Consider the following 72,089-nt stretch of genomic DNA (forward strand, 5'->3'; position numbering starts at 1 on the left):
GCAAAGAAAGCTAAGGTTTCTGGGGTTGGTTGGTTTCCTTCAGCCATGGAGGCATTTGTGGTCTGCATCAATGGACAAATGAAACCACTTAGGGCCTGGACAGGCACCTTTTTATTTTCTGTTTTTCTTTTTTTCTTTTTTTTTTTTTTTAGGGTGTGTGTGTGTTTGGTTTGGTTTGGTTTGGTTGGTTGGTTGTTGTTGTTTTCCTTTAGCATTAGGGTTTGAACCCAGGACCTGGCACTAAGCTGTACCCCAAACCCATGCCTTTCTCTTAGCTACCATCACACATTATTCACCCTGGCCTCCATGGCCACTTAGCCATCTCCCTGTACTTGTAACATGTTTTTTCCCCTCTGCTTTTGTCTCTCTCCAAGACTCCTCTCTTTCAAAAACACTGATCACATACGGTTAGGGGCCCACCCTAGTCCATCCAATATGATTCCATTTTAACTAATAACATCAGCAACAACCTTGCTGCCCTACCCACCCACACCCTCCATTAAAAGAAAAAAAAAAAAAAAAAAAAGTCATATTCTGAGCAACCAGTGTCAGGAGGCTGCCATGTCCATGTCTGTTTGGGCTGCCATTACATAATGTAAGTTAAGTATTATTATTCACAGTATTTGGGACCAGGCTGGAGAGATGGCTCAGCAGATACAAGCAGCACCCACACTGAGGAAAAATTTGCAAACACTTGTAACTCCAACTCCAAGAAATTCAAAACCCCTTCTAACATCCATAGTCACCTGCGCGCGCGCACACACACACACGCGCACACACACACGCGCACACACACACACACACACACACAGAGACAAACACACAACACACAAATTTCTAAAAATAAATAATCTTTAAAATATTTGGGAGGCTGGAGAGATGGCTCTGTAATTAAGAGCACTGTCTGCTCTTACAGAGGACTCGGGTTCAATTCCAAAGCTACATGGTGGCTCAGAACCATCTTTAACTTTAATACAAGAGGACCCAACACCCTCTTCTGACCTCTGAGGATACTAGGCATGCACCTGGCATGCATACATACATACATACATACATACATACATACATACATACATACATGAAAGCAAAACAATAAAATAAGGTAAAATATTTGGAGTCACAAATTCAAAATTTACATTTTTCTTTTTCTTCTTTTTTTTTAATCTTATCTTTTTGTTTTGTTTTTAGACAAAATCTCACTGTGTGTCTCTGGCTGGCCTAGAACTTGCTATGTAGACCAAGCTAACCTCAAACTCACAGAGATCTGCCTACTTCTACCTCCTAAGTGCCGGGATTAAAGTTATATGTTGCCAAGCATGCCTTGGGATGGATGAATGGATGGATAGATAGATAGATAGATAGATAGATAGATAGATAGATAGATAGATACAGTGAAATATCCTGGAGAGGGGACCCACGCCTAAACATAAAATTCATTCATGTTTAACATACAACTTATAACACAGCTTCAGTTTAATTATGTATATTTATATAACCTAATCTGTGAAACCCAGTGTCACGGTGTAAGATTATCACGCCAGTGTTTTAAAAGTTTCAGATTTTGGATTTTTTTTTTTTAACCAATGGTGCTCAAACTATCAGACTAGGCAACTTATGTTGTAGAAATTAATTTTCTCAGAGTTCTGGAGGCAAGGAACCCAGGACCAAGGTGACAGCAGGTTCTGACCCTAATGGGGGAACTCTTTCTGAACAAAAGGAATCAACCAGCTCACTGTGACCTCATGTATCAGAGACAGGGAGCTGCCTTGCATCTCTTTATTGGGACCAATCCCTTCATGACTTCATCTGAACCCACTTATTCCCCTAGAGGCCCCAGCTCCAAACACCATCACTTTGGGGATATGGTAGTTAGTTTTAAATGTTAATTTAAATGTTAATTTGATACAACCTCAAAGCACCCGAAAAGAAAGTCTCAGTGAGGAACTATCCAGATATAGCTGGTCTATGGACATGTCTACAGAAGCAGGACATCTTGATTGTGTTAATAAATGCAGGCAGCACCATTCCCTGGGGCTGGGTTCTAGAATATATGAGAGGTGTCCTTATTAGGGTTTTTCTTGCCACGATGAGCCACCATGATCAAAAAGCAAGTTGGGGTGGAAAAGGTTTATTTGGCTTAAACTTCCATATCACTTAAGGAAGCCAGAAAAGGAACTTAAACAGGGCAGAAACCTGGAGGCAGGAGCTGATGCAGAGGCCATGGAGGGATGCTGCTTACTGGCTTGCTCCTCGCGGCTTGCTCAGCCTGCTTTCTTACAGAACCCAGGACCCCCAGCCCAGGGGGGTAGAATCACCCACAATGGGCTGGGCCCTCCCCAGCACTCACTAATTTTAAAAAGGCCTTACATCTGGATCTTATAGAGGCATTTTCTCAGTTGAGGTTCCCTCCTTTCAGAGAACTCCAGCTGGTGTCAAGTTGATGGAAAACTAGCCAGGACAAGGGAAGAGAGTGAGCTGAGTGGCAAGGGGGTACAAATGTACCCTGTCTTTGCTCTTGACCATGGATGTGAAGTGGCCAGCGGCTTCAACTACCTGTCACTTTGACTTCCCTGCAGTGACGGACATAACCTGGAATTGAAGCCAATGGAATACTTTCCCTCTCCAAATTGGCTTTTGTGAGGGTGTTTTGTCACAGCAGTAGACAGGAAAGGACCAGGGGTTAGATCTTCAACACAGACTGGGATGTGACATACACATTCACACCAACAGACTTCACACCTGCCCGACTCTCCACCCCCCTGCCCAGGGAACAGGGACAGAGTTGGAGTTCTACACATCACCTCCTCTCAGGTGCAAAGATTCCAGGCCACTGACCAGATCAGTCTAATCACCAACCCTGTGCCGCCAGAATCTGCATGCCACACTCCCCACGCAACCTTGGCACAGGGGAAGGGACAGACCAAGAAGGTCATTTCCCCTCCTCCCTCAGAAAACTGGGCTGGCTAGTCAGCAGAGAGAATTCTCAGGGGAGCACTGCCCAGCTCCAGAAGTGGCCCTGGGAGCTGGCAGGGTCCACTCATTGGAAATACCCCCAAGGGAAGGACAGCCTGGCTGGGACCCAGGCTGACAGATTCCCTCCTGGGCTCGCAGACCGGTTTAACAGGAACTGCCCTTTGCCCTCCTTCCATTGTTCATGTTAGCCCAGCCAGTTGAGGAGACATCTTGTGTTTCACCTTTAATAGCAGCCCTGGTCCTAGGTCTCGGCACCGAAGCTACCCTCCAGGGCTGCAAGCCCCTTCTGCTCTCTAGCCGCCCACTGCCCTTCCTGCCTCTACCCCAGGGGTTTAAGCAGGCACCATCCGTTGTTTGGGAACACTGTGCCCCGTCACTATTAATAATTCATGCAGGGCGCCCATCTCCGAGGAGCTCGGAGTGCTTTCCAGGCATTATCTAATTAGGGCTCACCACATCGCCGTGAGGTTCAACAGATGCCGCGCTCCAGCGAAGCCGCCGGGGAAAAGGGCTCGCTGAAGCAGAGCTGCTAAGGGACACGGGCTTCCTCCAGGCTCTCCGCCAGAGCAGAAGGCGCACAGCCCTGACCCAAGAAGTGGGCGATGCCCACATACATGAAAAGGCAACTGCACCCAGGCCCACCAACAATCCTGACACGGCAAGAGCAGACGATGCCACAGGCTGGCCACAAACACCCGTGCTTTCAAGATCATAGAGTGGGTGGGGGAGGTGTCTCCGACAGACTTCCGCAAGGTCCAGCTCCCAGGCAGGGCAGCACGGGGCCTGGGAGATGGCTCAGCCCTCCGTGCATTTGCTGCCAAGTCAGATAATCTGAGTTCAATCCCCAGGCCTGACGAGTCGGAACTGAGAGACCTGACTTCTGCAAGTCATCCTCTGCCTCCACACACCCGCACGTGCACGCTTGAACACAAACACATACACCTCAACCAATACGTACACAAAGGAAATATAAAAAGAAAAATGTAATAATAAGAGATAAACTAGGCGATTGAACTTTACCGGCTGCATTTCTCTAGGCAAGTATAAATTTATGGTTGTTGGTTTTGTTTTTTCTTTCATTGTTTTTCCCACTGTGCATCATCCCAGACTGACCTCAAACTCACAACCCTGCCTTAGCCTCCAGAGCACTGGGAGGCTTGCAGGTGTGTGAGCTGCTGTTGTAAGTTCTGGGAATCATCTGTGTGTCTCGAGAGACTGATGGGGCTGGAGGTGTGCTCAGTGGTACAGAGCTTGCCTAGATTAGAGCAAGTTCTATCCAGCACTGCAGAGTACTAGTGAATAGTTACAGTGGTAGTCCTGATAGCTGGGCATGGGAGCCCGAGCTGGCAATCAAAGACCAAGAGGCTGGGGGAGGAGAATCCCAGGTGCCAGGCCAGTCAAAAGTAAAAAAAAAAAAAAAAAAAGAATTAGTGGGGCCTGGAGTTATAGCTTGGTGTAACTAAGTGTAGTGTGTGACCTGACTATTTCCCTGTGTTGCAGTACTGGGGGTTCCGTGGTCACCATGTGTGAGCAGCTGGTGTCTTACCAGCAACCTATACCCAGTACCATGAGCTTTCTGAACTAAGCAACCGGACATGGGGACTGTGATGCGGCGAATTCACCTTCCCGGAAGACTGGTGGTCTAGATTCTCTTCAGGGATTTCCGACTGAGGCAGTTCATCCTAAATTTCTATCTGACTGAAGCACAAGATGGCCAGGTTAAACATTATAGCTGGGTGTGTGAGAGAGGGCAGTTCTGGATAAGATTAGCAGTTGAATACATGGGCAGGGGAGGGGGAAGGGGGTGCTGTCCTCTCCAGTGTGGGTGGGCTTCACCCAACCAATGGAGGGCTTGAATGGAGAGCAGAACAAAAGGTAAAACCTGAAGCAATCGCCCTTCTCCCATCTCCTGCTTGAGCTGAGCCGGTTCACCTCAAGTCCTCCGACTGGACTGGGCGTTGTGCCATCACCAGCTCCTCTGGTTCTCAGGCCTTGGGATTCTTGCTGTGTCAGACCTCCTTGCTGCTCGCTAACTCAGCTCCTCTCTCCTTCCAGGCTGCAGGAGTTTGACATTTCCAGCCCCTCAGAGTCTGGCAAGGCCATTTGACTTGCTTTCACCAATGAGCAGTGGGCGGAGTGATGCCTGTCGACGGCAGGTGGACGCTTTTAACAGTTGCTGCAGGCCTCTTCTGCTCTCTTCCCCTCTGTGGTCACGGTGAAAGCACACACTGAGACGGCCTGCATCTGCCAGGCTGCAGGAGTGGACTGCCATGACCTGAACTGCCCTATTGGCCTGTATCAAAAATGTACAGGGCTGAGGTACAGTGGTGGAGAATGTGCTTAGCATCCTGGGGAACCCCGGGTCAGTCCCTGGCACCAAAATAAACAAAAATCAGGAGCAAGAAATACCTTTGTTCCTTTTGCTTTTGTTTTCCTGTTGTTGCTGTTTTGTTTTTAGTTTTTAAAGCTTATGTTTATTTTCTTACTGTGCGTGGGTATGTGTGTACCTTCATGTGAAGGTCAGAGGACAACCTGCAGGAGCCGGTTCTCTCCTTCCACTATGTGGGTTCTGAGGATCAAACTCTGGTCTTCAGTCCTGGTGGCAGGTGCTTTTCCCTGATGGACCATCTCTCTGTCCCCCTCTTTTTATTTTTGAGAAAGCATTTCACCATGTAGCCCAGGCTGACCTTGAAATTGTGTCATTCCTCTCCCCCCCCCCGTGTGTGTGTGTGTGTGTGTGTGTGTGTGTGTGTGTCTGTGTCTGTGTCTGTGTCTGTGTTGGGGCGGGGGGAAGACAGAATCTCCTTATGTAACCCAAGCTGTCCTCAACCCCGTGATTCCCCTTCCTCCACCTTAGAGGTACTGGGATTCCAGGCATATCTGGCTAAAAAGGACTGTCACGGTTTGACTTTGGTTGTTGCCATATCGTAGCCTAATCTGGCCTTTCTGATGCACTGTCCAGAATACCCAGTCAGTATAAAGCATCTGCTCAGGCACAGTGATCAGCTGAAGCAGGACATTAATGCCACTCAAACCAAATGACTTAGTGTCTGCTTCCAGGAGTTCAGGGATGAGCCAATCCTGTGAAAGTGAAGTTGCAACTATTACAGAAAATAAGCAGGAATGAACTGCTGGCACCGAGGGCACCATCTCAGAGAGGAACTTTGCCTGCCATCAAAGGTGAGCCAGAGCAAAAGCAACATCTGCAAATCATAGATGTAAGCAGGCGGCCCTGGGTCTCAGAAATGAGCAAGTAAATGGCCCTAATTTTTTAAGCCAGTCTGACAGTTTTGTTCCTTGTTTATCATCTTGAAGTTTATTTGGGTTGTTGTGGCCCAGGCTAGCAATGCTTCACAGAGGCAGAGCTCTTGAGTTCGATTCCCCAGCATCACACACACATCAGCTGAGAGTTGCACAGATGAAAAGATACAGACCTGCATATATTTCTATAATCAATGCGTCATCTTCCAGGGACACAAAATGCTGACTTCTGTTAGGTTTGCAAATATTTCCAAGAAAGGCAACAGAGTTGAATCTTGGAGACAGAAAGGATTTAAAGAAACAACTGATCTGTCACCTTTGGTAGATGAGGGACCAAGACATAGAAGAGTAACTTTCTTTACATAGGACAGTCCGCATCACCGGTTTCCTCCTGACTTCTGATCTTATCACCATTAGGCTGTACCCTGTCAAGGTCCATTAAAAGGAGATAAGGTCCCTGGAGTTCCTAGCAGCGTGGCTGGCACAGTGTCGATAACCAACAAGGGCTGAGTGCTTTCTACCGGTCACTCATTCTTGTACTAGTAAAGTAGTGGGCAGAGACAATAAATAACTGAGGCTCCCCTTATCAGTGATACTGTGGAAATTCTCCAGAACAGAGAAGGAGCCAGGACCTTGAGTGTGACCCAGTAACAGGCCTCTGTTGTTTGTTGAGGCAGGTTGACTCAGTCTTTGGTGGTAGCTAGGGACACCAAGCCTGTGTTTTCCAAGCATTCTTAGTATCCAATGTGATTCTCACAAGAGACTTGGAATTGCTCTGAAGAGATCAGGAGTATGGTGGAGCATCACTGCAATGCAGCACTTGGGGAAAGGAGAGAGGAAGAACAGGAGTTCAAGGCCAGCCTGAGCTGTATGAGATCCTGTATCCAAACAAATCAAAGGCAGAAAAGGGAGGAGAAGGAGGAGGAAAAGAAGCGGGAGAAAGAGGAGGAGAAGGGGAACAAGGAGGACCAGGTGAAGCTGAGAGAGCTTTTCTACTGAAACTCTAAAAATCACTGCAAGGCTAACTGCCTGGGTTAGACAACCCTGCAACTGGATATAGCATAGAAGAGGCCTCTAACATCATCTCAGATAAGTGAACAGCAGAGAGGACCTGAGACACCTAGTAGCAAGTCCTCAAGGGCCAGAAGTCCTGATGGCCCTGTGAAGAAGCAGTGACTGTCATTGAAACAGCTGCTATGAAAGCGATTCCCTGTCAACCACAGGATCCAGGCAGCCATAGGTGGCAGGCTGTAACTTGCTTACCCCCTTGCTCCAGTCCCAATCAGAAAAACAGAAGCAAGGATAAAGCTTCCTTCTGCTGAGGGAACACTGGGGAGGACAACAATATTGAAGTAAGATCATGGAAGCAAAGCCCGGGCTATCAAAAGCGATGGGGATCAGCTATAGGGTTAAGTATTAAAAGGGAGCCCTGGGCCAGCAAGATGGCTCAGTGGGTAAAGGCACTTGCCACAAGCCTAATGAACTAAGTTCCACACCAAGATACCAGAGTGGGAGGAGAGAACCAATTTTCACTAGTTGTCCTCTGACTGCCACAGTTTCACACCATGTCATGGGTGTTCCCACACACACAAACACATAAAGAGACACACATGTGTATACACACACACACACACACACACAAATAAAATAATTCTTTAAAGGTAGCTCTAAGCTGGCCACAGTGGCACATGCCTGTAATCCCAGTACTCAGGAGGCAGAGGCAGGTGGATCTCTGTGAATTCGAGGCCAGCCTGGTCTACAAAGCAAGTCTAGGACCACCAAGGCTACACAGAGCCTCTGAATAAATGAAAGCTCCTCTAAAGCTCTAAGGCTTGGGAAATGTCTCTGTAGATAAAATGCTTGCCCTGAAAGCATCAGGACGTGAATTCAGATCTCCAGAACCCACACAAATCTAAATACAGCAATCCCAATGATATTATGGTAAGTCCAGGGTGAGGACAGAAGGACCTCAGGAGCCCCCAAGCCAGCTATGTTGACATGCACAGCAGCAAACAAGAGACCTTGTCTCAACAAGGTGGAAGGGGAAGACCAAAGTTGTCTTAAGACCACATGAGCACCAGGATACAACATGCCTTCACACACACACACAATGATAAAACATAAATACATAGCTAATAAAAGGCAACCTTGGAATTGCCACTTGTGATTCATGCCTTCGGTCCCAGCACTCAGAAGACAGAAGCAGGTAAAAAATTTGTGACTTCCAGGCCAGCCTGATCTACATAGAGCACTCCAAGACATCTAAGACAGCCAGAGCTAGAGAAACTCCTCTCTCTCTCTCTCTCTCAGAAATGAGGGTGTGTGTGTCTTGAGACAGAATTTATTATATGGCCATGGCTGGCCTGGAATTCAGTATATAGCACAACCTGGCCTCATGCCCACAGACATTTGCTTGCTGGGTTACAATGTTTACCACTACACCTATTAGCTCCAGTGAGTCCCTTAAGTTGGTCAAAGAAGCTGACAAATTTCCAAATGAATCCCAGGTCTCTTGCATACCCTCAAAGACCAACCTTCCTCTTTCTCTAGAATACACTGTTTGTTTTGGTTTTTTTGTTTTTTTTGTTTTTTTTTTTTTTTTTTTTCAGAGACAAATTTCTGGGATTTATCTGCTCTCCTCTTTGTTCAAGCAAATCATTTTTCCAATCTGTGTTCTGGAGCATCTGCAAAATGACTTACTTTTCCTCACACTTTGCCTTGGCGACAGGAAGAAAATGAGACAAACTGCAAAGGTGCACTCCACATTTCAGCCCACGTTCGAGGAGAAACCACCCTCCTGAACGCAATAATCCTTCCGGGTTTCAAATATCAGCTAGGCCAGGGGATGGGTGGATTGAGGGAAGCTGCAAAGCTAGTGATTGTGGGAGACAGCTCTGGAGTCACCCCACGGCAAGGCAGGGGAAATCCTGCCATTCATGGTCACGGCGGCAATTGTCTAAAGCCGCCCACATCCACTGGGACACTCCGTATCTTTCTTCCTTTTTTTTATTTTTTTTCTAAGCCGTAGGACCGTAACCACAAGGCAGCCCAAAACCCACCAGAGTAACCTTGAACTCACAGGCACTACCCTGTCTCAGTGTCCCAAGGGAATACAGGCCTGTGTCTCATCACGGTTTGTTCAAAGCACTCAACTGCCCCCCTCTAAAGGCGTTGCCATTTTACCTCCCATTCTGTTCAAAGGCTTAAGCACAGACCTCAGGCTCTTCGACAAGCAGAAGCCCTCCAGGTTACAACCTCTGCTGAGTTCTCCCTCTGGTTCCTCATCCTGCTTGAGCAATTCAATGTTGCAATCAGGCTAAATGTGCCAGGAATGTGGCTGTTCATGAACCAGCTGTGTATCTTCACCAGGGGCCTGGTTATCTGAAATCACCCAGGTGAAAAACTACACACAGAGGCACATGCAGGCACGAATAGACACGCAGGCATAAGTGGCGAAGGGTGCATGAGCTTGGGCGGGTCGATGTTTTACTGTTTATTACTGTTCTGGGGCTAGAACCCAGGGCCTTAGGTAAGGTAGGTGAACACAGTTCTTCTGAGCCACATATGCAGTGCCTGATGTCAATTTCACAAGGCTTCACTAATGTTGTTTGGTTTGGCTTGAGTTTTGTTTTGTTTTTTACATGTATTAATTTTGTGTGTCTGTGTGCACACTTGTATAAGTTAGGGTGTACATGTGTGGAAGTCACAAAACAGTTTTCATCTTCCACCATTGGAGATCAAACTAAAGTACTCACACTTGGTAGCAAATGCCTTTATCTGCTAAGCCATCTCACTGGCCATCTATATACATACATATCCATATGTATATATATATATATTTCCCCCCAGACAAGCTCTCACTGTGTGGTAAAGGGGTAAAGGCTAGTCTTGAACTCAAGAGCCTCCTGCTTCAGCCTTCCTAATGCTAGTGTTACAGACACATGCCACCTTGATATTTGGTCCCACTGTGAACCTCAAGATTGTGAATAGTTAAAAACCTGTTTCTAGTTGTGGAGTTCTAGTTTCTGGTTCTAGCACACACCTTTAATCCAAAAACTTTCTGGAAACAGGACTGAATAAAGTTAACCTTAGGTCAAGGCAGAGCAAGTACCCAGCTGACAGGGATTAAACAGAATGTTCTTGGGTTAAAAGTGTGTGTAGGGCTGAGCCACGCCACAACTAGAAACAGGTTTTCACAGTTCATAAGCTCGGGGTTCACAATAGGATCAAATATCCTGCAATATTTCTCAACCTGCTTTTTTTCACCGTATCTCTATCCTTGCCCACAAACCAGGGCGATGCGCATGTTAGGCGAGTACGCCAACACTGAGCTATGCCACCAGACCTCTTTCTACTTCTTATTTTGATACAATCTCCCTAAGATGCCCGGCTTGGCCTTCAACTTCTGCTCCTCCTCCTGATCATCCCATTTGCTTGGATTAGAAGCAAGCACCACCAGGCATGCTTTATTTAATTCTCTATGATATGCTATCTGGGGCCACCCCTCCAGAGTTAGCCAATTCCAAAAAATGGTAAGCAGCTGCCCGTAAGTGTGCCTTGCAAATGTACACCACCAACCCATCCACAGGCCGTACCTGACCGCTTCTATTTTGCTCTGTTTCAGTCTGGTCCCTGGCTACCTGCCACAGTCGCTCCAAAGCCAGTTACCAAGCAGCTAGAAACAGTCCCCACCCTACCCACACCCCCAGCCAGGTGAAAGGATTCAAACCTGCCAATTCCGGGCCGGTGGTGAATTGCTTTTCTCACAAATGTGAGAAAATAGAAAGCAGCTTAAGAGAAGTAGTTATTTTGGCTCATGGTCTGAGGGTACAGGCCTTCAGGCATGGCTACATGATGGTCCTGTCACATTTGAAATCTGAGAAAGATGCATGATGGTTCTCAACTCACTTCTCTTTATTCAGTTTGGGGTTCCAGCACCTGGGATGGTTCCATCCTTATTCAGGGTGGTTCTCCTCTTTGACATGCCCAGAGATGTTTCATTTAGTGATCATAAATCCAGTAATTGACAACAAAGGTTACTCATCATAGCCTGCTTCCCAGGTCTTGGCCATTCTTCCCAAGGAAACCACAATAAAGCCTCTTGTCTCCACTTCCTGATTGACACATATAACCATAATTCCTTTGTGGTCCCTCATAGCATGGCATGGCCTCTCCTCTTGAGAACCAGAAGTAACACACCTCAAAGAGAACAGAAAGGCTCAACATTTCAAATTGAAAATGTAAGTACCACTCACAATAGCCCGAAGGGAGAAGCAACCCAAGAGTCCATCAAGCAAGGTCTAGATGAAATAAAATGTCCTTCCAATGACATATCATTCAGCCTTCAAAAGAAAATCTTGTCACATGCTGTCACATGAACGAGCCTCAAGGACGTTACCATAAATGAAACAGGTCAGACAAAAAGAACAAGTACGCTAAGATTCAGTTGATAAAGAACCTAGAGTCAAAAAAAAAAAAAAGAACCTAGAGTCATCAGACTCATAGAGAAAGGAGGATGGAGGTGGGGGATGGGAATGACAGAGAATGGAGAGATTGTAAACAAACAAACAAACAAAAAAAAAAACAGCATTTTTGTTTTTTGTTTTATCAAGGCAGGGTTTGTCTGTCTTGGCAGTCCTGGAACTTGCTCTGCAGACCAGGCTGACCTTGAACTGAGATCTACCTGTCTCTGCCTGCCACATGCTAAATTAAAGATGTGGGCTGCCACCACCGCCCAGCCACATTTATTTATATTTATTTATTTATCTATTTATTTATTTATTTATTTAGGTGGCTTCTGTGTAGCCTTGGCTGTCCTGGACTCACTTTGTAGACCAGGCTGGCCTCGAACTCACAGAGATCCGCCTGCCTCTGCCTTCCCGAGTGCTAGAATCACAGGTGTGCACCACCACGCATGCCCCCCCCCCTTTTTTATATAATACAAGGTTTCGTTTTATAGCACTGGGTGGCCTGCAACTCTCTGTGTATACCAAGATGGCCTGGAACTCACAGAAATCTGCCTTCCTTTGCCTCCCAAATACGCCTGACTAAGAACAGCATATCTGTTTTACAGGATAAAAAAAAAAAAGTTCTGGAGATGAGTGGTAATGATTGGACAGTCCTGTAAACATGTGTAATGACACTAAATTATATTCTTAGAATGATGACAAGCCAAGCATGCCTGTACCTAGCTCTCAGGGGACCAAAAAGATAGCTAAAAGTTCAAGGCCAACCTGTTCCACAAAGTGAACAAGTCAGGGCTACACAGTCAGATAATCTCAAATGAGTAAAAAAAAATAATCCACTGTCTACCAGCATTTCTTCCAGTCTTTCCATGCAGAACACCGTGCTCCCCTGGGCAGCTTCAGTTAAATCACTCCTTCAGTACCTTCTGCCTTTTGCCGACACACTCAAGGACCGCAGCCAGAATTCAACACATCCCCCCATTCGGCTCCAGTGAGACCTTCACTGTATCTGCTGTCCCTCCCTTCTTTATCCACTGCCCCTGTCTGCAGCTATCTCCAAGGGCACTCCTCATTCTGTTGGACCTCCTAGCCACCTTTGAAAGGCCAGCCAAGCCCTAGCACACACACGGGGCAATGGTCCCTCCACGGCAACAAGTGTCCTCACTCAATGCTCCCCCTCTGCTTCCCTCCGCACCATCTCCTTATTCTTCTGTTACAGCATGTATCTACTTGTGTTAGCGATTAGATTCTGAAGAGCTGAAGCTCTAAGGAATGCTAAGAGATTGTTTGTTTAAATCCCTTAATTTGTAACGAGGAAAGCAGCCCTCAGTGACTACTTGCCCCAGCGGTCAGCCTTCATTAGTGATGGAGGAGAGAATAGAATCCATGCCACGGTTTATATTCCCTCTTCCTTATACAGCAACAAGCTGCCTCTGTTTTACTATTTATTTATGTTTATAACTATTTAACTATTTATGAAAGCTTAGTCGCCAGGGAGTGGCACGATTTGAAGGGATTAAAAGGATTAGGAGGTGTGGCCTTGTTGGAGGAAGCGTGTCACTGAGAGTTGGCTTTGAAGTTTCAAAAGCCAATGCCAAGCCCAGTGCCTTCAGATGCCCCCCACCCCCTGCCTCCGGATTAGAATGTACCTCTCAGCTACTGCTCCAGCACCTGCCTGAATGGCACAATGCTCTCTACCGTGATGATAATGAACTCAATCTCTGAAAGTGTAAGCCAGACTCCAATTGAATACTTTCTTTCATGAGACTTGCCTTGGTCATGTGTCTTTTTACAGCAACAGATCTAAGACACTGGGCTATAGGAGAGAGACTCCATCTAAAAAATGAAAATGATCTAAACATGTTGGCTTTGCTGTCCCCAACGTGAAATAATGTCGGGATAAACAATGACCATGTTTCATGTCATTTGTACCCTCAAAACACCTAAGAACATCTTCACAAGCCCATGCCGAAACCTAATCACGTTTCAGGGTCCACCCTCCTACCTGTGGCCTGTGGTTTCTCTTACTTGTTGTTTTCCTTTTGCTATTATCATTAATTTGTTTTTATTCTGTTTCATTTTTTGTGTCTTTGTTTTGAGGTGGTCTCATTAGATGATTCTATGGCCGGGGCCCAGAACTCATGACAATCTTCCTGCCTCACTCTTTCAATCTGGGTTTATAGACTTCATGTTCTATGGCCAGCTATATATATATGTGTGTGTGTGTGTGTGTGTGTGTGTGTGTGTGTGTGTGTGTGTGTGCACAGGTGCTCTTATTCTTTTTTTATCATTTATTACAATTTATTCAATTTGTATCCCAGCTGTGGCCCCCTCCCTCATCTCCTCTCAATCCCACCTTCCCTCCCTCTCTATATATATTTTTTAAATTATCTATCATCTATCACAGAGGCTCATTAAGTAGGTCAGGGTGGAATTGAACTCATGATCCTTCTGCTTCTGCCTCCCAAATGCTAGAATTGCAAGTGGCTCCACTCTGACATAGTTCCTTATGAGGCAAATGAGACTTGCAATGTAGCTCAGTGATAGTTTTTGCTCAGTCATTAGACATGAGGTCCTGGGTTTGATCCCAGCACTGAAGAAAAATAAAATAAAATGATTTTATCCTCCAGATTCACAGGCTTCCATGTGAGAGTTTATTAGCTGGGCTGGCCATGTAACACCGCCAATAAAGTGCTGGCCTGGATGATATTAAGCCCTGGGTTTATTCCTGAAAGGACCAGGTTAGTGGTATTATGCCAGCCTGAGCTATAGACCCCGTCTCAAAAACCAAGTACATTTGGCAAACCAAAACAAATAGAGATAGATAATATCCCTGAGGGTGGGGGGAAATGCAACCTCAGAAGCACATTCTCCGTTTTTTTCTTAAACCTAACTGTGTGTGTGTATTTTTTTTTTTCAACAGTGACACTTGCTCTAATTTTATCTCAACTTTGCAGGCAGATTGTTCCCAGGGTTGGCTTGGTTCATCTATTTCCTAGTCCATTAATCCATCGCTCTTGCTGCCTCGGCTGTGTGGACATTCTTTCAGATGGAACATACACAAGCTGCTTCCTCCTCCACATCGCTCTTGAGAAAAAAAAAAAAGAAAGAACGCAAACAGCACTTTCCTGCAGAAGCCTCTGCGCTCCTTGTAGGCGCTGGGTCCCTTTGCAAGTCCAGTGGCATCTAGCAGTTATTTGTTAGTGTCCCATTACTTAAGACACAGCACGCTCTCTGCAGACAAGCTCATCTTTCTGGGAGACTATTCCTTTCTTGTCTTAATGGATCCTGTCAGAGGCAGGATGTGGCTTTCGCCATCACAGACCAGAGGGGGCGTGTGGCGGGGAGGGAACATAGGAATAATGGCTACCATAATGGTGGCATTCTGCCAGGCCCATCAGCATTAGGATTTGATGAAGAAGAAGAAGAGCAGAAATATATGGAAAGTTTGAAACACTTAGTAACTTTTGAGAGAAATTGAGATACACTGCAAGAGTTGCTTGAAATTTTTAATTAAAACTTGGGCAGAAATGAACACCCAGAAACAAGTGTCATTCATCAACTTAAACCGCCAACTAAGGTAAACAATGGGGGAGAAAGGCAGGAGAAGGGAAAGAGGAGGGATCGCTCTGGATATCAGGCAAATCAAATTACCCTGAAGGCCCTGCCAGACACCAGCATTAATCACTGGTTATCCCAGCTGCACACCTGTATGGAGGAGGACCTGGCTCCTCAAAAAACACCACAAAAACATACAGCAGGCAGAGTGGACTAACAGGAGGGATGTGGAGGAAGGACGTTTACTCTGAGGCCAACCCGGAAGTGTCTGTGTGACACTCTCGACCCCACCCCCCTCCCAGGCTGATTGGACTCTAGGTAGGGCTGGGCAATCCCCCACTCCTGCAGCCAATTCTTATTCCTTGCTCTTTATTTGTTTCTGTCTGTGTCTCTGTCTCTCTCTCTCTCTCTCCCTCTCTCTCTCTCTGCGTGTAGCCATGTGTGCGAGCACACGTCTTTTTTCCCCTGGAGTCCTGGGAGTGGACAAAACAGCCTGGACACCAACTCCCCAGGAGAAAGGAAGCCCCTGGGTAAACCCAGACACTGTGAGCCAGGTGGGGAGGCAGGTTGAAACTCCACATCCACTGCATGGCTGTTTTTCTCCTGTCCTGTGTTTAGGGAAGAGGGAGCTGGGCTGACATAGGAACAGAAAGCCTCTGATGTTGTTTCTTGTGTGGCCTGGGCTCTGTACACACACCCACAAGCAGTCCCTAGAGCTGGTCACACACGGGCAGCTGGACAGCAGCTTGGCCATCTCAGACTGGGAGCTATTTGCACTTGATGAGCATTTTCAAGTGGGAACCCTCAGAGTGTGTACTGTGTGGATGTGGATGCCAGAGTGCATCTAGAGGGAACAAATGATTTATTATTGGGGCCACCACACACCCTCACTCAAATAGGGAGGGAACCCTTTTCCCCAGCTCTTTACCATTAAAACCTTAAAGCAGTGGCCTCTATTTGGTCTTTTTAGGCCAGACTGGATAGGAGTCACAGCTAAGCAAGCAGCCAGCCCCTCTCCTCCAGCTCAGCTCTGAGGACAACAATATGTAAAAGCTGGCAAAACGGACTCTAGACCGCTTTGATGTTAACGGGGGGGGGGGGGGAGGCATGCTCAAACACTGCAGAAAACTGTGTCTCCTATGTCCTTGCAGAACATATCTGAGGTATACACAGCTGGACCACCCTCCAGGGGATGTTAAATAACTAACAACTCACTTCAGACACTGGGGCCCAAGTACAGCGCTCCCTGCAGAACAGAATGGCTGGTCTCCTCATCTGAATTGTTCACTCTGATTAAGCGAGACCCTGCTAATTTAAAAAGCAAAATTTAAAACCAATAAAAACCACCACTATCTTTTGAGCATTTGCTGGGTGTGGTGCTCTGAGAAGAGCCCTTAAGGTTGGAGAGATGGCTTTGAAACAAGTGTTTAAGAGCACTTGTTGATCTTGCAGAGGGCTAGGGTTCAGTTTCCAGCATCCACATGATGGTTGGCTCACAACCATTCCTAACTCCAGTTCCAGAGGACCCCATGCCTTCTGATTTCCAAGACATGTGCATGGTGCAGATCCGTACACACAGGCAAAACATACACAAAATGAACTTGTTTTTTGTTAAACTCTGCACTCACTAGCTCACTTGCTCCCTGCAACCACAAGGTGAGATCCACGTTATAATCTTACCTTGAATATGGAGGAATAGATGCTAAGGGACAGGGCTAAAACATCCTGGATTGCTCTGTTCCACACTTGGGTCTCCGTGATCCCAGATCTCTCTGTGGGATACAAAGTTTCTGTTGCTTCCATTTTCATGAACAAGGGTGGCAAAACTTCCTTCCCTTGGGAATATAATGTTCTATGTAAGTAAACACTCCAGACACTGGAAACTAATTCTTTGAAATGTTTTTTTAAACTTTTAGTTCACTGGAAATGGAACTTTTCTGGTGTACATTCTATGGTTCCGTGGCCTACACAAGAGACAAAGCTAAGGAACTGTCCAGAGGAACAGCAGGTAGGGACTGCCTTCTTTAGTCCTCTGAGGAGCTAAGGGAAGAAGAGTCTGCCAAGACTGTAGGAATGGGATCAAGGTCCAGGAGAATGGCAGAGAGGGGATCCAAAGAGGTGGAGGGTTAGTAACTGAATGAAACCCACCCAAGATTTTAAGGACTGTGGCAATTGCCAAGCTCCAGGAAATAACCCCTGTAAGCTGGAGCTGTAGCCTGAGACTATCTTCAGATAAAGCCACCAAGGAGTTTAACAATGTCCATTGTGTGACCGATTAAATACATGTTCTTACGATTATCACATGCCTTATCTAATTCAATTATTCAAACAACCTTCTAAAGGTAACACTGCCTCCATAGTACAGAAAGGTTCAGCACCGGCCTAGCCAGATAGCTCAGTTGGTAAAAGTGCTTGCTACAAAAGCCCTATAACCCCAGTTCAATCCCGTGAACCCACATAAAAGCAGAAAGAGAACCAATTCCTCAAAGCTGTGCCCCACATGTGCACCGGGACACGTATGCCCGTGCAGACATCCCATACATACACACAGACACAATCATCGTATGGCTCTGTCATTGTTTTGTTTTTTAATTTTTAAGAAGAAGCATTCAGCAGCCTCCGTGCTCCATGGTTACAGCATCCAGAGTTTACATAAGCAGGCTTTAGGCCAGGCCTCGCTGACGCCAAAGCTCCATTGGTATATTCTATTTCATGTTGTTACTTGCTTTCGTGACCGATTCCCATACAGCAGTTGTGAGCCACCTGACAGTGTGGGTGCTGGGATCTCAGTGCCAGTCCGCATGAGGGAGCATCAGGTGCTCTGAACCACTTGGCTAGCTCTCTAACCCCAGCTACAGCAGCTGAAGAATAGCACCCAGGAGCTGGAGAAATGGCTCAGCCATTAAAGGCTAGGCTCATGATCAGACAAGAACAGCACTCAGGACATTATTTAAACTGGACAATTCCAAGGAAGTTTTTCAACGGTTTACGATCTGTGGATGAGCAATTATGAATATTACTGGTAAAAAGCAATTCCTGTCTCCATCTGTCTTCCTCTTTCTATTTCTGTCTCTGTTTCCTTCTCCCCTCCCCACCCTCCATAGCACTCCTATAGATCCAGAAATGAGATTGGAAATCCAAGTTATCAATTCAAAACTTTTCTTCCTATTTAATGTACCAAGTAGAGAGAGGGAAAGAGAAAAGAGAAAAATGAGTATCTTTTATCCCCAAGAGTTTACCCTTTGGGGCCAGGCATGGTGAGTGCACCCATAAACCCAGCAGGAGGTAAAGGCAGGAGGCTTGAGAGTTTAAGGCCCAGCTCAATTACATAGCAACTTTGAGGCCAATTTGGGCCACATAAGATACAGTCTCAGCACTGGGGGAGGCAGAGACAGGTGGATCTCTGTGAGTTGGAGGCCAGCCTGGTCTACACAGTGAGCCCAGGACAGCCAAAGCTATACAGAGAAATGCTGTCTTGAAAAACCACCACCCCTCAAAAAAAAAAAAAAAAAAAAAAAAAAAAGCAGGGTTAAAAAGAAGAATATAAACTTTGGCTTTGAGGCAAAAACATTTGCCGATCATGAAATTAAGTGTTTCATGTTTCTGCTCGTGCTTTGGGTAGAATTGCCAAACTGGTGTGCTGAGAACATGGTTACAGAAAAGATACTGATCCCGCCGCAAGCCTCAGAACAGCCTGAGTTAGGGAGGCAGTGATCCCAGCTCTGTTGCCATCAGTCATCACAGAAAAAGATAGGAGGTTGTTCTTGTCACAAATAGAGAAACAGGGGTGGAGAGATGGCTCAGTGATGAAAAGCACCCACTGGCTGCCCTACCAGAGGACCCAAGTTCAATACCCAGTATTCCAATGGCAGCTCGAAACTGTCTGCAGTTCCAGTGACCAGGGATCCAATATCTTCTCCTGAGGGCATGAGACATACAAGTAACGCACGGGCATACATACAGGCAAAACACCCAGACGTGAAATTTAAAACTTTTAAAAATTCAAACAGAATGAGCCATGGTGGTGCATGCCTGTCATCCCAGCACTCTTGGAGACAGAGGCAGGTGGATCGCTGTGAGTTCAAGACCAGCCTGGTCTACAAAACGAATCCAGAGCAGCCTAAACCCTGTTTCCACAAAAAACCAAGGAAAAAAAAAATGAGGATAGGAACAATTTAACAAAAGTTCCATTTGAAACATTCCCAGAAGAAGCAAGGTGTGCAGACACTCATTCCGCTAGGAAAGATGTTAGCACAAATCTAGACTTGGGAACTATCACTGGCCTCCCTGAATGTCCCTTTCATCTTGGAGTATGGCATGACATTCTGAAGTTCCCTCTGTTCTGACATCCTGCCTAGAAGCAACAGTTCCATTGTGAAGGGGCAAAGGGGCAACTCCACAAAAGAAATATGGCAATCTTCTCCACGTAAGAGCCCAAAGCCTGGTGTCATATACCATTAGGCCCAGTGCTCAAGAGACAGTGACAGAGACAGGAGGATTGCTATGGGTTAGAGGCCTACATGCTCTACACAACAGGTTCCGGGCCAAATAAGGACTGAGCCAATTCACCAGCCCCACCCCACCCCCCTTTTCCCCCATTTTACAGTGATTTCATTCCGTGAGCATCTAGCTGTCTTAGCACAACTTCAGTTTGGTCAAAGCCTGAAGTAAAGACTGCCGAAGTTCCGGTGGATGGTGCCTGATTCCCAGATGACACCCCACCCACCATCCATCCTGTTAGGAACACAATGGTGTTCTTCTGCTAACTCGGGTTACCTCAGCCCATTCCTGGAAACTATGGTGTCCTTATTTCTTTAACACCAAGCCTGAGGCTTTTACACAGATGACTCAGCCCAAACTCTGATGTGCCGTTTTATCTTCCGGTGTTGGCATCTGTTATTTCAACAACCATTTCTCCAATAGGCAGGTCTCTTGACTCTCTGTGCCGCAGTCTCGATGCCAACACTGAGAGACAGCTAGAAAAATTAAAGCCAAAACTTCTACAAAATGTTTGTACAGCACACTAGTCAAGCAGTGCCTTCCTTTCCTGTCTAGTTCTGCCTATCCCCTGCTGAATAGATGGTATTGAGCGAGAAGGCCATATATTGCTGATAAGCCAAAGAATCCTTGAGCAGAAAGGACTAGGTTCAAAGTCACAAGCTTTTCTTGGAATGAGAAGTAACATTTCAATACAGGAAATGCTGAGCTAAGCTCTAAACTACCAAACCTGTAGCTCTTAGGCAAGGAGAAACTAATGAATGTAAACCCAGGCCTTCTTTGTTCATTCTTCCTTCCTTCCTTTCCATTCTTTCTTTTTCTTCCTCCCTTCCTTTCTTTTTAGTAGGGTCCCATATATTTCATCCTAGTCCCCTAAACTATGTAGCAGAGGATGAGCTTGAACTTCTGACCCTCCTGCCTCCGGAATACTGTGATCACAGGCATGTGTTTCCATACTTGGTTTACGATGTGCTGCAGATCTCATTTAGGGTTTCCTGAGTGTGAGTTAAAAGCTCAGGCCAGCGAGCTACATCTTTAATCCCAAATACAGCAATTTTATCATATCTACATCTCTTTTTCTTAGCTGAGGATTGAATGTGCAGGGCATTACTCTCCCACTGAACTATATCTCTAGTCCCTGCTCTCATTTGCTTTGATATTGTTGTTTTATTTTATGAGACAGAATCTTACTATGGATCTCTGGGTAGCTGATCTTGAATTCACTAGGTAGCAGGTTCACTTTGTTTATAATCCTCCTGCCTCAGCACGCAGAGGCTCCTGGAATACAGACATATACCACCATTCTAAGCTTTACTTTTTTTTTTAAATTCTACACATTAAAATTAAACTGACACCATTTGTGAGAGCATTTGAATGATCTGCACACATGCCAATGAAGAATTTGCTTCATTATGAATATGGCTCCGTAAAAGACAACTGCTAAATAAACTCACACACATCCATAGTGTTGGGCTAGGAGCCTAACTGGGCCCCAGTACACCAAGCTAAGAATTAAAATGGAGTCACACAAAAGTTCTCTATCACCAGGCTGTAAAAAGAAAGTGAAAGGGCAGTGGGAGACAGGTGGAAACCAGGCTCCCACATCGGCTCACACCATTGGCAGGATGCTGACGCTCCTCTGTCTTAATCCTTCACACAGACACAAAAAGTGTTAAGCTGAAGTATCCTGAATGTTCGTATTTATTTAAAAATGATGCCACACACACAACAGCTATTACATGAAAGAGATTTAGTGGATGGTGGTGAAGAGATAGAGAGGAAAAGGAAAGAGAGAGACATGGGGGTGAGGTGGGGGGTCCAGGAAAGAAAGCAAGGCAGATAGAGCAAGAGAGGAGAGTATTAGAGAGGCAAAGTGGCAGGTTGGTCCTTTTATAGCTTGTGCATGCCCAGCTGACATGGGAGATGTATGATGATGTCATAGGTTACTAGGCAACTCAGAAGCAGGCTGCCTATAGGCTAACACTGAGGTTCAGGTTTTTTTGGTTTTTTTGTTGTTGTTGTTTGGTTGGTTTTGGTTGGTCTCCCTAGCCTACAAGAAATATGACTTTGAAAGGACCAATCTTTCTGGGGTTTGTTTTTTACTCTCCAGCCCTTTTCTGACTATCCACCAAGCCACTCAGGAAATGAAGGCTTGCCCAATACTAGGATAGAAAGCAAAGCTAATCAAGCTCTTTAAACTAAATTGTTGTCATTTTGTCCTCTGTAACAGCATAACAAAGTAGAAACCCAGAAAAGAATGCAGTGACTCGCTCACGGGGATACATAGCCATGAAATCGGGCAGCTTGGGTGGAGCTCTGTGACTCACACCTGTAAATCTAGCACTCAGGAGGATGGGACGTGAGCACTGACAGACTTTGAGATCACCTTGGGGGGGTGAAAGAGCGAGACCCCAACTCAAAAGTAAAACAAACGAAACGAAACGTGGCACCAAGCCTGACAGTTTGCATGGATACCCGAGACACACATGATGGAAGGAGAGAGCCAACCTCTGTAAGCTGTCCTCTGACCTCCACACATCACTGTGGCACGCATACACACTCGCACACACACACACGTACACACTCACATGCATACACACACACACACACACACACACATAAAAATAACAGTAACTTTTAAAAATGTTAAAGTAGAGAGAATGAGTCTAAATGACCCAAATTAACAAGCGCTTATCACATTCTCTTTCTCTACCGCGTCTCCATTCTCTTCCATCAAGATCGTCTTCATCAAACCGGATACGGTGGCTGTGATGGTTTCAATGAGAACAGCCCCCATAGGCTTACATATTTGAACTGTTTGGGAAAGGCTTAAGAGGTGTGGCCTTGCTGGAGGAGGTGTGTAACTGAGAATGTGTTATGAGGTTTCAAAAGCCTATGCCAGGCCCAGTCTCAATCTCTCTGACTCCAACCTGCCAATATGGAGTAAGCTTTCAACTTCTGCTCCAACACCATACCTGCCTGCTTGTTGCCATGCTCCCTGCTCTGATGGCCATGGACTCACACTACACAAGTATAAGCAGGCCCCCAGTTAAATGCTTTCTTACTGTATAAGTTGTCTTGACCATGTTGTCTCTTCCCACAAAATAACAGTAACGAAGAATGTGGCCATCATCTGTAATCCCAGTACTTGGGAGGTAGAGTAGAAAGAAGGATTAGGAATTCAAGATCATCCTAAGGTAAAGATCATCCTAAGGTAAGATAGTGTGATGCCTCACACTGTCTCAAGAAAGGGAGGAGGGAAGGAAGGAAGGAAGGAAGGAAGGAAGGAAGGAAGGAAGGAAGGAAGGAAAGAAAGAGGGAAAGAAGGAAGGAAGGGAGGGAGGGAAGGAAGGGAGGGAGGGAGGGAAGAAGGAAGAGAAGGAAGGAAGGAAGGAAGGAAGGAAGGAAGGAAGGAAGGAGGGAGGGAAGAAGGAAGAGAGGAAGGAAGGAAGAGAGGAAGGAAGGAAGAGAGGAAGGAAGGAAGGAAGGAAGGAAGGAAGGAAGGAAGGAAGGAAGGAAGGAAGGAGGGAGGGAGGGAACCAGCTCATCTTTCAAGGCTAAATTTAAACTCTACATCTTCCTTGTCCTAATCTTTTCCACCCCTATTACCATAACATTTTTTTTCTCTCTCTCACCACAGTTTATTTTCAGGATTTGTGATTTTGGATTTCATCTCCCCGATCACATAAGAACTATTTAAAGATCAGGGTCAGCACTGCTGCATTGCCACAGTGTCTGAGGCTCAGCAAAGCACACATTCATTCAGCCTTACCAAGCATTTGTTGAACTTCTTCATGCATCCAGTCTAGAGAATTGTAGGTTCACAGTGCATGTCAGAGAACGGGTTTCTGCCTTTGTGAAACCTGTTTGTTTGTGGGTACATATGCAAGAAGGTGGCCAATAACAGTATGGGGTTACAGAAAAAGGATAAATAATGCAAGAGTGTGCAGAGTAAATATGTGGGATGTGAGTGATGACTAGCCGGTGAAGAAAACTTCACAGGTTTGTACTAAATACAATCGATTTAAATACAAATCACTAAATATACACACAATGAGGACTGTAGTCCAAGGAGCAAGGAAAAAGAAATTGAAAGTTTCTCTTGCCTATTTTTGGCTTGGGATTTCAGTTTTTATTTGGTTTTTGTTGTTGTTGAAAGGGGGTCTGTGTAACCTAGTCTGGCCTCAACCTTTTATGTAAGTCTGTAAACGACCTTGAATTTCTAATCCTCTTGGATGTCTCACAAGTGCTAGGATGTCAGAACTGTATTGTCATGTCCAGTTTATGTGAAACTGAGAATGGAACCCAGGACTTCAAACATGCTACAAACTGAGCTACATCCTCTGCCTTTGTTTTGTTTTTTAAGACAGTGTCTCATGTAGCCCACACTTGTCCTAGGTAAGTTAAGTAGCCAAAGCTGATCTTGAACTCTTAATCTTCCTCCTGACTCTGCCTCCATTTGGCTTCTGTCTGTCTGCTTTTTTTTTTTTTTTTTTTTTGAGTAGGTAGTTTTTGGTTTTTTGAGACACGGTTTCTCTGTGTAGCCTTGGCTGTCCTGTACTCATTTTGTACACCAGGCTGGCCTCCAACTCACAGCAATCTGCCTGCCTCTGCCTCCCAAAATGCTGAGATTATAGGCATGTGCCAGATCTCCTGTCTGCTTCTTAAAATTAATATCTTTTTTAAATTAATTTAATTTTATGTACACTAGTGTGAAGGTATCAGATCCCTTACATACAGTTGTGAGCTGCTGTGGGTGCTGGGAATTGAACCTGAGTCCTTTGGAAGAGCAGGCAGTGTTCTTAACCACTGAATCATCTCTTCAGCCCAAAATTAATATCTTTATCATGATGGAGTTTATCTGTTAACCCAGCACTCTGAAGCCTAAAACAGGAGGATTATGAAGTTGAAGGCCAGCATAGAAAAAAACAGCAAGACCCTGTACCAAAACCAAAAAATATATAAGTTGAATGTGATGGTATATGCCTGTCACTTCAATACTTGGAAGATGGCTGCAATAGAGTCAGGTGTTCAAGATTATCCCTCTGCCTGTCAAGTTTGAAGGCTCCTGGAGCTATATGAGACCCTGTCTCAAATAAATAAACTAACTTAATTTATTCTTTTTTTAACTGAGGAGGGGCATGTGTGTATGTGCGTGTGTGTGTGTGTGTGTGTGTGTGTGTGTGTGTGTGTGTGTGTCTGTCGTGGTAAGCATGTAAGGGTCAGAGATCAACTTACAAGAAAATTAGTTCTTTCTTTCTAACATGTGGATCTTAGACATCAAACCCAGGTTGTCAGGCTTGATGTCAAGTGCCTTTACCAGCCCAGATTTAATGGATTCTTGGCACGCAAGAGTTGCGCATTTTTATGGGGTACACTGTGACATATCAGGCCACAGATACAATGTGAGACGAACAGATCAGGGTCCACATTGCAGGCAGATACATAATGGGGTTTCTGGTTTGTCTTCAACAGGACTGCAAGCTCCCAGGAATGATAATTTTAAAGGAAGATGCAGATGTTTAGGAAGGTTGGGGACAAGGGTCCCCAACAGGGGCAAGCACTTGTGCATCAGCGTTGGGCTGGAAGCTGTCCAGATGTGGAAGCATGAGCGTTTTGCTGGTGTGCAGAGCATAGTGACTAGAGAGGAGGGGGAATGGGAGGGAAAGAGTTGAAAAGAGGTTACAAATTGTGTAGAGAAGTAACAGCATTTGTTACCAAATGATGACTCTTTATCTTCCCACCCCAGGCCTGTTTGTTGACAAGCCATTGTGTCAAAATGTGTTGGTCAAGGAAGAGAGGGGCCTCACTTTCCTGCTGTGTGTTAGGCCTTGATCTTGTCTCGGCTGGAAGTCGAGAGCCTCCCCTATAAGCAATCAGCCTCCTAATGGGTGAGAGGCATTTGGGAATGAGACTTTGACAAGGCTTGTCAGAACTGTCAGGCGGTAGCAGTCTTTTTCATTCCCCTCTTCCTACTACAGGAGGGGAACAACTCCGCCAGCTATGCCAGGTCTTTGAGGACAAGTGCTAAAACCACCAGAAATGCTGCTCAGACATGAACAGGGCACACACAGAAATCTGTTCTTCTTACATATGGTTTCTTTTGCTGTGAAGAAACACCATGGCCACAGCAGTTCTTATAAAGAAAAATATTTAACTGGGGCTGACCTACAGTTTCAGAGGTTTATTCCATTATTGTCATGGCAGGAAACATGGCAGCATGCAGGCAAACATGGTACTGGAGAAGGAGCTGGAAGTACATCCAGCGGTTCTACATCCAGACTGGCAGGCAGCAGGAAATGAACTGACTTGTGTTCCTGAGGCCTCAAAGCCCACCCCCTAGTGACACAACAAGGCCTTATCTGCTCCAAAAACACCATACCTCCTAATAGTGCCACTCCCTATGGGCCAAATACTCAAATATATGAGTCTTCGGGAGTTGTTCCTATTCAAACTACCATATCTACCTGTCTCAAAAATAAAGGAGAGAGAAGGAAGGAAGGAAAGGGGGGCCAAAAGCCTAGCATGGGAACTGTAGAGATGGCTCAGTGGGTTAGAGTACTTGCTGCTTTTGCAGAGGCCCAGTTTTGTTCTCAGCACCCACACTGGGCAGTTTACAAGCACCAATCTGCAGTTCCAGCTCCAGGAGAGCCACTGATTTCTTCTGGCCTCTGAAGTACTCACACATACAGAGAAGCAATAAACTAGAAGCACTAAAGTAAGGCAGCTAAGCTCACGGGGGAGGCATAGGCAAAAGGATTAGGAGTTCAACGTTGTCCTCTGAAATGCGGTGAATTTGAGACCATCCTAAGATCTGCGAGATCCTGGAAAGAAGACACAGGATGGAGGCAGAGAAGAGAATGGCCAGACCTGGGGCACACACTATAACCTCAGAACTCGGGGGATGAAACTGGAGGATTGCCAGGAGTTCAGCACCAGTCTGGACTGCATACTGAATAGTAGAGCCTGTCTCAAAAAAAAAAAATAAAATAAAATAAAAATAAAAATTAAAAAAAGAAGAGAAAAGGTGCCACCCCTTCCTGCACATGTTTTGGAGAGTTTTACAAAGAGAGGGGATTTAGCAAGCAGTGTGAGGCTCTCTAGGTGTATGGGGGAAGGAGGGACCAGCTGCTTCACACAGCAGACACCCTCACTGCATGCTCACAAGCATGCAGCCGGCCCCAGAAACAGCACCACAGGACACAGCTGCATTCGGGCTTCTAATTACCTCACTGTCTAATTCATGCTAACACAGCAATTAGTGATGAAGCTCAAAACACTCGTACACATTAGCCTGACGACATTTAATTATGACATTAGATGCACTGCACTTTGTTACGTAGGTAGCCTAGCAAGTGGTGAGAAATCTACATGGCCAGCTCCTCCAACTGACCATGTAACACACAGGGGAAGCTGTGGTGAGAAATCTACTTGGCCAGCTCCTCCAACTGACCATGTAACACACAGGGGAAGCTGTGGTGAGAAATCTACTTGGCCAGCTCCTCCAACTGACCATGTAACACACAGGGGAAGCTGTGGTAAGAAATCTACTTGGCCAGCTCCTCCAACTGACCACGTAAGAAACTCAAGGGAAGCTAGGAACACGTCAGCTTGTCATCAAACAAAGGCGTGTGTTTTCGTGTGAGCTTCACCATTTCTACACAATGATGAAAACAGCAGTGTTCCCTGGTCGGAAAATATGACTAGATCTTGATCTAAAGAAGAAGAAGAAAAAAAAAAAAGAGTAAAAGAAGAAGCTGATCTTGGTGGTCTACACCTTATGATGACCATGAGTAACGGGAAGAAGATAGTGAGTTCAAAGCCAGCCTGAGCTACATAGTATGACTGTAAAAGGAAGGAAGCAGAGAGAGAAAGGAAGGAAGAAAGAAGGGAAAAAAGAAGGAAGGGAAACAAAGCCAGAGAGAAAGGGAGACAGTGAGGAAAAGAGAGCAAGAAGAAGGGAAGAAAAGAGGGAGGGAGGGAGAAAGAGAAAGGGAGAGCTGGAGGGAAGATTGACTCTTGGTTATCACTTAAGGCCTTTCTGTATCCAATCTCATTTTCAAGTGTCTTCGATGTTAGCAGGAAACACAGAGGAAATTCGATATATTTTGCCAGAATGGTCCATGGGATGTGCCATTCGACGCTGGTTTACACGGAGCCCATTCATGAGACATGATTAATAGTTTAGCAGCACTGCCAAAAAGCACATAAATCTGGCCATCCACACTGTAATTGACACGATGCTTGTCTCGCAGATACGGATGGCACTTGCTTATCGCAGTCCAATCCCCAAGTGGGCATTCGAAGCACCTGATTATGCAATACACAGTTGCTGACACTACAGGTTTGGGGTCTGTTCCTTATAGCACCCAATTAGCTGCCACATAAAGCCCGACTCGCCTTGATCGGCCTCACCCAGATGTGAAGTACCAGCAGGAGGAATGCAGGTGACCACTCAGACCGAGACAGATCACCCGGGACTGAAAAGAGGGAGCTTGGGGCAACGCCATCATTCACATTCTGCCTCAAGTCCCCCTGGCTTCTCATGTCCAGAGGGGAGCATCTGCACCCAGCCCTGTAGGACGTCCTTCATGAGCACCAGCTGATTTCCCACTACCTTACCTCCTTCTCCGTTTATTCAACAGCTTTACTTTTTTTTTTTTTTTTTTTTTAATAATCAGGTTTTCTCTATGGAGCTTTGGCTGCCCTAGACTCCCTTTGTAGACCAGGCTGTCCTTGAACTCACAGAGATCTGCCTGCCTCTGCCTCCATGAGTGCAGGGGTTACAGGCGTGCATCACTACAAGCGGCTGACAGCGTTCCTTTTCTTTTTTCTTTCTTTCTTTCTTTTTTTAATTTCTTGTGCATTTGGTATTTTGCCTTTTGTCTGTATGAGGGTGTGGGATCCTCTGGGACTGAAGCCACAGGCGGTTGTAAGCTGCCATGTGAGTGCTGAGAATTGAACCAGGATCGCTCTGGAAGGGCAGCCAGTGCTCTTAACCGCTGGGCCATCTCTCCAGCCCTGACAGCTTTTCTTTTTCAAACTCCAGTCTAAACTCTTGACATGTTGACTTGCTATGTGAATTTAAGAACCTCACTTCCCTCCTCTTGGGTCTTTAGACTTCTCTGCTGCATACATGAAGCCCTGGCTTCAGACCTCACTTTCTCAAAAACCAGATCTGGTGTTGCATGCCTTTAAACCCAGCTCTTAGGAGGTAGAGGAAGAAGAATCAAGAATTCAACGTCATCCTTGGCTATATGAGGTGCAGGAAGCCAGCCTGAGCTACAAGAGACTACATAAAAGAAAAATTAAAATTAAAAAAAGAAAAAAAAATTAAACAAAAACAAGGAGACAATACTGACTTAGCAGGGCAGCCACCATGGAGATTAAAGATTACATAACGAACAAGTTGTAAAACCCCTTGAAAGCATAAAATGCCTACGAGTAATTATTACCATTGTTATTAATCACCTCGGTTCATCACATATAGTAAACACGAGACAATAAAGAGGGGACTCTTAAATGCAGTATCAGCAGCCAGAGCCATTTATTACAATGCTATTTGCTCCGACTCCATTACCGTTATAAAATTTTATGCTCATCTAGCACTTTCCATCTGAGAATGTCAGAGTGCTGTGGCAGCACGGGCTCTAATTGCACTAAGCCTTGGACCGCGAGGGAAGCAGCCTGCAAAGACCGCTTCCATCGCCGTGACTCACCACCCAAGAGGCAAGTCCAGATTCGGGGAGACCTCCTGCTGAGGGCTGTGTCTCAAAACTTCTAGAGTCTGCAGAAGGTCCTAGGTAAGCACCCTCTCTCTCCCTGTCCCTCTCCCTTGCTCTAAAACTTAGTGTCCCGCATAAGCTACGTGCTCACTGTATAATCCACCTATATGCCAAGCCCTCATATCATTTTCTTTCTTTTCCTTTTTCCTTTCTGTCCTGGATTCTGGGAATTAAACCTGGGAACACAGACACATGCACTTTTTTTTTTAATGTGTGTGTGCCATATAGCTGTCTATCGGTGGGGTATGTATGTACTGCCCACTGATTTTTAAGCCAGCGAGGCCCCAGATATTACAAACGCAGATGCACAGGAATCTCGCTGAGATTGAAGAGCCCTTGTGGGGGGGGGTTGGGGTTAGGAGTGTAACCTCGATCTAGTGGCTGCTGGAGGTCTTTTGAAATGCAAGAGCTACTCTGCAGGAGAAAAAAAAGAGCTGCTGAGATGGCTCCTAAGATAAAGGCACCTGCCACCAAGACTGACCACCTGAGTTTCATCCCCAGAACCCGCTTGGTGGATGGAGAAAACTGACTCCTGCAGGTCTCCACACGTACACTAACTAGATGTAAACCACGAAACAAAACAAACACACAAAAACTGGGCTGACTGTAGCAGTGTTTACCTGTAATCACAGCCTTTGGAATGCAGAGGCAGGAGGATCAGGAGCTCACAGCCTTTATATTCAACTAGAGAGTTTGAGGCCAACAAAAGCTACAGGAGACTGTCTCAAAACAGCAATAAAACATAAAGTAGATATATGGGCACTGAAATCCATCACCTGACTGAAAAACAACAACAACAACAACAACAAACTGTAATGGATGCAACTTGACCCAGGGAGTAATTGTGCAGCATTTCTTCCCATCTTCCTCCTTGCTGTACACTGAGCCACCTAAGTCAGAGAAAACACGAAGTTGCCTCTGTCACAACTGTCCCCTAAGACTCCTGTGAATGTGCTTATTCCAGGACACATTGACTCTTTGGCCAAAGAACTTAAGACTCCAGGTTTCCATGTGCTGGATGACAGAAAGCAGAGCAGACAGAGTGAACCAACAGCACAGAAGTAAACAGCTTCGTTTGTCCCTCCAACAGAGAGAAAACAGCCAGGCTGGAGTAGGCCGTCCACTGAGAGACAGTACAGTAACAACAAAAGTCCTGCCTGAGAAATTACTGTTTTTATTACACAAAGCAGATCAGTTTGGTAGACAGTTTCCACAACATCCAACAAGCCACAGACATGTTCTCCAGTCTTACCCCATTAGATCCAAGTGTAGCCTCAGGGCACACGATCCTTCTCCAGGCCGCTGTGGCCTTACACAAACATCACGATTAGTACCAAGCTTGTTCCTATTAGCATCTAGCATCGGCAAAGGAGAGTGACAGTGGCAGGGGAAAACCCACAGAGTCACAGGCAGAGAAGTTGGAGTCCATATGTTTTTTTTAATTGATAGATAATTGTTTATCTTTGTGGGGTACATATGCTAGCAAGTACTATACATTGGATAATGGTTAACTTAAGATATTAATCATCTCAAACATTTATCATTGAGTTGGTTTTTTGGGTTTTTTGTTTGTTTGTTGGCTATTTGAAACAGTTCAGGCTAACCTCCAGGTCACTATATAGCCAAAGGTGATGCTGAATTCCTGATCCTCTTGCTTTTATCTATCTCCCAAGTATTGAGATTACAGCAACATCAAATACTCATTATTTGTTTGCTCACTTATTTTGGGTTTGTTGTTGTTTCTGTTTTGCTTTTTCACTTTTATTTATGACAAATATGCTTGATCTCTTCTGGTCACTTGTTCTTCAAGACAATTCCATATGCCTTAATCAACCAGAGTAGAGAATCATCTGATCCATCCTGCAAATTCTCCCAGAGACAGCATAGGCTTTAAACTGGCCATTAAACTGGCCTGTGACCTTGCCAACCTCAGTCACATTCATCTGGACGGGCAGGTGGCCCTTGGCACCAATAATCCAGTTGCTCCTGGAGCATTTCCACAGCACTTACAGGTCCATGAACTGACAATCGTGGTTCTGCAGATGGAGGACATGCCTGGTCACTCCAGGTCAAGGGGGATCGCAGAAAGTATGCTTGCTTGCTTGTTTTAAACTTAGGGTTTTGCTCTGTTTTGTTTTGACACGGCATCTCACTGCATTACCTGGGCTGACTTTAAACTAAAAACCTTCTGCCTTCAGGCCCCATCCCCACCCAGTACTGAGTATACTCATTTTTACTATAGGAGTAATAACATAATTATGGAAATTTAGAAAACACGAGTAAGGAGAAAAGGTAATATGTTACCAGGCAAGTCTAGAAACTCATTTCTATCTCTACATATTTCAGAGTTGACAAGATACAATTCCCAATCATGACCTCCAAGTTCACAAATGCAAAGGAGAATAAATGAAGCAGGAAAAGTATGTCAGCGTGAGCCTACTTACTGAGGGCAACTGAATCTGGAAGAACAGGCCCCACTCAAGTTTCACAAAAGAATTCTATAGAGCTGTAAAGGAGAATGAAATGCATAGGTGAATGGATGGAACTGGTGTTATACTGAATGAGATAACCCGGACCCAGAAAGATAAATGCCATTATCTTCTTTCTTATGTGTGGCCCCTAAATCCAAAGCTTTGGATTTGAGTGTACAACCTGAAATAACCTTAGAAGCTAATGTAGAAAAGGGTCCGGGCTAGGAGAGCTCTAGAGCAGGGATATGGCAGGACACGGATGTTAGGAAGAGGGAAAAGGGAAAATGGGAGAAAGTCTTAACTGGGTGGCTAATAGAGAGGAGAGGAGAAGGGAGGAAATGACAAGAAGGGTGTTTTGAAAATCCATAGGGAAATGATATTATTTTATAACACTAACATACATATATAAGATAGTCAGGAAAATAGACAGACAGTAGATAAGTAGATAGATAGATAGATAGATAGATAGATAGATAGATAGATAGATAGATAGTAGGCGGGCTGGGGTTTTTTTGTTTCTTGAGACAGGGTTTCTCTGTGTAGCCCTGGCTGTCCTGGAACTCGCTCTGTAGACCAAGATAGCCTCGAACTCACAGAGCTCCATCTGTGCTGGGATTAAAGGCATGTGCCACCACAGCCTGGCTGAAAGATAGAGTTTTAATGCAGGTACCCAATTCAACAGGATAATGATCCCTTACCCCTCTCCCCAGGCACAGACTATCAAAAACCCCAGGGTATGGCTGGTGATGTCTCCCTTCAAAAAAAATAGGCCTTTTTTTGCAGCAGACAGACGACACTAAAGAGATCCACAACCTGTCAAAATGCAGAGAATAAGTAACTATGGGGTGTCTGGCCCCAAATGGAGCATTTCTACCACAAGCCCCACACCTAAGGCTCAGGGAACATCAAGGAAGAGGAGGCTGAAGAGCTGATAAGAACCAGGGAGCCTCTGCTCTATGACTGTATGAGGGTGTCTTCTGGACCAGAGAGCCATGCTTCGCCCATAACCTCTCAACAACATGGCCGCCTATACAAGACCTGAAAAGACTACACCAACATGGATGGAGGAAAATTTCACCAGCCCCCATCCCTACATAACAGTCAAGGCTTCTGAGAGAGGAAACTAGTTTGTGTTGGTTTTTTTTCCCCTTTTCCGCCTACTTAGAAGCACACACACACACACACAGACACACACACACACACACACACACACACACACACACGACTCCTGGTCCTAAGAAGTCAGCCACAAACACATGCAAATAAGGGCAACATTAACTGAATTCAGTGGAGGGGGGTATGTCAAAAATAAATATAGAAGAAGAGATCGTGAATTTGAGAGGTGGGGGGCACAGAGGAGTTACAGTGGGAGGGGGCTTAAAAATGAAAATATAATGCATTTCTGTATGAAATCCTCAAATTAAAGAAAAACTAGGTTCCTTTCTCCTCTCCAGTGACTTCTATCCTGTGACATGGGTTCCTGCAGAGTAATCACAAGTACATTCCAAATCCATACTCATGCCAAGTAGCTGCCAGTGATGAGATAATTAAAAGTATAATGACCATCACATAAGGCTCATTAAGTTCTTTGGTATTAACAAGGGGCCCTCACCCTCGTAAAGAATGAGGGCCACGACTCTAGTCTGTGTTGGATGCCTAAGACTTTACTACACTTCATTTATTTATTTGTGTGTGTGTGTGTGTGTGTGTGTGTGTGTGTGTGTGTGTGTGTGTCTGGGTGTGCCCCGCTGTGGATATGGGAATTGAACATCATCAGTTTTGGAAGCAGGTTTTGCATCCTGACTCCTGAGATTTTAGTGTTTAAGTTATCTCTTATCTTGTCCTATCCCCATTCAGAAGATGTAGCCCCAAGTTTTCACTGTCAGGATGGCTTTGAGCACCTCATGTTTCATTTCTTTTTACATTTTTTTTTTCTTTTTTCAAGACAGAGTTCTGTGTAGCCTTGGCTGTCCTGGAACTCACTCTGTAGACCAGGCCAGCCAAGAACTCACAAAGATCCGCCTGCCTCTGCCTCCCAGCTGCTGGGATTAAGGGTTTACACCATCACTGACCTGTTCTCACTTTTCATATAAAAGCCATATTTGCAGTAGTAGGTTTTGTGTGAATGGGCTACTTCACTGGATACGCTACGTCTCTACTCATCTGCAATAGCTGTTTTTTTCTTTTTCTTTCTTTCTTTCTTTCTTTCTTTCTTTCTTTCTTTCTTTCTTTCCAAACAGGGTTTCTCTGTGTAGCTTTGGCTGTCCTGAACTCACTTTGTAGACCTGGCTGGCCTTGAACTCACAGAGGTCCACCTGCCTCTGCCTCCCGAGTGCTGGGATCACAGCTCACAGGCATGTGCCACGGAGCCTGGCCACAATATCTTTCATTCAAGGGAAACTTCTCAAGTACAGCATGGCAGAACACACCTGTAATGCCAACTGTTAGGAGACTGAGACAAGGGGAATGCCACAAGTTTGAAGATATCCTGGGTTACTGATAAATGCCAAGTCTAGCCTTGGCTACCTAGCAAGACCCTAGCTCATAAAAGAAAAGAGCAGAGGGCTGTCAAGATGGTTCAGTGGGTAAAAGCACTTACTGCCAAAACCGATCACTTGAGTTCAATCCTTTGGACCCACTTGGTGGAAAGAGAAAACCAACTTCCATAAGTTGTCCTTTGATGGCCACACTCTAGCCAGCCATGGTATGTGCGCGTGCGCACACACACACACACACACAAATACATATTAAATAAGTAAGTGTCACTCAAGAAGCAGAGGCAGGTGGTTTTCTGTGCATTCAAGGCCAGCCTGGTCTACAAAGCAAGTCTGGACGGCCAAGGCTACACAAAGAAACAAAATCTCAAAAAAAAATTTTTTTAATGATAAATAAATAGGTATAATTTTCTATTTCAAAAAATTCCCTTTAAAAACATTTTTAATGGAGTATTAACTTCTTTTGAGTTTTATTTACTCCATGTGTATGGCTGTTTTGTCTACGTGTGTGTGTGCATCATTTGTGTGCCTAGTGCCCACATAGGTCAAAAAGGCACTAGGTCCTCTGGATACAGAGTTATGGAGCCAGAGTGTGGGTGCTGGAAACCAAACCCAGATCCTCTGAAAGAGCAACAAGTGCTCTTAGCCAAGGACTTTTAATTTTTTTTTTAAGTGGAAATCAGAAAAAGGATATTTACTCAATGTGGCCTCATTAGGAAGAGGGACAAAGAGATCCAGCAAACCCTTCAAATCCAGCTTTGGGGTGCTTAAGTGGGAGTATAAATAAAGGACCCAAAGATATACACAGCTGGCCTTCAAGGTCAAAGTGTCCTCACAACCGTCTTTGTCTACGCCTCTTGGGTCTCAAATGCAAACTGAAGGGTGATCTGGAAGTTGTTAGAACTGTATGGAATTTCTTTCTGGGAGACAGGTTCCTCCATGAGGGACAATCCCCCAGGGGAGAGGGGGTGTCCCACTGTCTCAGTGGTCTGATAGTCAGACTGAGAGACACAAATGTCTCTTTATAATATTTACCTTTCTCCTTTAACAAAATTTATAAAATACTTCAAAAAGAAACTTCTCACTGAATGCTTCTCCGTGCAACTCTTCTACTTGTTTTGTTTTTGCTCTTTGGGTAGCCCTGGCTGGCCTGAAACTCAGAAAGCTATCCACCTGCCTCTGCCTCCCGAGTGCTGGGATTAAAGGCTTGTGCCACCATTCCAAGCATATGAAGCTCTTTTTTGTTTTATTTTTTTTTATTACATTTACTTGTGTGTGCGTTCGTGTGTTCAAAGGTCTAGTACGAGGACAGACATTCAATCACCAGACCCCGTTAAAGGCCTAAGAACTGACTCCTCAAAGTTGTCCTCTGACATCCACACACCCAGTGGCATAATCTTGCTCAACATGCCATTCAGACACAAAATAAATAAATACAAGTCTTGTAAAATGTGCATCCCAGCTGGGCAGTGGTGATCACGTCTTTAGGAGAAGCTCTTGGGACAGAGAGGCAGGCAGATCTCAGTGAGTTCAAGGCCAGCCTGGTCTACAGAGCAAGTTCCAGAGTGAGTTTCTTTCTCAAAACAAATGCACATCCTGTTTCCTTCTGATTTTATTCACAGGCCATAGACAGACCCAGCCAAGCTTGCATTTTGATACCTGCTCTTTATGTGAACCTGTTTCCTGGTCTCTAAAATTTCCCATACATAAACTACTCCACAAGGCTGGGCAAGGGCTAGACCAGTGGTGGCTGGAGTTTCTTCTTATCTATCTTCTTCTGTCATCACTCCTATTATTAAAGGCCACTGAAGAATTCCACCAGAGTGGAGCACTGAAGGGAAATGATTAAGGGTACTTCTTGTAGAAACACTAAGTCAGGTCGGGTTTGGAAATTCTTTTTTGGTGGGGGGTGGGGGGAGGTGTTTCATGACAGGATCTTTCTGTGTAGCCTTGGCTGTCCTGGACTCACTTTGAAGACCAGGCTGGCCTGGAACTCACAGAGATCCGCCTGCCTCTGCCTCCCAGAATGCTGGGATCACAGGCGTTCACAACTGTGATAGGCAAGGTTTGGACTTCTTATCTAAGCCAATTAAAGTAATCAGGACAGGTCTATGGTTAGTATTGTGGTCTGTGAGAAGGAAGTTATATTTTGGCCAGGTTGGTTAGGTTCAAAACAAAAATTTTAGAGGACATTTTTTTCTTAAAGAGCAATAGAAACCCAGATCATCTTAATACAGCCTCTTTCTCTTACACACACACACACACACACACACACACACACACACACACACACGGCTTTCAAGCATCCTTGAAGTCAATAAAATTGTGACCCCGATACATTAAGAAAAATGCCCTAGAGCAGCCAAGAGTGAAAATAAACATGACTAAGCAATAAATTAGGCTCTCCTTCCCTCTCCTTCTACCTCCCACGAGCTTGGGTTTTGCAAAGGGATAAAAATGCAGTCCATCTGGATGCTGTGGCACAATCAGGGCCTGCTCTTCAGCATCAGCACACCTCCCCCAGGTGACTCTGGGCCCTTGCATCAGGGGGCACTGGATAAACATGAGCTTAGACAGATGGAATGAGCAGATGTCTGCAGCCCCGCGCCTGGCCTGCAAGGGACAGACAGTGAGTGAGTAGGAGGCCCAGAGAGGAACAGACAATCCTTTTTTCTACCCACTCCCCTCATCCCGTGAGTGGTGATGGCGAAGGTGGGGAAAGTGTTCATTCCTGTCTTTGGTGACACTCTCCTCCCAGTTTTGATGGCATTCTCCTCTGCACAAACCTTTCCTTGGATGGTGCTTTGTCCCCCGCCAGCCCTCAAGTTCAATCCTCCCTCTGATGGTTCTTTTTGGAAAGGTAGTGAGAACCTGAGGAGGTCAGACTTAAGTGAAGGGAAAGATCTCTGGGATCAGACGTTTGTACGTTAGCCCTGGTCCTCGGTCTTTCCTTGCCCTTTGTTTCTGGTCTACCAGGAGGTTAAAAACCTTCCCACCCCACACTCTCACCATGATCATGCTCCCCAAGCACCTGTAACCAAGCAACCATGGGCCGAACCCCCAGACACACAGCACCTTCGACTGTTTTCTGGTCACAGCATTGCAAAGTAGTTAGCATAGAGACCTTCAAATCTAGACAAAATATTAGAGCCAGATGAAATACAGAGCAGGCTGAAGTTGACATGTGACAGATGAAGAAACTGAAAAGCCTTTCTTTTTAAAAAACAGAAACAAAATTTTCTATATCTATGTCTATGTGCCATCCTAGCAGCTCTAACCCTCTCTCCCTCCACCATTCTCACTCTTTCTCTCTGCCTCTATCTCTCTTTCTCTATCTCTCTATCATCTATCTCTCTATCTATCTATCATCTATCTCTATGTATCTATCATCTCTCTATCATCTATCTATCTATCATCTATCTCTACGTATCTATCATCTATCTATCTATCTATCTATCTATCTATCTACCTATCTACCTATCTACCTATCTACCTATCTACCTATCATCTATCTCATTTGTACTAGAAATTGAACCTAGGATCAGAAAAGTTCAGAAAGTGTTTCATCCCCTCTCCCAACTACATCCTTGGCCATAAATATATATAAATCTTTTAATTTTCAACCGGATTCTCAATAAGTTTCTAAGCAGATCTTAACCTTGTGGCCTCCTGCTTCAGCCTCTTATGTAGCTGCTATCACAGGCCTGTGCCACCAGGCCCAGCAGAAACAGAGCTTTTAAGTGACTCAACCAGTTTCAACTACTAGTTCACTGAAGAATCGAAACCAAATTCCAGGTCTCCCTCTTCCTAGACCTGTCTTCCTTTGTTATAATCTATCCTTCTCATAACGTGGCCAAAGACCTTTGGTCCAACTTCACCCTACATAGCACGTGCCAGGATTGGGGTGGGCATCTGAAACTGAAATTCTTCTAGAGTAGCAATAAAATAGCTCTTTGAACTTGGGGCCTGTCAGTTTCAAACATCAGCACTTACGCTGTGTCAAGTTACGTACGATGCCAGAAAAGGAAGAAATGAATGAGGCACCTCTTGGAGGTGTTCCTTAATTAAACTATTCCATCAAAATGGATAAACAGAGAGGAGACTCAGACCATAAACGAACATGGAATAAACACAGATAACGAGGAGACAAGATGAAATACTTAGATTATATATTGTTCAGAGGTTAAGTGGATCGGTGCAGTGATGAGTTGGGCAGAGCTGTGGGATTTCCATGTTTAGACAGAGAGGATTAGGTTGTCCAACGTATGAAATGGCCACGTCAAAACTGCCGTCCTCAGCACTGACACCCTGCATTGGTCTTTAGCAGTGCCTTTCTGTCAAGGGGCGGAAAGAACAGGACTTCGGTGTCTCGCTCATCTTTATGACATCCTGGTGAGTCAGATAGCCAGCCCTGTAATTCTCAGACTTCTGATGAGGAAACAGATGCAGGGCAGGGAGGGGAAGGTCAAGAGCCACTAAAATCCAGCCCTGGCTCCTCTTCCACTCCAGTCAAAACGACTCCCCGGAGCACTTGGGCAATCCCAACAGGCGCCAACAGGGTGATCCATTGAACCACAACCCTTTGATCTCCTCTCAAAGGCAGAGAAATTATGAGTGGCCTTGTCATTATTCCCCTCAAGTGCACATCTCAGATTCTCTGTAGAGCAGAAGTTTCCTAAGGGCAGGGACCAGCTTCATGCCCCCTCTGAGCACCCTAGCCAGAAGCTCTGAAGATATACACATGTTCCCTCCTCGGGGGTAGAGAAGAGAGGGCTGGAGAGAGGGATGGTCTCATTGGCAACCAGATGTGGTTCTCACTGCCCGTGGACTTCCTCCCCTGCCTGCCTATCTACCCCAGGAAGCTTCTGGAACAAGTCTTTGCGAGGACAGTGATTCATTTGATGCCCCTGAGATCATCTGCTTGACACTATCCTCAGGAACAAAGGGGGGCATTCACCAAGAGCGTGAGAAGGGCCTAGATACCTCCATACTTCACTTTTCTAGAGAGGAGGATCCCACAGTCATAGCCTTGTGGGACTCCCACAGAGCTGTTACTTGTGAGAGAACAATGAGATGCATGAGTTTGATCCCATCTCTGAACTTGGACTCGCTCCTTCCTGTAACTCTTCTCCCCAGCATGATGCTCATTTACTATCCAGTGCATGAGAAAGATATATACATATATATACATACATACATACATATATATATATATATATATTTTTTTTTTTTTTTTACTTTATGGACATGTTTCATCTTATTGTGATACTGGGTATTTTGTCTGTCTTCTAGGCCTCCATTATAGGTGGGAGCTGATTTACAAAGCAGTTCTAAGACTGAAATACAGCTAGAAAGGGAGGTGGTGTAAAGAGTTGGGTTTAGCAGGGCTCAGTGGCTAAGAGCACTGGCTGCTCTGCCAGAGGACCCAGGTTTGATTCCCAGCACCCATATGACAGTTTACAGCTATCTGTAACTCCAGATCCCAGGGGATCTGACGCCCTCACACAGATATATATGCAGGCAAAGTGCCAACGCACATAAAATAAAATAAAATACAAATTTAAAAAAAAAAGAGCTGTGTTTAACTCTGGTCCTGCTGAGGTTGAATAACTTGATTTAGTCTTTGCATTGCATATTCCTATACCAGGTAGCACATAATATATAAAAATATTTACTGATCAACTAAGCATATGTGAACCAATAAATTAAATTTCATTCTATTATAACAATATAAGAGGAATAAGGTGGCCTAATGAAATTGTTTTTATTGTTTTTTGTTGTTGTTGTTGTTTTGTTTTGTTTTGAGATGAGGTCTCACTCTGTAGCCCAAGCTGGCCTCTGGTTCCTGGTGATCTTTCTGTCTCAGCCTCCCAGGTGCTGGGATTAGGGGAAGGAGCTGTTGTGTCTTGCTTTGCTGTTGTTATTTTCAGACAGGGTCTCATCATGTAGCCCAGGCTAGTCTTGAATTCTATATGTAGCTGAGGTTGGGAACTCTTGATCCCCTTCTTCTGCCTCCTCAGTATAGGAATTATAGGCATGAAACACAATGCTAGGCTCTAACATAGCGGTTCTTAACCTTTCTAATGCTATGATAGTTTCTCATTTGTAGTGACCCCAACCAGAAAATTATTTTCATTGCTACTTTATAACTGTAATTTGCTACTGTTATAAATAATAATGTAAATATCTGTTTTCTGATGGTCTTAGGTGACCCCTGTAAAAGGGTCATTTGACTCCCAAAGGGGTTGCAGCCCACGGGTTGAGAACTGCTACTTGAATGCAACCATTGATTAATAAGAGGCAAATGAGATATTAAATAATCTACCTATCAATCTAAATGTTTGTCTTTCAGCTATGCACAGGGAACTGTCTCAATTTCAAAAGCATAGCCCAGCTAAGCACAGTCAATAACATATCTATAATACCAAAACTTGGGAGGAGAAGGCCAGAAGAACAGAGTTCAGGGCCATCCTCAAATACAGAGTGAGTCCAAGGCTGGGCTGGAAAACATGGTGCCTCAAAACCAAACAAATATCTGGGCACGGTGGCTCATGCCTTTAATCCTAGCATTCTCCAAGCAGAGGCAAGCAAGATTTGTGAGTTCAAAGGCAACCTGGTCAGCCAGACTCAGTGACTCATGCCTGTGATCCCAGGACTCAGGGAGGCAGAGGCAGGTGGATCTCTGTGAGTTCAAAGCCAGCCTGGTCTACAGAGTGATTCCAGGACAGTCAAGACTGTCCACAGAAAAAAATCCCGGTCAAAAATAGATAGATAGATAGATAGAGAGATAGATGGATAGATAGATAGATAGATAGATAGATAGATAGATAGATAGATAGATAGATAAAACAAAAAGCCAATCTTGTCTACACCGAAAAACTTTTGTCCCGAAAACAAAACAAAAATTTTTAATTATATTAAAAAACAAAAGGCATAGTTCAGTTCTCTGCTTCGTTTGTTTCCTTGTAGGGTATTTTGTGTATTTTGTGGTGCAAAGAGCTATAGACTGGATATGAAATGTCCCCAGGTTCCTGTGTCTGATCACCTGGTTCCCACCAGGTGCTACAGCTTTGGAACCTTGTGGAACCCTTAGGGAATGGGCCCTAAGCTGAAGGAAGTACGTTCCTGGAGGGCCTGCTCTTACAGCTTATAGCCTGTATACAGTTATGGTCCAGCTCTCTGCTTCCTTGTTTATTGAGATGTGAGGACTTGTAGCCACCACGGAGACGCTCCTGCCCCATGAATTTCACCATACCGCACCCTGCTGTGAGGCGAAATAAATCCTCCCTTACATTGTTTCTGTCTGTCAGGTCGAAGTACCAAGGAAAGTGGCTACCATGGGACAGGATCTCATTATTTAGGCCAGGCTGGCCTCAAACTCCTTCTGCCTCCACAGCGCTAGGACTGCAGAGGTGTCCCACCACGCCGAGCACAGTTCCGGTGTTTTTGGCTGCCATTAAGTTGCCTCTTATATCTTCCTCCATAATAACTTCGTCTCCTAAGATAAAATGGGAGGCCACGCCTCTCCAGGCTAAGAACACACTGTTCGCATCTAACCAGAAGTTTGACGGAGACAAATATTGCGAATGGTTGCCAGGTGTGTGCAAATAGGCTAGTGACCTTTAACCACCCTCCCGTTGGGCGAGGTCATCATCATTCTCCTCCGAATCCCATGTGATGGGGATCCTGGACCATCTGTTCACTCGCTTTCCCTTCAGTGCCTGCCTAGTCACCTGCACCTCTTTAGAAAGACAAGTGTCTTCTGCCCTCCCTGGCTTCCTCCCTGGCAGCTTTTCCTTAAGCACTAAAGCCCTCATCCTGGTTGAGATCTCCAGAATAAATGTGTCCATTACAGCTTCCCCCATGTGCTCTTTGTTCAATAAATGATGACTTAACACTGAGCCCTCAAGTTCTAAGGGAGGCTCAAGCCTTGGAAGGCTAGCTTATATATGGCCATCTCGGCGTGAGACAACAAAAGGAACTGTTAGGCCGAAATGACTTTGGCCTTCGAAGGCCAGGCGAGGGAGATGTTTAAAGGGGCAGGTGCGGGGAGGACCCGAAACAGTTAAGATATTCCTTGAGAATACAAACTTGCAGGCTGAGTTCATTACCGTGGAGTGTCTTCCTTTCAAAAGCAGAAAAACAATTTTCAGTCCCCGGGTTATGTGCTTTAAACATGGTCCTGACATCTGTTCTCTAAACACAAAAGAAAACGTGCCTTCAACTCCAAACACAGATAAACTATGAAAACGCTGCTCTGTCTTCCTGGGCTGGGGATGGGCTGAGGGACAAGGATTTGCATGACTAAGCTTCTACTGTGCTGACATACACAAAACTCAGGAGCAATCAAATCATCCTTCTTAGCTTGACAAGGTTGAAATGAGAAACAGAGCTTTTACCTTGGGCCTGAAGCCCGCGGGCTCACCTGAAAGAGCCGCCTCACCCGGCTGGACAGCAGCTCTGGCTGAAAGTTAGGTCTCCTTATTTTAACTCAGGTGGAGACAGGAGCAAGCGATCGGCGGAGGTTAGCCAAGGCGATGGGTACGCGGCTCACCTGAGACTTCCTGGCATGGGCACTCACTACAAACCGTACAATCAGCTTTGGACACACAGGTACATAGCACAAATTGACGTCTCTGTTATTGTTCTTGTCTCAAGACACCAAAACTAGGGCCAGCGAGACAGTTCCACCAGAAAAGGCGCTTGCCCTGCAAGCCTGATGACCTAAGTTTAGTCCCCAGAACCCACATAAGAGGAGAAGAGAACCAGCTCCACAGTTGTCTTCTGACCTGCGTACGTGTGCTGAAGCATAGGCACGCCCTACACATACGTACACGTACACACACGCACACACGAGTTATGATTTCAAAGTTACATGTTATTGCTTACACACATGCCGTGGCAAATGTGTGGCAGTCAGAGGTCACACCTGCTGAGAGTGGGCTCTGTCCTTCCACCATGCAGGTCTCACAGATCAAACTCAATTTCCCAGAACCATGGGCTAGCCCCAGATTTGTGAGGCCCTGTTTCAAGTTTAATTAATTAGTTAAATTTAATTTTAGACAATAACAGTCAGGTATGGTGTTGCATGCCTTTCACCCAAGGTTTCAGGAGGCTGAGGCAGAGGCAAGTGGATCTTTATGAGTTCAAGGCCAGCCTGGTTCACCTAGCAGGTTCCTGGACAGCCAGTTACATAAACCCTGTCTCCAAAAATTAGTTATTTAGTTAGTTAATTAATTAAAACAAACTCATCTGGGCAATGGTGATACATGTCTTTAATCCCAGCACTAGGGAGGCAGAGACAGGAAGCTCTCTGTGAGTTCAAGGACAGCCTGGTCTACAAAGTGAGTTCAGGAGAGCAGGACAGCCAACACTACACAGAGAAACCTGTCTCAGAAAAACGAAAGTGTGACCTCCTAACAGGAAACAAATTCTCCCCAGCTCACCAGCTCATTTAGCCAAACACCTCAGAGACGGCACCCTTGTTGTGATCTTTTCAGTACAATCAGGCCAGATTAGGGGTTCCTATCAAATTATTTTCCTCTGACATCAATTACCTACCCAAAAAAAGTGAAAGGAGGGAGCTCAGACTTCGAGTTTTCTCAATCAGGCTAATTTCGAATTTTCGGTCAGTTCACGTCACAATAAATAACTGAAATATTCTGGAAATCCTTAGTTGTGTGTTCTGAGCTGACAAATATGTGCATCCAGATGTTCGTGGAATCCTCAGTTAGATAGTGTGAACCTTGAGAACGTGCTTTACTTCTTTCTGAGGAAAGAAAGCCATGCTTCTGCCAGGAGAAAGTTCCAGCAGCCCACCCATACCAGGGTTATTTCACAGTGTGAGAATAAAGACAGGTTCAGGGTGAGGCTCGAACATAGATTTGAGCTTTATTTCATTTATTTGTTTATTTGTTTGTTTGTTTGTTTGTTTGGTGGGCAGGGTCTCTTCCACATTGCCCTGGCTACATGGAACAAGACTTGGAGTTTATCTTTCTAATGTCTACCCGTGTTGAGAGGCCAACCACTCTTCATGCCCATTTCACAGAGGTGTGCTGAGAACAAAGGGCCCTGAGGATTACCGAGGAGCAGGTGAGGTGATCCTGGCCTGAAGTTCTGTCTACCCCCTTGAAACAGTAATCTCACACAGGAGCAGATTTTCACCCCATCCCCAGCATTTGGGGTTCTAAGAGAAAGAAAATGGAAGCCGGTGCTTTGACAGTGACAGGTGCTGACCCATCCTTGTCTCTAGTCGTGACGGGACTTCTGATTGGGAAGTGGGGGTGAGAGAAGCCCAAGGACCTACGAGTTGCAACTCAAAAGTTTTTCTGGCATTATTAAGGGGTTCTTGATTTTGGGTTTTGAAATTGCAGATCAAACTCAGGGTCTTATTCATGCAAGGCAACATTGTGTGAGCTGAGCTTACATCGCCCACCCTTGTTTTCTCTGAGATAGGATCTTACTTAGGCCAGGCTGGCATTGAATCTGAAATCATGTACATGTATGTATGAGACAGAGTCTCATTTAATCCAGACTGGCTCTGAAGTCTCTGTGTAGCCAAAGAGAGTTAACTTAACTGGAGCTTTTAAATTTCTGACCCTTCCACCTCTATCTTGACTTCTTGAGTGCTAAGATTCTAGTAGTGTACCACCATACCTGACTTTGTGTAGTGCTCCAGTTCCTTTCATTGATGTTTGTTTGTCTTTTTGTTTTTTGAGACAGGGTAACACTGTGTAGCCCTGGTTGTCCTTGAACTCACTATGTAGAACAGGCTGGCCTCACACAGTTCTCACAGGACTCACAGAGATCCACCTGCTTCTGCCTCCGAAGTGCTAGGATTAAAGGCATGTGTCGCCACCAACCCAACTGTGGCGCTATATTTCTAACAAGAGCCTGAAGGTCAAACTTTGAGCTAGGAAAACCTAAACAAATTGAGAGGCCCACCACAGGCAACTGTGTGTGTGAGAGAGAGAGGGAGAGAGAGAAAGAGAGAAAGAGACTAGGAACTGAATTCGTACCTTGTACATGATAGTTGAGTGCTCTACCACAGAGCTATACCTCTAGCCCAATAATTGATATTGGTCAAATTACTCACCCTAAGAGATGGCTTCCAAGAAGCCAAATTCAATTTGATTTAGAAAATAAGTAAAGGAGATTCCCGAATCCATGTGTTGTAGAGCAAATTCAAGCTCATTTCTTGTGACACATGCTTGCCCGCTAGCAACTTAAATCTTTAACACAGCTGCTACCCATCAAAATAAATTAGTTATGTAGAACCAGACTCTGTGTGTGGCACCCGAGAATGTCTCCATGACATCACTGCAGCTCACAGATAGGGCTGCCATCACGTCAACCCAGAGACCACAAGTAGGCAGTTCTTTGGTTATTAGAGTGGCCTTGTTTTTTTTTTTTTTTTTTTTTTTGAATGGATGATAGCATTCTAACAATCTTCTAGAACTATTGCATAATTTCCTTATTTTTCTTTGTCAAGGCTGAAATCCTAAAAAAACAGTCCTTTACCACATCAGCATGCTCTCTGAATTTTTAAGACACTGTGGTTGGCTCTTCACACCATGTCGGTTATCCCTCAATAAAGGTTGTGTCCATCTTCTTTTTGTTGTTGTCTTGTTTTGAGACTGGGTCTCTTCGTGTTGCCCAGGTTGGCCTCCTGAGTTCAAGTGGTCTGTCCTCCTGCCTCAGCCTCCTGAAGCAATTAGGATTATAGATTCATGCCACTGCACCCAGCTTAGTCATATTGTAGCCCAGGAAATTGCTTTTCAAAGAATTAAATAACTTGTCTGTTTCTCCTCAGTGGTTAAACTGAAATTTAAATGCAAGGCTATTTGGGCTATAGTTGTTTCATTGTTTGTTTCTAATAGTCTATATAACCTTTTAGCCTTCTCCCAGGTCCACATATAGTCCTTACAGCATCACCTACCTATTTTCAGGTTCAGCTCCCAAAGTAACTTAAAAAAAAAAAAGTATAGGAGCTGGAAAGATGGTTCAGCAATTACAAGAACTGTCTATTCTTTCAGAGGATCTGAATGCAACTCCTAGCACCTACAATGGCAATTCACAACCATCTGTAATTCTAATTCCAGGGGATCCTTTTCCCTCTTCTGCATCTTCAGGTTCCAAGCATGCATGCGGTGCACAGACATACAAGCAGGAAAAACACCTGTACACATAAAAAAAAAAAAAAAAAGGCTACCTGAACATCCCACCATTTCTAAAAACCAAAATTAGAAACAAAACAAAACAACAGACCACTAAACAAAGAGTAGACTCTTCTGAGAGACAGGGGTTGTAGCTTAGTTGTTGGGAAGTTTGCTCCAGTGCCATGTACTGGGCATGATGTTGCACAGCTGTAGTCCCAGCACTTGGGAATCTGAGAACAGAAAGATGGGAAGTTCACGTTCATCCTTGGCTACGTAATGATTTCCAGGCTGTGTTGGGCTACTGAGGTGTCCTTGGAATGAATGGCCGCCCAGTCAGCAGGCAGATAATACAGATGCGTAGATAACCCCCCCCCCCCGTACACCCAGAGTCAAATGAGCCTGGGACTTACAACTATGACGTGTTGGGCAAAGCTGCTCTCCTTCTCCGAGTCTCAGTTTCCTAGCTGTAAGGCTTTGGCGATGGCCACAGGTTGTGAGGCTACTAGATGGTCAGGTGAGATACCCTCTGAGAAGAGCCTGCCCCAAATTCCACTCAGTAAATGAGAGAGAGCCCTCTCTCCCAAGGGGTCAAGAACTCCATCTTTTTTTTTTTTTTAAATCTTTTATTTATTTTTTATTAATTACACTTTATTCATTTTGTATCCCCCCATAAGCCCCTCCCTCCTCCCCTGCCAATCCCACCCTCCCTCCCCTTTCTGCATGCATGCCACTCCCCAAGTTCACTGATAGGGGAGGTCCTCCTCTCCTTCTTTCTGATCTTAGTCTATCAGTTCTCATCAAAAGTGGCTGCATTGTCCTCTACTGTGGCCTGGTAAGGCTGCTCCCCCCCCAGGGGGAAGTGATCAAAGAGCAGGCCAATCAGATTATGTCAGAGGCAGTCCCTCTTCCCATTACTATGTAACCCACTTGGACATTGAACTGCCATGGGCTACACCTGTGCAGGGGTTCCAGGTCATCTCCACAAATAGTCCTTGGTTGGAGTAGGAGTCTCTGGGAAGTTCCCTGTGTTCAAATTATCTTGTTCTGTTGCTCTGCTTGTGGAGTTCCCGTTCCCTCTAGCTCTTACTATTTCCCACTTCTTACATAAAATTCCATTCACTCTGCCCATCAGTTGGCCATCAGGCTCAGCATCTGCTTTGACAGTCTATACTGCAGAAGCTTTCAGAGGCCCTCTGTGGCAGGTTTCAAGGTTGTTTCCTGTTTTCTTCTGGCTTTCAGAGGCCCTCTGTAGCGGGTTCCGAGGTTGTTTCCTATTTTCGTTTTCTTCTGATGTCCATCCTCTTTGCCTTTCAGGATGGGGATTGAACATTTTAGTTAGGGTCCTCTCTTTTGCTTAGTTTGTTTAGATGTACAGCTTTTAGTGGGTTTATTCTATATTGTATGTTTATATGAGTGAGTATATACCGTGAGTGTCTTTTTGCTTCTGGGTCAACTCACTCAGGATGATCCTTTCCAGGTCCCACCATTTACCTGCAAATTTCATGATTTCCTTATTTTTCATTGCTGAGTAATACTCCATTGTATAGATGTACCACAGTTTCTGCATCCATTCTTCAGTTGAGGGGCATCTGGGTTGTTTCCAGCTTCTGGCTATTACAAATAAAGCTGCTACAAACATGGTTGAACAAATGTCCTTGTTGTGTACTTGCGCCTCTTTTGGGTATATGCCTAGGAGTGGTATGGCTGGATCTTGAGGAAGCGCTATTCCTAGTTGTCTGAGAAAGCGCCAGATTGATTTCCAGAGTGGTTGTACCAGTTTACATTCCCACCAGCAGTGGAGAAGCGTTCCCCTTTCTCCACAACCTCTCCAGCATGTGTTGTCCCTTGAGATTTTCATCTTGGCCATTCTGATGGGTGTAAGGTGAAATCTCAGGGTTGTTTTGATTTTCATTTCCCTAATGGCTAATGAGGTTGAGCATTTCTTTAAGTGCTTCTCTGCCATTCGATATTCCTCTGCAGAGAATTCTCTCTTTAGCTCTGTTCCCCATTTTTTAAGTGGATTACTTGGTTTGTTGCTTTTCAGCTTGTTTAGTTCTTTATATATATTGGATATGAGTCCTCTGTCAGATAGAGGGTTGGTGATGATTCTTTCCCAATCTGTAGGCAGTCGCTTTGTTTTGATGACGGTGTCCTTTGCTTTACAGAAGCTTTTCAATTTCATGAGGTCCCATTTATTGATTGTTGCTCTTAGAGCCTGTGCTGTTGGTAAGAACTCCATCTTTATTGCTCTTCATGCCCTATCTTGTCTGAGTGATATGATAGGGATTGGAATCACATTTTTCTTTTTTTTTAATCTCTCTTCCCCTCCATTAACAATCTCATCTTTGGCAAACTTGAAAGTCCTTTCCATTTTAGTTGGATGAAAAACCAAATAATAACAGTATTTTTTAAAATCTTATCTTCCTCTGTGAATACTTTCAATACAGTAAATTGGGCCAAATGTGGGTCAGATTAGAATTTTGTCATTCTTCTGAAATGGTGTGTTGGGCTGTGTCTTGATTATGTTAGATCTTGTCTACATGACCTCTCACATTGCTTGACAAACGTCTGCAAAAGTACACATATGGACTGTGGTTTACCCCACAACCATGTGTATCGTCTGTCCGCATGTCAATGACACTTCATCAATCCCCTGAACTAAATAAAAGTCTACGATGCCGCTATTCAAACCCTATGTATAACTCAGACCCTGAATTTTCTTTTGTTCTATCTCAGAGTTAACTAGGTTTTTAAAAAGCTGCTTTCCAAATCACAGTTCAAGTTCGGGTCAAAATGGTCCCTGCACCCACCCCCCATCCCCACCCCTTACCATCCCCGAATCAGCCCCTCTGAGGCCTCTCAGCAAACAGAGCTAGGCACAGAGTTGAACAATTGAGTGAGTAACGGCATGAACAATTGTCCCAGCAGGTTCTGAGGCACTAAGTCACGAGTGCCAGGACACAGGCCATCTGCTTTGTATCTTGACACCACAGGGTGTTTGTTTTAGTCATTTCTCTTAGTTCCCTGAAAGCCCCTGAACACCGGCATATTTATAGCCATTCAGTAATACGCCTCAGCTAGGGAATTTCAAAACAGTTGAGATGAGTGACAATAATTAACAGACCTGGGAAATTATGTCTATGGATAAGGGGAGGGAATTGCTAAGATAAAAATAGAGCTCTCAGGTGTTCTGTTAGATACATTCCTACAGTTACTGCCTTGGTGGCCATCTCCACACTCCTGGAAAGGCATGGACAACCTTCAAAGCCATTCCATCCTTAGTACTGATCTGTAACCTTTGGGTGCCTTACTCTTCCAGTGTAATCCACAGACCATCAGCATCAGCATCACCCAGCAACTTGTGGGAAGGGCAGAATTGTGAGCCACTCTCCAGACCTACTAAATCAGCAGGAGCCTTTATACTAAACCCAGGGTGACAAAAATGATGTTTGTTTGAAAACTACACTCTGGGTAGAAAGGCTCTAGATTGCTCGTCCTCGCAAAAAGAGGTCACACATATGGTATTAGTCACAGCAATCCAGATGAGCCGAAGCAGTCGGATGTATGTGTAACTGGGGGCTGGAGGGATGACTCAGCACCTAAAGGAACTTACTGCATACAGCTATGGTGACCTGAGTGTAATCCCTTTGACCCGTGTACAAATGGAAAGGGAACTGACTATATAAGCTGTCATTTGACCTCAACCCATGCCAATGCATCATGTTGTTTTAAACACTTTTTGTTTGTTTGTCTTTTGAGACAGTGTTTCTCTGTGTAACAAGAGCCTCGGGCTCTCCAGGTCTCACTTTGTAGACCTGGCTGGCCTGGAACTCAAGATCTACCTGCCTCTGCCTCCCAAGTGCTGGGATTAAAGGTGTGCACCACTACTGCTTGGCTGAACCTGGATTTTTATGGTTGCTGGAAATGACAGTGGCAAATATACTTCAGGTCAAGAAGAATCTAGTGAGTTTTCCCTTCCTTCCACTCTGTTCCATCAAGATCTCAGTCATATTCAATTGCTCACACACATTCCATTCATCTCTGAAAGACAGGCAAGGTAACCTGTGTCTATAAGCCCAGCACTCAGAAGCTGTGCTGGTCCTGAGAAGGGCAGGTACTTGGAATCAAGTACCAAAAGACAAAGAATACTGTTTTTGATGGGTAGTGATATGGTTTAGTGGTAGAGTACTTGGCTAGCATGTACAGGGCCCTAAAAAAGAACACTCTTGCCAGGCAGCGGTGGCACATGCCTTTAATCCCAGCACTGGGGAGACAGAGGCAGGCAGACCTCTGTGAGCTTGAGGCCAGCCTGGTCTAGAGTAAGTTCCAGGACTGACAAAGCTAGACAGAGAAACCTTGTCTTGGAAAACAAAAACAAACAAAAAAAAAGGTGTTCTTTTTGAGAACCATTATGAGGGTTAATTAAATCTATTCCGATATTCTGAACAATCTTAGAAATTGTGGATTCAAGCCAGGTGTGGTGGTGCATGCCTGTAATCCCAGTAATTGGGAGGCAGAGGCAGGAGGATCAAGAGTTCAAGGACAGCCTGGGTTATATAGTGAGTTTGAAGCCATGAAAGGCCACATGAGACTCTAGCTCAAAAAAAAACAAAAAGGAGAAGAAGAAGGAAAGAGGTAGGAGGGTGGGAGCTAAGAAGATAGCTCAGTAGGGTAAAGAGTTTAGACATAAGGACTTGAGTTTGAACTCCCAGAATCCAGATAAAGCTGAGTACAAAAGCCCAGCTTCCATGGAAAGATGGCAGCCTGGGAGGCAGAGAGCCAGCCTCAGTCACTCAGGGGCAGCTGGCCTGGCCCAGCAGATGTGGCATTAAACAACAGAGACCTTGTGTTGGACATGGAGGTGAGGACTAACTATCAAGGGGTAAGTTTTAGGGTTTTGATAGTACAGAACGGTACAATAGGGATGTTGCAAATGTCAAACCATCAGGGGGTTGAAAGAATGGTGAACAGGTGAAGACTAGGTATTTTTAAGACAGTGAAGTTTCTCTGTATAAAACTGTAGTTTGATGTGTGAAATATTTTTCTACCAAAACTCAGAAGACAGCACTCTCAAGTAAACTATAGGTGTGGTCACAACTCACTGAAATAAGGCAAGGTGTTGCATAAGGAAATGGGAAGAGATGAAGATCAGTAGGAGAAGCATAATTTTTCCATAAACCTGACCTGAAGCTGTTCTAGAAATGCCTCTTAAACTAAAACTTTAACTTAAAGAAGAAGCTTTAAAATTCAGTTCTATGGGAGCTGAGGTGGCTTATTGGTTAAGGGCACTGGCTACCCTGCCTGAGAACTGGCCTTGATTCCCAGCACTCACACATTGGCTAACAACCGTCTATAGCTTCAGATCCTGTAACGACCTCTTCTGACCAACTCAGGCACCACACATTCATGCAGTACACAAACATACCTGCAGACAAAGCACCCATATACTCAAAACAACATTTCTTTATTATTATTATTATTATTATTATTATTATTATTATTATTATTATTTGGGGTTTTTTTTTGGGGGGGACAGGGTTTCTCTGTGTAGCCTTGGCTGTCCTGGAACTCACTCTATAAAGCAAGCTGGTCTCAAACTCACAGAGATTTTCCTGCCTCTGCCTCCCTAAGTGCTGGGATTAAAGGCGTGCACCACTACTGCCCGGCTAAAAGAACATTTAAAAAAAAATAATAATTTTTTAGACAACTCTAAGCCAGGCCTGGTGGTACAGGAATCCCAGCCCTCAGGAGGCAAAGGCAGGTGGGTCTCTGAATTCGAGGCCAGCCTATGTCTACAGAGTGAGTTAGTTCTGGGACAGCTGGGGCGGTGTAGGGAGATGCTGCTTCAGAAAACAAATAACGACAACAATTCTATGAGAAGCTTACTACAGTGAGGATATTTTACATCCATGTAGTCCTGGCTGTCCTGGGACTCACTATGTAGACTAGGCTAGCGTCAAACTCACGGAGATCCCTCCTCCTCCTGAGTGCTGGGATTAAAGCTGTGCACAACCACACGCAGCTCAAACTTTTATTATTGAAAGAGAGGAATGGAGAGATGGCTCAGCACTTAAGATCATTGGCTACTCTTTCAGAGGACCCAAGACCTGCCTCAGCACCTCCATGACAGCTCACAACCCTGTGCAGTAACTTCAGTTCCAAGGGACCCTATGCCCTACACTAGTAGGTCTAAAATAAAATAACTTTTTTTTTTTTTTTTAGATAAAATACATATGGCCAGGCAGCTTAGAGTGTATTGGAGATTCGAGAAAGATCATGTGCTTGGCAGGCCTGGGGACCTGGGTTCTCTTTCTAATAACAGGTTTCAGATTGCCACGGGGAACTAACGGAACAAAACTGACCTTCCAGGTCTAAGTTGAATTCCATGCTGCTTTCCCAGCTCATGTGAGGCCAGCTCAGCTCCCCTCTGTGCAAAAGTCTCAGCCCTCTGTCTGACGCTGGGGGCAGGTATCTATCTCCAAGGGTTTGTCTGAATAAACAAGATTACAGACGTCAGAGTGTGTCAGTCAGGGCTTCTCACCCAGGTGCCTGTGGACCCTGTTGGCCTTGATCTCAAGATTTTCATGACATCAATAAAACCTGGCATGTGTATACACATATGCTTTCTTCCTCGGTAGAGGGGTCCATTGCTTCCATTAGATTTTCAAAGGAGTCTATGACCTAAATAAGCATCCTCATCCCTCTTTCCTCTGTAATTAATTACAGGTGTTTACGGAGCCTTCGAAGTAGAATCTGTTATTAGGGCCTGAGCTAGCTTCCCCCTCTCTGCTAACCTCAGCACTGTTGGGAGAGTTTACGGGGTTTGGGTTTATATGGGTTTTCAGTCCCACTTCCTGGGAAGGAGCGGGTGGGGACCATGCTCTCGGAGATGCCTGCAAGCCTGAGATCTTCTCTGGGGGAATCCAAATCCACGAGCTCTCCCACAGGCCAGCAGGCCAGAGGCGAAGGACCTGTTCCGCGGCTTGCTTGCTGCCTGCCTTCCACTCTGCCGATATCTAACATATGGCATGTGCACTGGTGCTTATGAAGGCAATGATTCATTCCTAATCCTTAAAAAAAAAAAGAAAAGAAAGTCAACCCTATGTGGCTTTGGCTCTCTGCCCCAAGTGCCCTTCTGTTCTCCAGAATGTCTGTGTTGTCACCTGCCACTGCTCTCTGGGTCACTCCCTCCTTGGCAGGACCTCTCCTGCAGGCCCCTGGCCAGGCTGGCGGTGCTGTATTCTCCTCCCTGTGCTCGCTCCTCTCTTTTGTGCTCTGTTCTGTGTCGTTTTGTTTAGAAGCAGGCTTCACACTGTAGCCCAGGTTGACCCAAGCTCACTGTCTGGCTCAGGCTGACCCTGAACTCACAGGAATCATCCTGTGTCAGCCTCTGCAGCGCTGAGATGACAGGCATGAGCCAGCGCCATGTTGCTGCCTCTTCCTGTTGCTTCCGGTCTTTCTCTTCCTTTCCACGGATGTCCTTGCTCAGATGTTCCCTGGGCCCTCTCCTCATACCTCTTCTGTGGTTCAGCAGGTAAAGGTGCTTGATGCCAAGAATGAGGAGCTGAACTCAATGCCTGACACCCACATAGTTGATAAAGAGAACCGGCTCCTCCACGTTGTCCTCTGACCTCCACATCATGGCTGTGCTCACACACCCACGTACAAGCGTAATTTCAACTTTTGAAAGAAAGGACATTGTGTTCATTGTCATATTGGTGATACTTAGAAGCATCTAGAAAAAACACACCTCAGACATATCTAAGTATGTTTCCAGAGATGCTTGACTGAGGCAAGAAGACTCATCTTGAGTGTTTGTGGCACTATCCTATGGACTGGTGTTCCAGGCCGGAAAGAAGTGAGCTGTAACCCCAGCACTCTGGGAGGCAGAGGCAGGTAGATCTCTGTGAGTTTGAGGCCAGCCTGGTCTACAAATCCAGTCCAAGAGAGCCAGGGCTACACAGAAAAACCCTGTCCCAAAAAATAAAAACAAAAACAACAACAAAAAAGGGAAGAATCGTGAAGCCACTCAGGCACTCACTCTATCCCTCTGTCCCTCCCCTGTCCTCTCCCTCTCTCCTCTTCCTATACACACAGTGTAACCAGCCATCTCACACCCCACTGCAGTTATTTCTCCCTGCCTGTCTTGTAGACTATGTCCCCTCAGTGAGCTGAAAGAAATCCTCCTTTCCTTAAGCAGCATTTGTCAGATATGTTGTCACTAGAAGAATGAGGAGGAGGAGGAATGGCTAGGGGCCAGGGAGGTTGCTCAGCGTGCAAAATTACTTGCCTGGCACTTGACCACCAAGACCAATTCTGGGAAACCAAATCAAACAAGCAGTGGGGTGACAATGATGTCTAGCTAGCTGTAACTCTGGCATTCCAATGGCGAGACCAAAGAGAGCAGAGACAGGAGAGTCACCCCAGAGCTAGCAGGCCAGCAGCCTTGAGGGCACAGCACAGCAAAAGAAGCAAGAGAGATCTTACCTTAACAAGATGGAAGGTGAAGATAGACTTAATTACTTGCTTTGCTTTGAAGAAAGGTCAGGGTACAACTTTCAGAAGTCAGTGCTCTCCTTTCTACCACGTGGGTCCCAGGGATCAAATTTAGGTAGGTCGCCAGGCTTGGTGGAAAGGGTTCTATCCACTGACACAGGACCTCATCTATTCCAGACAGGCCTTAAACTTGCTATGTAGTGGAGGATGACCTTGGACTTCTGATCCTCCTATCTCTATCTCCAAAGCACTGAAATTACAGCCAGGGGGCACCACGGCTAGTTTTATATGGTGCTGGGGATTGAACCCAGGGCTTCATGAATGGTAGAAAAACATTCCTCTTGCTGAGCTGCATTGTAAGCACCTGCTTTTATTGTTGCTATTGCTTCCGAAGTGTCTTTTATGTTCTTCCTCTATTTCCTTTCCGGAGGAGGGGTGGTTTTTGTTAAAACACAGTCAGCAACTTTTCTTAGTACTCTAACTACTTTTCCTATATCCTAAATCCTCGGGGGTTTGTGAATAGGGGGAAGAAAAGAGAGTAGAATAAACCTTATCCCGTAGAATTTAGAGAGGCAGAAACAAAACAGCTTTCTTTGCTTTGGGTTGTACCCCTCAACATTTGTTGAGGGACATTCTCTGACCAAAGGGCTTGTCAGTATCAATGAGGAGAGACACTGTTCCTCCCTGTTGTAGAATGTATGGTCCCTGCAGTTATTGAAATGTATATTTACCAAAGGGTAGAAAAAAGGAGTTGAGAGGAAAGTAAGAAAAGCAGGATTAAAGTGTGGAGTGGCCCTTGGCTCTCCTTTGAACCCTCTCTGCCTTTTTGGCATGTCACCAGGATCAAACAGGCAACTGCAGGCAGCTCAAGGCCTCCGGTTCTCTGTGTAAATGTAAGAGTCAATTTTGAGGTTAGGATTATGAAGTTTTGTGGTTACTTTAAAGTGGAAGGTATTACATTCACCTTGTCTATTCCCCAAGGAAAGAGGAAATGCCCAGCCATGCAATGAGACTCCTTTCAGCCTGACCACTGTGTTAAGAAGACATGGCACACTGGGCAAACCTTTGCCAGCAGCCTGAAATGCTTCTCACCGTGATCGCACACACCTGCCAATGTGCAGGCGTCTGTGGGTAAGTGTGCAATTCTCAGGCAAAAATGAACATGCTCAGTGTGTTTGGGATGTAGTATTGTGATTGTATCCACTGCAATGGAACAGTTAGCATTTGTTACTCCATCGCTAAAATCTGTACAATGGCATAGCAAGCTCAGCAGGCTCCTAAAACAAGGAAAGAAAAACAGCTGACTCGACATACCATTCACAGCTCCAATGGTTGCAGCCTTCATTCCCTAAATAAGAATTGTTCATCTTTAGCTGGGGAGTGGTGGCACATGTCTTTAATTCCAGTGCTTGGGAGGTAGAAGCTGGCAGATCTCTGAACTTGAGGCCAGCATGGTCTACTGAGAAAGTTCCAGGACAGCCAGGGCTACATAGAGAAATCTTGTCTCAGAAAATAATAATAATAATAATAATAATAATAATAATAATAATAGTAAATAACTTCATCTTTAAGTCAAGTGTGATAGCGTACTCCTTTAGTCCCAGCCCGAGGGAGACAAAAGCAGGCAGATCTTTATGAGTTCTAAGCCAGCTTGGTCTACATAGTAAGACCCTATATCAAAAACAAAACAAAAGAGAGACAGAGAGATTTGTTCTAAAATGTAGTCCTGGAATCAGAGGTTTTACTTGGTGATATAATATGGGTGACATCTTGGGTTCAGTGTCCAACAATAAAAATGACTGAAAGCAATACACTGCTACTTTCATCAACAAAAGAATTTTCTCGTCACTTTTCATTCATTTCCTTTCTATAGTGAGAGAGTCGAGGCCTGAATGAATATGTATTGTTGCCATGGCATGGGCATTTCAGTGACCCCAATGTCTTAGCTCCTGGGAAAAGCCTTCCCTAAGCAAGCTCAGAGCAATGGCAAACCTTGCCTCCAGTCCCGGTGCTTCCACCCTAAACCTGCCCTTTTTTTTTGTTTGTTTGTTTGGTTGGTTGGTTTGGTTTGGATTTTGGATTTTGGTTTTTTGAGACAGGGTTTCTCTGTGTATCCCTGACTGTCCTGGACTCACTTTGCAGACCAGGCTGGCCTCGAACTCACAGAGATTCACCTGCCTCTGACTGCCGGAGTGGTGGGATTAAAATAATTAGCCATCATAGCTGGCCCTCCGTTTACTATAAACCCTTCCTTCCTAATCTGCATTTAACGACCTCACTTCCTTGTCAGCTGTATGCAATAATCCTGCCTCTGTGTTCAGTTGAATTTGATAAAACATGATGAGCATCTGAGGCATTGTGGCTTCTCCAAAGAATGCAGTCCACCCGATTCTAGCTTTCCTGTGTGTCTGTATGTCTGTCCTTTTATCCTTCCCTCACCTAGCAGTCAGGTCAATTCCTGGAGCCAGGCAGGGCATGGCACCTTCTTTCCCCAACTCTCAGCCCAGACCTGTCTCAGTCTATAGCCCAGGCTAGCCTTGAATTTACTCTAATTCTTCTACCTCTCCCTTCCAAGTGTCGGGATTACAGATTTAAGCCACCATGCCTACATTCTCTATTTCATTTTTACATAGATTCTTTCTCTGTTCAGTAAGCACACCTCTGTGCTTAGGGGAAGAGAAGTCAACACCAGAGGCCGCCTTCTATCTCTCCCAGCTTTTCTTAAAATAAGCAAACATGCCCAGCCTATTGTTATTTTAAGGTTTTGTTTTGTTCCGTTTGTTGTTGTTGTTTTGGTTTTTCAAGACAGGGTTTCTCTGTGTATTCTTGGCTGTCCTGGACTTGCTTTGTAGATAAGGCTGGCCTCAAACTCACAGAGAGGCCTGCTTCTGCCTCCCTGAGTGCTGGGATTAAAGGCTTGTGCCACCAAGCTCTGATGCTGCTGCTGCTTCTTCTCCTTCTTTTTTCTTCTTCTTCTTTAATGGTTGGGAAAGAGACAGAGTCTCTCAATGTAGCCCTGATTTCCCTGGAACTCTCTCTGAAGACTATACTGGCCTTGAACTCGAGACAGGAATGCCTCAGATTTTAGTTTTGTCAGATACCAGGATTAAAATCATATACCACCACACCCAGCATTTTAAATGGAAGTTAGAGATCCGAACTCAACTCCTCATGCTTACTCAGCAAGCATTTTACCTACTGTGACAAGCCCTCTACATAGCCCTGAATGTCCTAGAACTTGTTTTATAGACAAGGCTTGCCTCAAATCTATAGAAATCTACCTGCCTCTACTTCCTGAGTGCTAGGAGTAAAGGCATACACCACCATGCCCAGCTTTAAAATGTTTTTACTATTTATTTATCTTGTGTGTAGATGTATATGCATATAGGTGAGCACGTGGGCCTGGCAAGGCACACATAGAGGCCAGAGGACAACTTGAGGGAATATATTCTCTCCTTCCACCACGTGGGTCCCAGGTATCAAAGCTCCTTTACCTGCTGAGCCATCCATGCACCTTTCATTCTTCCTTTTCCACACCTCAGTTTAAAAAGATAAAACATTATTATTCACACAAATATCTTTCACCAACACTTCCCAGTATGAGAAGCTTTATAGGCTACAAAGTCTGTCGTGATTAACCTTCCTTGAATGAAACTTTAGGGATCTGCTTTGAACCCACAGAAGAAATTAAATGCACAGTTAAGGCTGATTTTCATCATCAAGATGCAGCCGGGAATTGTCGTTAAAGCCGTCTCCTGCTGCCTTCATTAAAGTCTTGATCTTCTGTTTCAAATTTATACTCCTTTGTGGATTTAAGGCAGATATTGGATATCCTTTTAATCCATATTTATTAGGCAAGCTATTGATGAATCTGCTTCCATCACAAATCCATGCACACTGTTTTTATTGGCCACTCTGATGGGAGTCTTAAGTGAATACAATAAATGGCCATTATTCACACACAGAGTAACCGGCATATTTGAAAACAAAACCATTCAATCTAAAAGCATCACCCCGACCCTACCCCCACTTTCAATTGCATTTTGAAGCTGGGCTTGGTGGCAAAGGCCTGTAATCCCAGAGCTTGGATATGTGGCTAACAGAGAAGGTCAAGAGAGTAGCCCCGTATCACCTACCAACCTCCCTTCACAGATAGGATCCTCCTGGAGGAAGAAACTGCACCTGGAGAGGAGATGAAGGTCAGCCTGGAGCCTGCTCTCTTGTATATCAAAGAGGAGTCAACCTACGGAAGCAGTTTCCCTCCGGCCTCCCTAACATCTGTCATCCAGCTCTGCTCAGCTATGGAAAGCACTGGGAAGTGATTTGGGGAGCATGCTGGAGAAAGACAGAAGTGGAGATTATTCCTCCCCCTTCCTCTCTGATGTAGGCAACATCTCGGACACAGGGCCTGTCTTGGCAGTTCCCACTTCGCAGCCATTTGGCAAGGGCAGACCAGGAAAGTTTGCAAGTCAACTTCCTGTACACGACTTAGGGAAGATCAGGGGAAGGCTGAGGATGGGATCTGAAAACAGCCAAATGACTAGCATACAGGACCCCAAGGACTCCTCGGGCAAAGAATGGCAGTTAATTATCAAAGCATTCATTCGGAATTTCAGAGTAGATGCTAGGTGTCTGGAACTAAAAATTACAAGTCCTCCCAATTTTCTGCCTCCAGTTTAAATCCTGGATCCATCCCTTCATTCTACCTGTTTGCTCTCCTCTCCCCCAATTCACAAGACTCCTACCAAGTCTCCTTACCCTGCATTGTCAGTGGATGCCCAGGAACTGTGTGGGTTGCTGTGTGGGTTTCGGGAGAGACTGCTCCCAGTGGGTACATGCTGGACAAGTCAGGGTAAAAACCCACATTGTACCGACCTTCATTGAGAAGTGATGTGATATTTAAAGGACTTTCTTGATGCCATGCCTAGACCCCATTTTTTTGGTTGTTGTTGTTGATGTTATTTGTTTTTTGAGACAGACTCTCACACTGCAACCCAAGCTGGGCTAGAATTCTCCACGCATCCCAGGCTGACCTGAAACTAGTGTCAGTCCTCCCTGAGCCCCCAAATTGTCGGATCATAGGCATGCATCACATATTCCTACTATGCTTGGAGTACTTGGGAAGGGTTGGGCTAGAGCAAGTGAGCAAGTGGAATGGGACAAAAAGTCAGGAAAGTGTAATGAGCTTTTTCTATAGGAACACACAGAGAAGACAGGAATATTTCATTAGGCTGAAACTACTGCCCAAACAAAAGCCCGGAGAAATGTTTTGTTTTTAAGACTTGGTATCTTGTAATATAACAACGATAACAATTCAATAATCCGAGGTCTCACTGAGACCCAAACTCCATGCCTCACCCACCCAGCCTTCACGAACTCACTGTCACCCCCCAGTCTTGTCTACTAGTTACCCTGGTTTGAGAAAAAGGAAGCATATTTTTATTTTTATTTTTTGCTTTTGGTGTGTGTATGCGTTGTTTTGTTTTTGCTGTTTATGCATGAGGTCAGAGGACAACTCACGGGAGTTGGTTCTTTCCTTCCACCAAGAGTCTGGATCATCAAACTTGGGTCGACAGGTTTGGCAGCCTGTGCTATTAGCCACGGAACCAGCTTACAGGCTCGTGTTTGTTTTTGAGACAAAGTGTTGCTATGTAGCCCTGACTAGCGTCAATCTGTCAGCAATCCTCCTACCTACTAGAATTTCAGAGTGCCGAGATTTCAGGCAGGAGTCCATCCATATGCAGATTGTGTCTTTGGTAGTGTTTTGTTTAGAGGTTTTGTTTTATTTTTTTGTTTTGTTTTGTTTTTAAGCAACAAAATCTTGCTATGTTGACCAGGATTCACGCCCCACCATAACCATGGTGTGTGTAAAGCCAACTGGGGCTACATGAGTTCATCTCAAAAATTAAAAAAAAAAGAAAGAAAGAAAGAAAGAAAGAAAGAAAGAAAGAAAGAAAGAAAGAAAGAAAGAAAGAAAGAAAGAAAGAAAGAAAGAAAGAAAACCAAAAAAAGGAACCTAATGAGAGAAAAAAAATCTTCTAAAATTCCAAAATTGCTTTTAATGGATAACTACTAATCCTTACTTATTTCTCCACACCTCTGTGCTGGAGGGGTGAGGGGAGCTATCTTGCAACTAAGAGAAGACCTTTTCTTTGTATTTCAGAGCCGTTCAATTATAAACACTGCTGAAATCAATTCAGGCACAATCCTCCTAAAGGCTTTTAAAACGCAACCGCTAACCTGTCTAGATGTTTAGCTTGCACGTTTCAAAACCTGTCAGTTAAGCCTTGCTTCCTGTTGCCACTTTTCTCCCAAGTTACAAACCAGAAGAGAAATTATGTAGCAAATTGGAAACGCGCAACCTACCCTTGATGGCAACACAAAAGCCTGGCTGATGAGTGTAAGACACTGCAGTCCTTGCTCTAGAAGATGAATGCGGATTAAAGGGCTCATCCACTGGCAGCCTCTAATGAGCTTTAGCCTTCCGAGTTCTGAAACAAACCATCATCTGAGGCCCTCCAAAGCACACCTGGTCTATTCGGAGAAGAAGAAATTAGCCAGACCTCTGGTTTGCTGAGTTTACCAGTTAATTTCCCAAAGTTGTGACGTTAGTGGCAATGAGAAGGCGTGGATCATTAAAAATATATTGGGCCAGTGAGCTGGCTCAGGGGATAGACATTTACTGCCAACCCTGATGACCTGAATTTGATCCCTGGCTTTCAAATGGTGGGAAGAACATAGTCCCATAAGGCAATGGTTCTCAACCTGTGGGTCCCCTTTGAGATTTCCTAAGATATCCTGTATATCAGATATTTACATTATGATTCATAACAGTAGCAAAATTACAGTTATGAAGTAGCAATAAACTGATTTTATGGCTGGGCATCACCACAACATGAGGGTGGCAGAATTTGGCAGGTTAAGAACCAGTGCTATAAGGTGTCCTTTGACTCCCACAAGCAACCCTGTAACATGTGTACACATATATAAATTAATAGATAAATAGAAATTAAAAATACTAATAGGAAGGTAAGGAAATAGATGAGTTAGTGGAATGCTTGCTTAGTATGCACGAAGAGCTGAGCTCAATCCCCAGGACTGCAAAATAAGTAAGTAAATAAGGAAGTAAGTAATTAAGTAAGTAAGTAAGTAAATAAATAGATCTAGGTGTGGTTACAATCCTAATCCTAGCACTTGGGAGGCGGAGGCTGAATGATCTCTGAGGGTTCCAGGCTGGCCTGAATGGCGCAGTAAGGCCTTGTCTCAATAAATAGTAAGTAAGCCAACTGGGATATATGCATGGTGGCACATGGCTGTTCTAGTGCTTGAAAAGTAGAGGCAAAAAGACCAAGGAGTTCAGGAGCATCCTGGGCTCTGCAGGGAGTTCAAGGCCAGCTTGATCTGAAGAAAATATAAACAAACAGAATAACAGAATAGCCTGAAATAAGTGTGCAAGATTTCACCAACTGTGATAAATAACATTGTTCCTGTTCTCCACTGACTCTGGGCTTTAAGCGAGAGCAGAAGGAATTACGGGCAAAGAAAATTGTAAAGTTTTAAGAGGAAAGCTGGGGGTGGGGAAGAAAAAAGCTGGGGGGGTCAACTGATAAAGTACTTGCCTGGCATGCACCAGGCCCCGGCTTTGATCTGCAGCACTAGACAAACTGTGCACAGCAGTGTGTGCCTGAGACCCCAGCCCTCAGAGGGTAGGAGAATCAGGGTTCAAGATCATCCTTGGCTACATAACTTGAACTTGAGAGCTGGGATTTCAGGCTTGGCAGGATAAGTCTCTATCAACAGGTGGCTCGTAGTTACTTATAAGCAGCCTGTGAATCTTGGAACACACCAGTGTAAACAGTTCAGGATGGACTCTTGTCATGGTCCAAACAAAGGACAGACACTGTTACTCTCCTGGACCACACATGATTTATTCAACAGAAAATAGAAACTGGGTATGGTGTCTCAGGCCTGGATTCCTGCACTTTGGAGGATAAGATAAGAATATTGACATGAAGCCAGGCGCAGTGGCTTGTGACCATAATCCCAGCACCCAGGGAAGCAGAGGCAGGTAGATCTCTGTGAGTTCAAAGCCAGTCTGGTCTACAAAGCAAGTCCAGGACAGCCAAGGCTACACAGAGAAACCCTATCCCAAAAAACCAAACCAACCAACCAAACAAAAGAATACTGGCATGAGTTGAAGGCAAGCTTGGACTACATAATGAAAAATGAAATCCTGTCTCAAAACGAAGGAGGAGGAGGAGGAGGAAAAGGAAGAGGAGGTGGAGAAGAGGAAGACAAAGCAGCCCCTACCAGGCCAAGCATGGTGGTCACACCTCTTCTCCCAGTTTGGGAGACAAAGACACATACATCTGTGTAGCCTCATCTGAACAGCAAGTTTTAGGCCAGCCAGGACTACATACTGAGACCCTATCTCAAATGGGTTACAACAAACCCAGTTGTAGTCTCAACTAACAGACAAAAAACATTATATTAATTCTGAAGTAGCAAGTTACATAAACATTAAGCTCTCTTCCCACAGCCCTTGGCAATCACCATTCTACTTTATTTTAATTTAAATGTTTTTGAGACAAGAGCTCATCTTATACTTCTTGCTAGTCTGGAATTCACTATGTAGGCAAGGCTGGCCCTGAACTCACACAGATGGCAGACTGTGCCACCACAGCTGCCTGTATATGTGTGAAAGAGAGAGAGAGAGAAAGCGAGAAAGAGAGACCCTGCTATTAAAGTCGAAGTCTGGCATTTCTAGATAGCCTCTAAGCTCTGAATAAGTTGATGCCCCTGCCTGATTCTCAGCTGGGTTCCCCCTTCACCTGATCTGGGGAGCATTACATTGCCCTCAGAGAGATTACAAGCCCAACCCTTCCCCTCCCCCCATAAGAAACCCATTCAGCAAGCACCTGGGGATTTCTGAGAACAACCACCCTATGCGATGAGATGTATTGGTGTCTTGGCTTTCAACCAAGGCCCTTTAACTGTACCTGGAGCTCTTCCCCCACCCTTAGGATAATTAAGTACTACTTTCCCCCTCTTATGATAGGACTGTGTTTCTGTATATAAATCAGGGACTCCTGGTGCCCCTAGCCCCATTGAATCAAACACATTCACCCTCAAAACCCCTCCCACTACCCAAGGTTTATAAGTCCCTGTTTTAGACAAAATAAAGGATCCCGACCACCAGCTGAGACCCATCATTTATTCTGGGGAAGGACAGACTCCACTTGTTCCTGAATAATTCATTGATGGACCCCAGGGCTGGCTGTCCAGGTGCTACTCAGTGCTGGCTGCTGCAAGCCTCCACCATTCACTAACACTAGTGTGTCAGCCTGGGTCATTGCAGCCATCTTTCTACGACTGCTCAGACCACTGCAGTGCCTGTCTATGGGAGCCATCAGCCGCCGGCTGTCCTGAAGCAACCATTTTGTCCACCCCCTCTGGACCTCTGAGTGAGCTCACTAAGTAGCCACCAAGTGGCCTGGGTCAGGCCTTCCTTGTCCTCTGGCTTGTGTTTCAGAGCCCTGAGCTCCTTTGACCCTGAGGCTTCACCCTTTTCTGAAGGGCAGTAGCAGCAGAACACAGAATGACAGCTACATCTCAGGATAGCACAGGACCTGCCAGATGTGGAAAATGTGTGTGTGTGTGTGTGTGTGTGTGTGTGTGTGTGTGTGTGTGTTTTGAGACAGGGTTTGGCAATGTAACATAAGCAGGCATCAAACAAAAAGTCTCCTGGTCTTAGCATCCAGAGTACTATGATTACAAGAACAAGTCACCAAGTTTGCCTTGGTTGCCTCTGCTTATTTGTTTGTTTGTTTGTTTGTTTTTGAGATAGGATTTCTTTCCCCAATGTAGCAGAGAATATTGAATTTCTGATCCTCCTGTCTGTACCTCCCCGGTGCTAGGATTACAGGCATGGGCAGCCACACACAGTGTAGTGGGCATAAGGATTAAACCCAGAGCCATGGCCATGTCAGGCAAGCTATGTCTCCCACTCCAATTTTCACTGTTTTTAAGGCTGAATCAAATTCCACACATGCATGTCATATTTGTATGTGCATACTACTTTTTTTTTCATATTTGAGACAAGATCTCATGGAGTTTAGGCTAACTTATGAGCTCTATATGTAGCTGAGGTTGGCCTTGAACTACAGCTCCTCCTGCCACCATCTCCCAGGTGCTGGGAGTATAGGATCTGCTACTATACTTGGCTGTATGGCGCATTTTCATTATCTATTCATCTCTTCCACACCCTGGGCCTTGTACATGGCAAGAAAATACTCCAGTACCCAATTAAGACTCCAGACTTCCACTCATGTATTTGTATGTTGTTTTCACCTTTGGCTACTATCAATAAACTCTGCTTTGAACATAATGTAGGTTATTCCTATTTTGAGTTCTTAGAGTATATATTTCATTTGATCTTGGTCAAATAGGCCAAGAGCAATCTTTGAGTATAAACTCTAGTCATTTTGAAGAAGGAGAACAGATTAGGATAAAGGGGAAAGATGAATACCATTACAAAGGCATGGAGAGACTCTAGCTGTGGTGCTGCTGGACAACAGAGAGAAGAAATAAATGGAAAGACATAACGCCACAAAGAGGGAGTCTGGAAAGCAAAGGTGAGGGAAGACAGTAAGAGAGCTAGCTACCACTTGCATTTCTTTGTTTTGGGTCTTTTTTTTGGGGGGAGGGTTAGTAGTTTGGTTTTTGTTTGTTTGTAGGTTTTGTTGTTTGTGAGACAGGGCCTCACCATGGAGCTCTGGATGTCCTGGAATTCACTATATAGACCAGGCTGGCCTTAAACTCAAAGAGATTGGCTTGTCTGTACTTCCACAATGCTGGGACTAAAAGTGTGTGTGCTACCATACCTGGCTTGCTTGTGGCCCTTTTTGAGACAGGATCCCCCTATGTAGCCCTAGCTGGTTTAGAACACACAATGTAGCTTAGTGGTATAGTGCATTAAATCAGTACTTCATTGTAATTTAAACAGCTACTCAAAAGCATCTTTTAAGGCATAGCTTGCTTTTCAGCACTTATGACTGAACCCAGGGATTAATAAATGCTAGCGAGCACTGTGTCGCGGAGTTTATATCCCTAGTCTTTTTAAAAAAAAAAAAAAATGTTTTTAGGGCAAAGACTTGGGCCCTAATGGAACTGACCACTAGAATAGGGACATAGGTCTTAGTGATCTTGTTCTTTTGTTTAGCCAAATGAGCCTTCCTCACTCTACAGGTGTTCAATAAATGGTGACCTATTGACTAACTCCTCTGGTCAATGTATTCTGAGACTTCACAAAATCTCTTATCCAGAATAGTTTTCTTTAATGCGGTGTTTATTTGGTTGAATTCTTCTCAGAATCCACTAAGTCGGGGCACAAATCCTGTTATGAGATTGTGCACTCTTCAACTGCTTTCTCTGTAACACAGGGCAAATTCCCTTTACTTGCAGAGAAAATGGTTCCAGGAAAGCCCTGTGCCTACCCTGATACCAAGGACAGCCCAACCCAGTTTTTATTCACTCATATTTGTAATTCATTTCAGTCTTAATCCTGTGAGAACCCAGTTTCATTCTAGAGAAACAAATGGAAAGGTGTGTGCACCAGCTCCCCTGCCCGCACATGCATGTGTGTGTGTGTGTGTGTGTCTGTGTGTGTAATTTTGAAACAGGGTCTGCTGTGTAACCTAGGCAGTCCTCAAAACTTGTGTTTGCAACAATAGTGTATTTGGGTATTTTTCACTGTATTAGTGAATACTACAAATGGACAAATTATTCCCATAAAAGGACTCATGGGTAAGGTCCCTGTGTTCTTCATGTTGTTGAACTTTTCTAGGATTCCTGTTTAACATTTGTTTATGTGGCAAATGTGCCACATGCATGATTATGGAGGTCAAAGTCAGTTTGTGGGAATCCATTCTCTCTTTTCATCATATGGATTCTAGGGATTGAACTCAGACCACCAGTCTTGGCACCTTTACCAGCTGAACCATTTTACCAATCCCTCCTATGCCCAACTTCTTTTTCTTTTGTTTTTAAACATGGTCTCAGTATGTACCCATTGCTAGCCTGGAACTTGCAGACCAGAATGGCTTCTAACTGACAAACATCCTCCTCTGTCTCTGCCTCCTGAATGCTGGGGTAAAGGCATGTGCCACCATGCTTGTCCCATAACCTTTTTTAAAGACAACTTCTCGTTAGCTCAGGCTGACCTCCAACTCACTACATAGCAGACACTGGTCTTGAAGTCCTGATCCTTCTGCCTGAGCCTTAGATATGCTGGGGATGCTGGGGTTATAGGCATGTGCCACCACACCTGACATCCAACAGGGAAATCTAAATGTGGAGCGTGCTATGCTTCCAAATTCCCATGTTGAAACTCAGTCCCCAGTGTGGTGATATTAAGGGAATGGAGTGACTGGGAAGCAGTAAGGTCATGAGACCAGTCCTTATCAATAATAGTCTTTCATGAAAGAGGCACCAGCCAGGCATGGTGGCTCATGCAATCCTAGTACCCAAGAAGCAGAGGCAGGTGGATTTATATGGGTTTAAGAGCAACCCGGTCTACATAGAAAGTTCCAGGCCTGCCAAGGCTTTATAGGGAGGCCTTTTCTCAAAACAACAACAATAAACAAACAAACAGCCTTTTCTCAAAACAAAAACAGAAACAAATGAGAAAAGGAAAATGATGCAGCAATCCTTGGCTAGTCTATGCAGACTGTTACATCCAATCATCGTAGCACGAAAGGGAAAATATAGTCACAGAAACTGCCCTTTCCATTTGGACCACATGAAAATACAAGGAACCAGCACTGAGCCCTTTCCAGACACTGGCATCTTCATCTGGATTTTTACATCAAGACTAAGATAGATTCAATATCATGTAATAAATATTAAATAAATGTTAATTTCCTCAGATATGAAGGTTGTTTTGTTTTTTTCTGCTGTTGTTTTTGAATCAGAATGTCATGCTATAACCTGGGCTAACTTAGAACTCAACCAATAGCCTAAACTGGCTTCCAACTCAAGGCAATCCTCTTGCCTCAGCTTTCTAAATGTTGGAATTTACCAGCAGCACCATATCGAGCAGTATTATGACTTAGAAGACGATGAGAGGAGGTCTTGCTTTATAGCCCAGGCTATCCTCAAGCTTAAGCTCACAAACCTGCCTGACCCTAGTGCTAGATGATACATGTAACAGGCAGAAAACCCTTCTATGGAGATGCAGAACGTGATGGGGTTAAATAACATCCACAGGAAGTAAGACCTTGAGTTGTAGTTCAGTTTGAACCGCAGTGCTGAAGTCTGAATAAAGAGCCACTTGCCCACTCCTCTGGGGGAAACCAGTGATGTCTTGATGAGCCCATAAATTACTATTGATGGATGCTATTATTTTGATCAGCAGGGACTAGGGCATCCCAATAGCCCATGTACTTGATTGGATGAAGGACTTTATGTAATCCATTTGCTGACATATTGTAATAATGCAAATGCTTTTTAAAACTCCCTTTGCACATCTTAGATGGGCTCTGTCAGGGAGTACATTAGAGGAACAAATGTCCTAAAATATTCTGTTGCTTTTAAACCCTAATTGACCTCTGGAGAAAAGGCCATGAGAGAAGGACTCAGCTCTCATGCAGTTTCCTTTGCCTCTAAGAATCACTGATGTCTAATGAGTACTGTTTCAAAGAATGGCAGGAATTTTTACACAGTTGGAATTGTAGTCTGTGACTGTGCTCTGGGGATGGAAACCAGATTACAATATTCTAAATCCAAGAATACAGCAAGAAATGCCTCCCAAATGTGTGTTTCTATTGCCTTCTCTCTAAACTTTCATCAGCAACTCTGCTATTTCAAAGTCACAAAATGTAAGCCAAGCACAGTGTTGTTACCTGTAGTCCCAGACACTCTGGGGACTAACAGGGATGGATCCCTCAGACCAAGAATTTAAGGCATATGGATAACATGGTGAAACACCTTTATTTGGGTAAGGGGGTGGTTACAAGCTGTAACTTCTCACTTCTTGACAGATGCTGCAAAACATGGTATTCAAGGTACATTATGGAGGCCAGGCTAGATTCCCTTTGAACCCTTGTCATAGGGTTTTATTGCTGTGAAGACACACCATGACCACCACAACTTTTATAAAGGAAAACATTTTATTGGGTCTGGCTTACAGTTTCAGAGGTTTAGTCCATTTTCATCACTGTGGAAAACATGGAAGCATGTAGGCAGACATGATGCCTGAGAAGGAGCTCAGAGTTGTTCATCTGGATCTGAAGGCAGCAGGAGACTGCGACTCACTGGTCAGACTTGAGGTTATAAGGCCTCAAATCCCACCCCTAGTGACATACTTCCTCCAACAAAGCCACACCTCCTAGGAGTGCCATTCCCTATGGCTCAAGCAATCACACTCAAGAGTCTATGGGAGCCATTTCTATTGAAACCACCACAAAAGCCATGCCAGAAAAAAAAAGGGTGATTATAGATATTGTTGCTTAGAACAGGGCTTTGGTTGATAGACCTGTACCCATTTAAGGAGATATGTCACACTTTTTAAATACATGCAGCTCAGTGATTTGATCCTTGTGTTCAATACAAGGACCTGCCAGAAGTATATATAAAAAGCCTTCAGGGGGCTGGAGAGATGGCTCAGTGGTTAAGAGCACTGTCTGCTCTTCCAAAGGTCATGAGTTCAATTCCCAGCACCCACGTGGTGGCTCACAACCATGTATAATGTGAACTGATTCCCTTTTCTGGCAGGTGTAAATGCAGATATAACACTCATATACATAAAAAAAAAAAAAAGCCCTCAGGAAGATGGTATCAATGCAAATGGATAGTCACAAATGGACCAAGAAGACAGATGATGGATTCTGATCATTTCAAAGTCATGAAAGCAAAAATAAAGAATAAAATTAAAACAAAGCAAAACCAAAAGCACTTCAAAGAGTAGCTCTTCTGAAGGTTTCTGCCCCTACAGTAGTACATTACTTCTTGCTAAGGCTGCCACTGTATACACCTGGCTGCTGCCGCTAAGCAAAAGGCTACAGATCAGAAGGGCAGCAGCTCTCCTCCAGAGGCTCAGGAGCATCGGAAGAATCCATCCCACAAAGCACCTGGAAAAAATAATCACAAGAGGCTTAAAAAAAAAACGAATGAAGATTCTTTTTGACATGTTGGCACGCCCCACACACATACATTCACACCCACCCACCCCACCTACACATTTGATGTGTGTTTAGATAGATACAAAAATAACTTTTCTTTTTGGCTGAGACAGTAGGATTACCATGAGTGCAAGGCTAGCCTGAGCTACATGATGAATTCCAAGCCAGTGTGAGCTACAGAAACCTTGCCTCAAAAGCAAAACAAAACAAAAACAAAAACCAACACCACTGCAGAGGTGACTGAGCAGTGATACCCTCACCCAACACATTAGGGGTTCTGGGGTCCATCCCCATTGGAAGGAAAACAATAAAAAAAGCTCAAAAAGACCTACTTGAATGGACAAGTAAGGAAACGTCTAAAGAGATCCCTTATTCCAGAAAAGACTGAAACTATATAGGATGGACCACCCTCTGCTTTGGCTGAATTGTGTTCTCTGGAGTATCTTCTTGGCAAGAGGAAAAGTCTTAATTTAAGCCATTACCAAATTACCAATGGCGCTTTTTTGTTTTTGTTTTTTTCAGGTAAGGTTTCATTGGCTAGCCTGTAACATAGTATGTAGGCCAGGCTAGCCTCAAACTCATAGAGATCTGTTTGCCTCTATAAGAAATTGAGGAGCTAGGCCCTGAGGCTCATGCCTGTGATCCCAACACTCTGGGAGGCAGAGGCAGGTGGATCACTGTGAGTTCAAGGCCAGCCTGGTCTATTAAGTTAGTCCTGGACACCCAGGTGGTCTATTAAGTTAGTCCAGGACATCCAGGGCTACAGAGAGAAACAAACAAACAAAAGTAAAAAGAAAAGAAAAGAAATAGAGGGCTGGAACCAACTTTTTTTTTTGACATTAGTATTCTATTTAAAATTATTTTGGTCCCGTATGATACACACCTCTAATCTCAATACTCTGACGCTCCCCCCACTCTCTCTGCCTCTGATTCTATTGTGTGTGTGTGTATGTAAATGCAGGTGTGTGTGCCATAGTAAAAGCTTGAAGGTCAGAAAACAATCTTGAGTGCCAGTCTTTGCTTTCTGACCAGTTGAGGAAGCCAGGCTAGCTGGCCCACCAGCATCTTCTCAGGACTCTTCTGTCTTTGACCCATCTCCCCGCAGGAGTACTGGGAATTCCAGAAGTGCATGTTACATATCTGGCTTTTACACAGGTTCTAGGGAATCAAACTCAAGTCCTCACATTCATGTGACAAAACAGTTTTGCCCAATGAGCCATCTCATCAACTTCTCAGAGCAAGACTTTTAATGTTGAGCAACTGGAGAATAGCATAAAGAGGACGAGCCCTGCTTTGTCTGTCTCTCTGTGCTTTCATCAAAGCCTTAAACACAGGCTTTGATTTTGGTCATGGTTAGCTTTGAAGGAGATATTTCCTCTTTGCCTACTCACAGGTACGTTAGGCATTGTCTGAATTGTCTGTCTCAGCCTTCTGGTCTTTCTACTCATGGGCTGTACCCTTTCATCTGGATGGCTTGCTTGCTTTGGTTAAGGTCATGGAGACCTTTTAAATAAATTTATGCAAAACAAATGCACAAATGTGTAAATAAATAAATAGATGCAGAGTCAGCTTGTGTGGGAGACACAGGACATGTTTTAAGCAAAAATCTTTTTTTTTTCCCCAGGGATAAGGTTTTTCTATGTAGCTTTAGCTGCCCTGGAATTCACTCTATAGACCAGGCTGGCCTCAAACCAGAGATCCATCTGCTTTTGCCACCCAAGTGCTGGGATTAAAAGTGTGCTCCACCACTG

General features: G+C 44.7%; 1 pseudogene; it reads right to left on the minus strand.

Annotated features, from left to right (window-relative positions):
• Window positions 1–31,333: 31,333 nt before the first annotated feature.
• On the minus strand, window positions 31,334–41,758 carry LOC129667457 (40S ribosomal protein S21-like; annotated as a pseudogene).
• Window positions 41,759–72,089: the final 30,331 nt, after the last annotated feature.

The sequence above is a fragment of the Psammomys obesus genome, unplaced genomic scaffold, assembly GCF_907164565.1.
Source record: "Psammomys obesus unplaced genomic scaffold, mPsaObe1.curated_primary_1811, whole genome shotgun sequence".
Classification (NCBI taxonomy): Eukaryota; Metazoa; Chordata; class Mammalia; order Rodentia; family Muridae; genus Psammomys; species Psammomys obesus.